Here is a 72,089-nt window from a genome sequence, read left to right on the forward strand (position 1 = left end):
TTTTATAAATTAGTAATACCACCCATGTGATCAAATCATAGAAATCTCCCCATGTGAGATGTCCTAATTATCCTCCCATGTAGGATAACATATCATAAGCCCCGCTTTGATAAAATGCAGTTTCCAGCAATGAGCCCTTTCGCTCAAATGATTTATTCGGGAAACCATATAACTTTATTTAAGCTCTATTTTAGTCCTTTAAATCATGCTTTATGCTCAAAATATTCAGTGCTTATACTGTTAAGGGTACATCATAACAGGGTATCGTCATACCCAGACTTGCAAGTGATTCATATCTTATCATATCACATCCATAGCCCTTTTTATTCAAAAGCACATTAATGACCACCAAAAAGGATTCATTAAATCACATAAAAGTTCTTATTTCAAAAGCATATGAAACTTATGCAAACACACTCTCTTTTTTAGACTTTAACACATGGTGGTCAATTTTTTCATTAATCACATCCAATTTCTTCATTAGGAAAACATAGCATTTAGAATAGAATCACCTATTTGAAAAATGTGTCAAACAACCATGGATAATAATCAAGAGGCATTTAATTCCAAGAATGATCATTAATCATAAAATAGCCCCAATATTGGTTATACATAAATCTCATAATAAGAAAGGGTCTCTTAATTTATGCTCTCAAAATAATTTACAATTCATGCCATACAAAATCCATAAATTTCATCATGGGGAAGGAAATTTCATAAGTCATATTCGTAAATCACTTTTCGAATTCAAATCACATATGCACGAGATTATAAATCAAGTTTATAGAAAAAAAACCAATGAAAAATACTTACTTTCATCGAATTGGGTTCATGATGCATGCTCTTAAAATAATTTCTCAAAAACTCATTACATATACATACATATATAACTTTAAAGCTTGTTAAAACCATAAAATCTATGCCCATGAGATTTAGGATAGCCCCACGTACCTTGAATTGTCGAAAACGTTAAGAAACTTTGACCTTTGAGGCTTAATCTCTCAAACCCTAGTTAGTTTTAACCTCTCTTGCTTAAGAAAGATGAATTAGGGATTTGGTAAGTGAAAAAACGTGTTTAAGGACTTTAATTTTGTCCCTATTGAATTAAAAATGTTTTGGGAGGATGAAAAGACTTTATTGCCCTCAAATAAAATGGAGTAATTTATGTCGCTATTCCTTTGCCATATAGCGCACAACAATGGCACAGGCCAAGGTGTGCGACGCACAGCCCATTGCACAACCCCCAAGTGGGTGAAGCATGCCTTTTGCCTAGCCTTAAGTGGGCAACGCATGCTAAGCGCCTAGCAATTCCAGTGGCTGTTGGCGATGGCCATGTGATGCACAACAATGGCATGGGGTATACATTGCAACGTACACTTAATTTCAAGGTCCTAGAATACCCTAACACCCCCTAAAAAGTCCAAACATGGCCTACCATCAATACGGGGGTCCTAAAGTTAATTTTAGAGAGCATTATTTGAGTGTTAAGGCACGGGGTGTCACATTATCTCCCCCTTGGGATCATTTGTCCCTGAATGATGGGTAGGAACTTGCATAAGCTCTAAAAGTATGAAATAAAGAACGTAACCTCGCATTGAAAATTTTCCTCCACAAGATATGTAAAGGCATAAAAAGAGCTTCATGATAACCCCCGGTGTATCGTGTAAGCACAAAATGCGAGATAATAAGAATTGATATAGAGCTAACCTTGCACATGAGTTCTAGGGATCATAATCATCACAACATAAGGCATTGGTTTATTTGACGATCATAGGTATTGATTTGTATTGATACTCGACATGAAATAAGGTTTTACAGGAGATAGAGATGGAAGCATTCTCTACCTTACAAGATACAATGAATGGATCTTAAACTTAGAGACACTATACGTCTATGCCCTAAATAATAAATAACATACTTCATCATTTCTAATTTAAAATTCTCCCATAACACATCTAACCATAAGAGTTTGAGTCCCGTCATTTAGTACTTTCATATTGAAGCCTAACCCAGAGCTAAAAGTTCTAACTTAAGCTACGGGACCCTGTACTCTACTTCCCATTAAGAATATCACCTCACCTCATCGCTATAATCTAACAACCTCAGGTCTTGATTCCAGGAGTACTAACCACATAACACATTGGTTTGCATTTTTATTAATCACAACATCCAAGCCTATCATTACTACACCCACTTCATGTATCTCCCCACTTAGACCAGCAAATTCAGTCACTCTCTTTAATATTTTTGCCACATATCTCCTTCCTAACTATTTCACACAACAAAAGTTCATCTCATTCTTTCCCTCTTCACCAAGAACCTTAGCTCAAGTAGTCTGTCCAAACATTTAGCACAATAAGAAACATCTACTCCCTTATCTAAGACACTACTACACTTCCATAATAACCATCATACTAACATATAGAGGGTCATTGAGGGACCCGAGTATAAGCATCAGGAATAGGAGTTACACTATTTAATTATAACTCATACTTGTTGCATTACTCAAGGTGGGGCATGAGATGCTAGATGTGATGTAATTGGCTTGAAGTAATCCATATATTAGATGTCTAGATAATAAATAGAGAGCGGTTTGAGTATAAATATAGTACAACATAAGTTTGTAGGACTAAGCTTATGGTGAGAAACATGAGCGCATATATTATGAGTTTTATAACATAAGTCCAGAATTCATGAAGTTAATGATTGAGACAAGGCTTGATACTTGAAGGTATTACTTCTCATTTTCAGAGATGAGATAGTCATGAGTTTGCATAAAATTTATCACTTTGGGCTAAACCAAACATAAAATGAATTGGTAATATATAAAAAGCATAGTTCCTTAGAACTAAACATGATATGAGACATGGATCTGTAGGTTATGAGCATCACAACATAGAGCTTGAACACTAGAAAGCTTGGATTACTGAGAGGCATTATTTCTTCTAGTTTGGAGGTCAGAACATAGACATAAGTGCATAGAGAACGCGGATCATAAGCATAGGCATAACTTGAATACATAAGACATTAGCAGAATGACCTCTTAAATTAAAGTGGGAGGAGCTTTCTTAAATAGGAATAAATTCATTATGAATCTTCCCTGAAATTTTGTCACCATGAGAAAATTCGGAAACTACTTTAATTCACCATCTCCCCTAGATGAAAGTCACAATCTTAGACTTGAGGACCTAGCTTCTCATTAAATCTATTAGCGCAACACTCAATACAACGTGGTATCACCATACACCTAGATGCTAAACTCCCCTCGATAAACTATACCTGAAGGCCTTACTTTCCAAGAATGCTACTACTCTTAACTTTCGCTAGCCTCTATAGCCATCACCCTACAACTTACACTCTCATGAGCATACATATCTACACTCCTTATCACGTAACTTAAAACTTAACATAATTTGTAAGACTATACCAAAGGCACATATTGCCTACCTATATTTCCTCAATTCAACTTTAAAGAACACCGTACAGTAACTTCCTAGACTTCTTCATACTACAAAATTCAAGAACGTGAACTTGGTACACATGACACTTATACACATAAAACCCTATCTAATAATATGCTAACTGGGGTTCAACTTATTCTTATATACTCACACTCTTATACACTTATTGACTTAACCACAATTCATTATTTTAACACTAGTCTCATGCATGTATATATATATCACAATTATCCACTCTTTTCTTCATAAGTTGCCAACCTAGGATATTGCACACATCAAATTAAACCTCCTACCTACTCCCACAAAATATGCACCATTAATCTTAAGCTACTATTCTTACCACTATAATCCATATCTAAAGTTCAATCTTATTGTCTATAACCAATTATGTACCATCGATGAGGCATGCCACATATTATACTAGTCCATCAAATTGGGAAAGCAACCCAAATACCACATTTTACTTACTACGACCTACAATCATATACCCTTCATGACATTACTACTACACCTCAAAATCTATTACTTACCTTCTCACGTGCAGTGCTAGTTTACAACTACTAGAACAAGACAATCAAGAGGGGTAAAGTCACATAATAAGGGTAGTCGATCTTATGCTTATAATATAACCCATTTTGATCTTATCAGTATATTCTACTTTCTCACATTAAATCTACTTACCCAGGCATACATTTCCGCTATCTTCATTCCATAAACACTAATGAGTCTCTAGATATAACTTATTAACTAATCTACCTCTTTCTATTTACCACCTATAGATGATTTATACAACCACTATAACTATCCACTTTGAGCTCCTTCCCTATTTTGAATAAATAACAATAATAGCCAATCACTTCCTCCACAAATTACTATACAATCTACAAATCTTAGTGCAACATTAGTTAATCACTATAAAAGGGCAACCCACCCCTCAATCAAAGGGTTATACAACTAAACCTAACTTCTTTATGCAAAGGTCATGCTCAGTTTGACTTTTAACCTTGTGACATCATGTCACTAACTTCTAGACTATCTTACTACCAATAGGTCATGACACTTTAACATATATTATTACTCAGGTAGAAATATTGTTCTAATATTTTGCTATATTTCATTAACCTTAAGCATTACATCTGCAATAAGAATTCTAAAAGAGGTTTGAATACACTTCGTACCTCAGGCTCAAACACATGATTAATATAGATAGGGGTGTAAGCTTAAATCAATACACTTTGAAGCACTAACTGACTCCTCTCAAGTTCTTTTGCAATTCATAACTTTTGATGACTCAATCGAAAAGGACCACATTATTTAGACTCTAAGCTTTTGCACTTGAATTGTCACGATAATGAGACATGGCCAATAGAATTATAACAAGGAAGAAATTTGGATAACTTTCATAAGGATGACACAATAGCATGAACTAGAGTATGAAAGAATAGGAAACATCTCCTAAATGCCTTATAGCTTCCTCTTTATAAGTGTGGTGCGCTACACACCCATAAAAAGGACTCTACTCGACACAGCCTTATAGACACCCTGGGAGCATAAATCGTGCTCTGATACTAAGTTTTCATGACCTGAGCTGAGGCCCTGGCCGCGACGGGTATCCCGAACCATAAAGGCTCGAGAGACTCCTTGACATGTAATCATAAGCATAACTCATATGTTATAAAAATGCAAAAGATAAACTGAAAACATGGTAGTCCCTAAATCAAACTTAAAACTTTATAATATCATATAAAAAGAGAAAACCCAAATCTAATCCAAAATATATACGAATCCTCTACTGATCTGAACATACTAGTTTGTCTAAAAACTGAGACAAAGCCCCCGACCAAACCATAAAATAACTGAAAACTAAAATATGCGTAGGATGCCTTTCAAAGTATAGGAGGCTTACCAACTCTGAACTCTTGGAACAATCTAATGGTTTACAAGACTACAGAATTGGGCCTCAAAATCTAAAATATAGAGGGTCAATACTCGAAAGTACTGGTACGTAGAGCAATATAAAAATAACATATATTTTATACTACATAAGTGAGAGCATTTCATAAATTGATTTAGCATACGGTAATTGAAAACCCACGGGCATAATTTGATGAGCTTCAAAACATTTCCTTGTAATCATGACTCAACTCTTTATTTTACTTCTGAGCTAGATGGTACACCATACATTTCTATAATCCTACAGCCTATATGGAATCCTCCCTCAACTCAGCAGCCAAGCCCCCAATCCAAGTTTACCACAAGGATTGAAGTTTTCATAATTTGGTAATACCCCCCATGTGAGAACACCATAGGAATCCTCCCATGTGAGATGTCCTAATTATTCTCCCATGTAGAATAAAATATTATAATCCCCACATTGGCAAAACGCAATTTCCACCAATGAAACCTTTCGCTCAAAAGCCTTATTCATGTAACTATCTAACTCTCTTTATGACCCATTTTAGTCCTTTAAATCATGCTTCATGCTTAAAATATTCATTGCTTATTCTGTTTAGGGTATATCATAACAGGTTATCATCATACCTAGACTTGCAAGTCAATCATATCTTATCATATCACATCCATAGCTCTTTTTATTCAAAACCACATTAATGATCACCAAAAAGGATTCATTAAATGTAACGACCTTTCCAGTTATATGTGAATTTTTTTTCTTCTCTATTTTAGAACTCTCCATAGTTTGTAGGCGTGAATTATCACTCACGAGATGAGTAGTATCAATTCTTGAGGTGTTTGAAAGTTATTGAGTCATTAGTTGAATTATTAAGTTTTAATAAAGTTAAACCCAATCATGGTCAATATTTGACCGAGACGACCTCGGGTTAGTGTCGTAGTATTTTTAATAGGTTTGAAATGTACTTTTTAGTAAATGTACATAGTTGATGTATTTATATGTCATTCCGAATAAATTTTGAGAATTTATTAAAGTTTTGAATATTTTAAATAACTAATCTAGTTGGTGGTTAATAAAAATATTATTAATTAAATTAATAGTGGGTCATACCCACCACTTTCTTATTTTTGGTCATGTATAAACTTAGGATAATATATTATCAGATTAGAAGTTATACACTTAGTTTATTGGAATAAAGAGAAAGAGCAAACAGAGGCAGCACAGAAGAGAAGAAAAGAAAAAAAAAGTGTGCACAATTGGATTGACTTACTGTGGAGGTTAGTTGCTGCTATGAATTATTGTAGAAAAAGAGAGTTGCTAATAATTAAGCAAAATTTTGACCTAAAATGGCTTGGCAATGGTATCTGTCGGTTAATGGTTATTTCCAATGATAGGCAGAAAGTCATAAAGGAAAAATATATTATGTATTGATGTTGTAACTTAGCCAATCATTAGCGTCCATAAAGAGCATGTAACTATTTTCTATAAATATTAGTTTTCTAAATGTAAATTGAAAGACAATAAATTACAGATTATTATTATTTATGTACTTCTGTAACTATTTCATATTTTAGGCTTAAGAAACTGATGTTTAGGTTTAATACTTTTAGCGTAAGAATATATAACAGATGTTATTAAATTTGTACACTCATGAAAATTATATTTTAAACAAATTTGAAACACTCGAAAGCTTTACAGAAGGATAAGGTCCTTTAAAAGTAGCTTGCGTTTGGGTCCGTTTGTTGAGATAGGTTATGGTTTAATTAGAGTTTAGACTCAACTTAATTGTGTGTATGCTCCAAAATTGGATACTTGTTGATTGGTATTCAGACATGCTTGAAAGTATTTATGATTGAATTATTGATGTATGTATAAATGTTTATTGAAAATTTACTTGATGGAATTGTCTTATGACTTTAAGTGTACTTGTAAACTTGGTACATTGTGTTATATGCTATGACGTTGTGTAAAATAATATTAATAATACTTGTATATATTGGATTAGGTACCACGCCGGTATGGATATGTATATATTGATTGGGTACCACGCCGGTACGGATATGTATATATTGGATCGGGTACCACACCGGTACGGATATGTATATGTTGGATCCGAAACTATGCTAGTACAGATATATTTATGTTGGATTGAGTACCACACCAGTATGGATATATTTATGTAAGATCGGGTACCACACCGGTATAGATATATTTATGTTGGATCAGGTACCACGCCGGTATGGATATGTATATGTTAGATCGGGTACCACGCCGATACGGATATGTATATGTTAGATCGGGTACCACGCCGATACGGATATGTATATGTTAGATCGGGTACCACATCGATACAGATATGTGTATGTTAGATTGGGTACCACGCTGATACGATACATGAACATAGATTGTTCCCTGCAGGTCATGACTATTTGGCCAAAAATAAGTCCTATAGCATGTGTGTACATAATTGTGTTAATTCTGTGGATGTTTATAGTATGGTTGATACTCTTAATGGTTATGTGACTTGTTTATGAGTATTGTTTGACCTGTTATTGATGTATTGTTGATTCATTGAGTATTTGTTATGTGATGAAGCCTATCTACTTGTTATTTGATTTATGTTATGTACATATTATTAAGTTGAGTTAGCCTATGATACCTACCAGTATATAGTGATTTGTATTGATACTACCCTACTCTTCTTTTTTTTGAGTGTAGAAAGTGTTCCAAAGGCTCAGACACGACCTCACCTCTAGAGTTTGATAGCGGATCTTGATCCGAGGGTGAGTACTCTATCTTCAGGCTGCCACAGGTCATCTTATTTGTTATTGTCCATCTTTCAGGCAATGAAAAATTCCTTATTTACTATATTTTGGATATCTCTTTAGACATGATTTTTGTTAGTAGTTCTTGTACGATGAATTTCGGGTCTTAGGGATTTTAGTAATGAGTTTGTTGGATTTTCATACAATTAATGATTAGTTATGGATTATTGTTACAATGTTGATTTTATGAAATATCATCTTAATATTAACTAAGTGATTGGGTAATAGTTTGATTGAGATGGTTCTCCCATGAGAAGATTAGTATGGGTGTCACTCATGACCATTTGGGTCATGACAAAGTTGGTAGCAAAGCCTAGGTTCGTCGATCTTGTCATACAAGAACATTTCTAGTAGAGTCTTATGGAACGGTATGGAGATGTCTGTACTTTTCTTTGAGAGGCTATAGGGCAATAGGAAAATTTAAATTCTTCTTTCTTATGTACTATTACTTGATTTCAATTGGTATCTGATAATGCCAATTAGTATCTGACTTCTTTCACTCTTATTCTCGTAGATAGTAAGAACACAAAAGTACGGGGCAAGCGGAAAATGTGGCAGAGGAAGAAGAGCAGTGCCTGCTAGGGGTAGAGCTCAGGATGCGGGGCTAGCTAGAGAGAGGCTAGTATCTCCTCCCCTAAATAAGGATTTTCCTGAGGTTGCAGATAATGGATATATGCCAGTACAGGATGAACGAGTATTGGTTCATGATGGGTTTATACTAGCTCAGGAAGGTGCAATTCCAATTCAGGGTGGTTTGGCAGAATTAGGGACTATGCCTGCAGTACCTGCAGTCCAGCATGAGATGCAACATGCTACTGCTGTAGCCCCTTAGATAGAAGAAACATCAGGATAAAATATTTTTCCAAGACAGGTAGTGGGTTTGGTGACGACCAAAGATGAGCATGAGTTATTCTGTAAGTTTATCAAGATGAAACCCCCTATTTTTCACAAAACTAAGTTGGAGGATGCCTATGAGTTTATTATTGACTGTCATGAGGGGCTGCATAAGATGGGGGTGGTTAAGAGGTATGGTGTAGAACTGGTTACTTTTCAGCTTTAGAGGGATGCTAAGATATGGTGGAGGGCCTATGTTGAGTGCAGGGATCCAGTTTTGCCTTCCTTGACTTGGACATAGTTTTACTCAGTTTTTGTAAAAATGTATGTGCCTCATACTTTAAGCGATAGAAAGAGGGATGAGTTTGCTAATCTTAAGTAGGGGAACATGTTAGTTGCAACTTATGAGGCCAAATTTCATTCATTGTCTTGGTATGCATCTCATTTGTTAAAAACTGAGGAGGAGAGGATCTATCATTTTGTGAAGAGGTTGAATATAAGTCTCCAAATTTTTGCTCTTCAGATGACTTCATCAGGTATGTCTTTCCAGGAGATTGATTTTGTCAAAAAGGTGGAGGGTATAAGGCAAGAGGGTTATACCAAGACATAAGAAAAGAAAGCCCGCAGAGGAGGCATTTTTAGTGGTTCTTATTCTAGGGGTCAGAGTCTTCAGGGATACCCTGCCCGCCCCATTCAGTCAGCGATATCGATGTTTATGGGTGGTTCGTCAGGAGCTAGCCAGCCTTTTTCTTACTCTAGTGGTTACCTCGCTTTATCTTCATCAGTTTAGTGGCATACCTTGGACCGTCTATGTTATGAGAGTGGAGAAGTGGGTCACGTTAGGAGGTCTTGTCCGTGTGCAAGGCAGTTTGGTCAGCCTATCCAATAGTAGGCTTCTAAATCTCTACTTTCAACAGGTAGGAGAGGTGATGGTAATGATAGAGGCTGTCCACAGTGTGGTCGTGGGGGTCATCAGGTAGGTAGAGGTGGTAGTCAGCCCCAGCGAGGTAGTTTTTAGCTTGGCAGAGGTGACGTTAAAACTGGTGGTAGGGCCCATATCTATGCCTTTCCAGGCAGGCCCGAGGCAGAGGCACCCGATGCTGTTATTGCAGGTATTGTTCTTGTCTGTTACCAGATGGCCACCATATTATTTGATCTTGGCTCTACTTTTTTCTATGTGTCTGCTAATTTTGATTTGGAATTAAACATGGTGTTGATTTGGTTGACTTTTTGATTCACGTATCTACTTCTCTTGGTGATTCGGTTATGGTTGATAAAGTTTATCGTTCTTGTTTTATTATGTTTGTGGGGTATCAGATATGGGAAAAATTAGCGATTCTAGACATGGTAGATTTTGATATAATTTTGGGTATGAGTTGGTTGTCTCTATATCATGCTATATTAAATTGTAATGCTAAGACAATAACTGTGGCTGTACAGGGAATAGATAGACTTTTGTAGGAAGGTGATTATAGTTCTGCTCTAATGAAAGATATTTCTTTTTGCATACAAAGAGGTTAATTGGGAGAGGTTGTTTGACCTTTCTAGCATATCTTTGGGACACTTCCTTAGAGGTCCCATTTATTAAGTCAATTCCTTTGGTGTATGAGTTCCAAGAGGTTTTTCCTGCAGATTTACCTAGTATGCCGCTAGGCCATGACATTGACTTTTGTATCAATCTAGAGCCAGGTATGTGCCCTATTTCTATTCCTCCCTATAGGATAGCTCCAGCTGAGATGAGGGAGCTAAAGGCTCAGTTGTAAGATTTATTGAGTAAGGGTTTTATTCGTCTGAGTGCCTCTCCATGGGGTGCTCCTGTCTTGTTTGTAAAGAAGAAGGATGATAGTCTTCATATGTGTATAGATTATAGGTAGTTGAATAAAGTCACGATCCGTAACAAGTATCCTTTGCCCCATATAGATGATTTATTTGACCAGTTGCAGCATCCATATTCTCTAAGATTAATTTGAGGTCCGAGTATCATCAGCTCAAGATTCTACTTGACGATATTCCTAAGACTATTTTTTGAACCGGGTATGGGCACATGAGTTTCTTGTGATGTCTTTTGGGCTGACTAATGCCCCAGCTGCTTTTATGAGTTTGATGAAAGAGATATTTAAACCCTACTTGGATTCTTTCATGATTGTCTTTATTGGTAATATTTTGGTATACTCTAAAAGTAAAGAGGAACATGAGAATTACTCAAGGATTGTTTTAAGTTTGTTAAAACTGAAAAAGTTTTATGCAAAGTTTTCTAAGTATGAGTTCTGATTGGCTTTTGTATCCTTTTTAGGGTATGTTGTTTCAAAAGAAAGAGTGATGGTAGACCCACAGAAGATTGAAGCAATTAAGAATTGGGCTAGGCCTACTTCAGTAATGGAAGTTTGTAACTTTGTCAGCTTAGCAAGTTATTACCGCAAGTTCGTGAAGGGGTTTGCTTCTATTGCTACTCATATGACGCGGTTGACTCAGAAGGATGTACCTTTTTTTGGACTGATGAGTGTGAGGAGAGCTTTCAAAAGCTCAAGACCTTGTTGACTACCGCTCCTATGCTTGCCTTGCCGATAAAAGGTAAGGATGTTATTATTTATTGTGATGCCTCATATTCTGGTTTAGGTGTTGTATTAATGTAGGAAAGGAATGTTATTGCTTATGCTTTGAGGCAATTGAAGCCTAATGAGAAGAATTATCCCACCCATGATTTGGAGTGAGCTGCTGTAGTTTTTACTCTTAAGAAATGGATGCATTACTTGTATGGGTCTCATTGTGAAGTGTTCACTGATCACCACAGTTTACAGTAGGTGTTTACGCATAGGGATTTGAATTTGAGACAGCGTAGATAGATAGAGTTTCTTAAAGATTATGATATCACCATTCTTTACCATCCAGGGAAGGCTAATATGGTCGCTGATGCATTGAGCGAAAAGTTAGCAAGTATGGGTAGTTTGGCTTATTTGAATGCCAACAGACGTCCATTAGCTAGAGAGATTCAGACTCTATCTAACAAGTTTGTTCGAATTGAGGTGACTAAGAGAAAAGGAATTCTAGACAGCATTGAGGCAAGGTCCATATTTCTTGATCAAATCAAGGTTAAACAATTTGAGGATGCTAAGTTGAGAAAGATTCATGATAAGGTTTTGCAAGGTGAGGCCAAGGAGGCCATTCTTGATGGTGATGGTGCATTGCGAATTAAGGGGCGAGTTTGTGTACCTCATGTTGATGATTTGATTCCTACTATTCTAGTTGAGGCTTATTGTTCAAAGTATTCTATACATCCTAGAGTGACTAAGATGTATCGTGATTTAAGGCAATATTACTGGTGGGGTCGGATGAAACATGACATAGTTGAATTTGTTGCTAAATGTCAGAGTTACCAGCAGATAAAGTACGAGCATCAGAAGCCTGGTAGTACTCTTTAGAGAATGCCCATTTCTAAATAGAAATGGGAGAGGATAGCTATGGATTTTACTGTGGGTCTTCCCAATACTTTGGGGGAAGTATGATTCTATATGGGTTACTGTGGATAGATTGACGAAGTCTGTACATTTCATTCAAGTTCAGGTGACTTATAATACAAAAAAACTAGCCAAAATTTATCTTAAGTAGATTGTTCGATTGCATGGGGTCCCTGTTTCTATTATCTTTGATAGGGGTACCCAATTTACCTCTACTTTTTGGAAGAATTTGCATGAGGAGTTGGGCACGAGGTTGGACCTTAGTAAATCTTTTCACCCTCAGATTGATGGACAGTTTGTGCGGATGATTCAGGTGCTGAAGGTATGCTTTATGTGTGTGATAGATTTTGGAGGTCATTGGGATCAATTTCTACCTTTAATCGAGTTTGCATATAATAACAGTTATCATTCGAGTATCGACATGGCATCGTTTGAGCCATTATATGGGAGGAGCTATAGATCTCTCATTGGATGGTTTGATGTTTTTGAGGTAAGACCATGGGGGTACTGATTGTTTAAAGACTCGTTGGAGAAGGTTAGGTACATTCAGGAAAAGCTTATAGCAGCTCAAAGCAGACAAAAAGAGTATGTGGATCGTAAGGTTAGAGATATGCATTTTATGGAGGGTGAGCAAGTGTTACTCAAGGTTTTACCCATGAAGGGTGTCATGCATTTTGGGAAGCGGGTAAGCTCATTCCTAGATATATTAGACCATTTGAGATTCTTTAAAGTGTGGGGCCGGTGGCGTATAGATTAGCATTGCTTCCGAGTTTGTCGGGAGTGCACCCTGTGTTTCATGTGTCCATGCTAAAGAAGTTTCATGGTGATGGTAACTACATAATTCGTTGGGATGTGGTCTTGTTAGATTAAAGCCTCTCTTATGAAGATGAACCTGTTGCTAGTCTTGATACAGATGTCCGTAAGTTGAGGACTAAAGAGATTGCGTCTGTGAAGGTCCAGTAGAAGAACCGTCCTATTGAGGAGGCTCTTGGGAGACCAAAACAGACATGCGTAGAAAGTATTCTTATCTTTTTGCTGATTCAGGAAACTTCTTGTTTTCCCTTTTTGTCTTGTATTTGCCGTTCACGGATGAACGGTTGTTTAAATGGTATTTGATGTAATGACCCTTTCGGTTATTTGTGAAATTTTTTTCATCTTCTCTATTTTAGCGCTCTCCGTTGTTGTAGACGTGGATTATGACTCACGGGATGTGTACTATCAATTCTTGAGGTGTTCGGAAGTTATTGAGTCATTAATTATTAAGTTTTAAAAAAGTTAAACTCAATCATGGTCATTCTTTGACTGAGACGACCCCGGGTTAGTGTCGTAGTATTTTTAATAGGTTCGGAATGTACTTTTTAGTCAATGTACATATTTAATGTATTTATATGTCATTCCTAATAAATTTTAAGAATTTATTAAAGTTTTGAATATTTTAAATAACTAATCTAGCTGGCGGTTAATAAAAATATTATTAATTAAATTAATAGTGGGTCATACCCACCACACCACTCTCTTATTTTTGGTTATGTATGAAATTAGGGTAATATATTATCAAATCAAAAGTTATACACTTAGTTTATTGGAATAGAGAGAGAGAGAGAGCAAACAGAGGCGGCACAAAAGAGAAGAAAAGAAAAAAAGAGCGTGCACAGTTGGATCGACTTATTGCGGAGGTTAGTTGTTGCTATGAATTGTTTAAGAAAAAAAGAGTTGCTAATAATTAAGCAAAATTTTGACCAAGAATGGCTTGGCAATAGTGTTTGTACGTTAATGGTTATTGCCAATGATAGGCAGAAAGTCATAAAGGACAAATATATTATGTATTGGTGTTGTAACTTAGCCAATCATTAGCGTCCATAAAGAAGCATGTAACTGTTTTCTTTATATATTAGTTTTCTAAATGTAAATTCAAAGAAAATGACTTACAGATTATTATTATTTATGTACTTCTGTAACTGTTTCATATTTTGGGCTTAAGAAACTAATTTTTAGGTCTAAGACTTTTAGCGTAATAATATATAACAGATGTTATTAAATTCGTACAGTTATGAAAATTATATTTTAAACAGATTTGAAATGCTCGAAAGCTTTATAGAAGGGTAAGGTCCTTGAAAAGCAACTTGCGTTTGGGTCCATTGGTTGAGGTAGGTTATGGTTTAATTGGAGTTTAGACTCGACTTAATTGTGTGTATGCTCCGAAATTGGATACTTGTTGATTGGTATACGTACATGCTTGAAAGTATTGATGATTGGATTCTTGATGCGTGTATAAATATTTATTGAAAATTTACTTGATGGAATTGTCTTATGACTTTAAGTGTACTTGTAAACTTGGTACATTATGTAGTATGCTGTGAGGTTGTGTAAACTGATATTGATAATACTTGTACATGTTGGATCGGGTACCTCGTCGGTATGGATATGTATATGTTTGATAGGGTACCACGCCATTATGGATATATATGTAGGATCAGGTACCACGCCGATATGGATATGTATATGCTGGAGCGGGTACCATGCCGGTATGGATATATTTATGTTGGATCGGGTACTATGCTGGTACGTATATATTTATGTTAGATTGGGTACACGCCAGTACGGATATATTTGTGTTGGATCGGGTACCACGCTGGTACAGATATATATATGTTGGATTGGGTACTACGCCGGTATGGATATGTATATGTTGGATCGAGCACTACGTCGGTACGTATATGTGTATGTTGGATCGGGTACCACACCGGTATGGTACATGAACATAGATTTCTCCCTGCAGGTCATGACTATTTGGGCAAAAATAAATCCACAGCATGTGTGTACATAATTATGTTGATTCTACTGTTGTTTACAGCATGGTTAATACTCTTAATGGTTATGTGACTTGTTTGTAAGCACAGTTTGACCTGTTATTGCTGCATTGTTGATTCATTGAGTATTTGTTACGTGATGAAGCCTATCTACTTATTATTTGATTTATGTTGTGTACATATTATTAAGTTGAGTTGGCCTATGATACCTACCAGTACACAGTGGTTTGTACTGATACTACCCTGAACTCTTCTTTTGTTGAGTACAAAAAGTGTTACAGAGGCTCAGACACGACCTCACCTCTAGAGTTTCATTGCAGATCTTGATTCGAGGGTGAGCACTCCATCTTTAGGTTGCCATGGGTTATCTTATTTGTTATTGTCCATCTTTTGGGAAATGAAAAAAAATCCTCATTTACTATATTTTAGATATCTCTTTAGACATGATTTTTGTTAGTACTTCTTGTACGATGATTTTTGGGTCTTAGGGATTTAAGTAATGAGTTTGTCTGATTTTCGTATAATTAACTATTAGTTCTGTATTATTACAATGTTGATTTTATGAAATATCATCTTAATCTGGACTACGTGACTAGGTAATTATTTAATTTAGTTAGTTCTCCCATGGGAAGATTAGTGAGGGTGCCACTCATGACCATTTGGGTCATGAAAAAGTTGGTATCAAAGCCTAGGCTCGCCGATCTCATCGTACAAGAACATGTCTAGTAGAGTCTTGCGGAACGGTACAGAGACGTCTGTACTTTTCTTCGAGAGGCTACAGGGCAATAGGAAAATTTAAATTCTTTTTTCTTATGTGCTATTACTTAATTTTAATTGGTATCTGATGATTCCTATTGGTATCTGACTTCTTTCACTCTTATTATCGCAGATGGTAAGAACACGAAAGAATGAAGCAAGAGAAAGACGTGGAGGAGGAAGGAGAGCAGCACCCACCAGGGGTAGAGCTCAAGCTGTGGGACCAGCTAGAGAGAGGCTGGTATTTACTCCCCCACATGAGTATTTTCCTAAGGTTGTAAATGATGGAGCTATGTTAGTACAAGATAAATGAGTATCGGTTCATGATGGGGTGTCACCCGCTCAGGGAGGTGCAGTTTCGATTCAGATGTCTCCTACTGTGATTCAGCAGGTTCTGAGTTTTTTGAGTGATTTGGAAGGATCAGGGATTAATCTCACAGTACCTGTAGTCCAGCATGGGATGCAGTATGCTGCTACTGAAGCCCCTCGAATGGAAGAGACGTCAGGAGAAAATGTTTTTCCAAGATAAGTAGTGGGTCCGGTGATGACCAAAGATGAGCATGAGTTGTTCTGTAAGTTTATCAAGATGGAACCCCCTGTCTTTCACAAAACTAAGTCAGAGGATGCCTATGAGTTTATTATTGACTATTATGAGAGGTTACATAAGATGGGGGTGGTTGAGAGGTATGGTGTAGAACTAGTTACTTTTCAGTTTCAGGGAGATGCTAAGATGTGGTAGAGGGCCTATGTTGAGTGCAGGGATCTAGTTTTGCCTCCCTTGACTTAGACACAGTTTTACTTAGTTTTTCTAAAAAAGTACGTGCCTTGTACTTTGAGAGGTAGAAAAAGGGATGAGTTTGCTAATCTTAAGCAGGGGATCATGTCAGTTGCGACTTATGAGGCCAAATTTCATTCATTATCTCGGTATGCATCTCATGTATGAATATAGGTCTCCAGATTTCTGCTCTTTAGATGACATCATCAAGTAGGTTTTTCCAGGAGATAGTTAATTTTATCAAGAACGTGGATGGGGTTAGGCAGGAGGGTTATACCAAGACATCAGAAAAGAAGGCCTGCAGAGGAGGTAGTTTTAGTGGTTCTTATTCTAAGGGGTAGAGTTTTCAGGGATACCCTGCCCACCCCATTCAGTCAGCGATGTCGGTGTCTGTGGGTGGTCTGTTAGGAGTTAGCCATTTTTTTCATAGTCTGGTTGTTACCTCGCTTCATCTTTTTTAGCTCAGTGGCCTATCTTGGATCGTATATATTATGAGTGTAGCGAAGTGGGTCACATTAGGAGGTTTTGTTCGAGTGCAAAGCAGTTTGGTCAGTCTAGCCAACAATAGGCTCCTGGAGCTCTAGTTCCAGCGGGTAGGGGAGGTGGTGTTAATGGTAGAGGTCGTCCATAAGGTGGTCGTAAGGGTCATTAGGTAGGTAGGGGTAGTAGTCATCCCCATCAAAAAGGTTCTCAGCTTGGCAAAAGTGACGTTCAGACTGGTAGTAGGGCCCATATCTATGCCTTTCTAGGAAGGCCCAAGGCAGAGGATCAGACGCTGTTATTACATATACTATTCTTGTCTGTGACCAGATAGCCACTGTATTATTTGATCCTGGCTCTACTTTATCATACGTGTATGCTAATTTTGCTGTGGGATTAAACATGGTGTGTGATTTGCTTGATTTTCCGATTCATATATCTATTTCTGTTGGTGATTTGGTTGTGGTTGATAGAGTTTATCATTCTTGTTCTATTATGTTTATGGGGTATCTGACTTGGGAAGATTTAGTAATTCTAGACATGGTAGATTTTGATATAATTTTGGGTATGAGTTGGTTGTCTCCGTATCATGCTATATTAGATTGTCATGAGTTGGTATTTGATGTAATGACCCTTTCGGTCATTTGTGAAATTTTTTTCATCTTCTCTATTTTAGCGCTCTCCGTTGTTGTAGACGTGGATTATGACTCACGAGATGTGTACTATCAATTCTTGAGGTGTTCGGAAGTTATTGAGTCATTAATTATTAAGTTTTAATAAAGTTAAACCCAATCATGGTCAATCTTTGACCGAGACGACCTCGGGTTGGTGTCGTAGTATTTTTAATAGGTTTGAAATATACTTTTTAGTCAATGTATATATTTAATGTATTTATATGTCATTCCGAATAAATTTTAAGAATTTATTAAAGTTTTGAATATTTTAAATAACTAATCTAGTTGGTGGTTAGTAAAAATATTATTAATTAAATTAGTAGTGGGTCATACCCACCACTCTCTTATTTTTTGTCATGTATGAAATTAGGGTAATATATTATCAGATTAAGAGTTATACACTTAGTTTATTGGAATAGAGAGAAACAGCAAACAGAGGCAGCACAGAAGAGAAGAAAAGAAAAAAAAAAGTGTGCACAGTTGGATCGACGTATTGCAGAGGTTAATTGCTGCTATGAATTGTTTAAGAAAAAGAGAGTTGCTAATAATTAAGCAAAATTTTTACCAAGAATGACTTGGCAATAGTGTCTGTCGGTTAATGGTTATTGCCAATGATAGGCAGAAAGTCATAAAGGACAAATATATTATGTATTGGTGTTGTAACTTAGCCAATCATTAGCATCCATAAAGAAGCATGTAACTGTTTTCTATATATATTAGTTTTCTAAATGTAAATTCAATGACAATGACTTATAGATTATTATTATTTATGTACTTCTGTAACTGTTTCATATTCTGGGCTTAAGAAACCGATTTTTAGGTCTAAGACTTTTAGCGTAAGAATATATAACAGATGTTATTAAAATCGTACACTTATGAAAATTATATTTTAAACAGATTTGAAATGCTCGAAAGCGTTACGGAAGGGTAAGGTCCTTGAAAAGTAACTTGCGTTTGGGTCGGTTGGTTGAGGTAGGTTATGGTTTAATTGGAGTTTAGACTCGGCTTAATTGTGTGTATGCTCCTAAATTGGATATTATTGATTGGTATACGTACATGCTTGAAAGTGTTGATGATTGGATTCTTGATGCGTGTATAAATGTTTATTGAAAATTTACTTGATGGAATTATCTTGTGAATTTAAGTGTACTTGTAAACTTGGTACATTATGTAGTATGTTGTGAGGTTGTGTAAACTGATATTCATAATACTTATATATGTTGGATCGGGTACTATGCCAGTACGGATATGTATATGTTAGATCGGGTACCACGTCGGTACAGATATATATATGTTGGATCGGATACCACATCGGTACGGATATGTGTATGCTGGATCGGGTACCACACCGGTACGAATATATTTATGCTGGATCAGATACCACGCCGGTACGGATATATTTTTGTTGGATTGAGTACCACACCGGTATGGATATATTTATGTTAGATCGGGTACCACGCCAATACAGATATGTATATGTTGGATCGGGTACCACGCTGATATGGATATGTATATGTTGGATTAGGTACCATGCCGTTACGGATATATGTATGTTGGATCGGGTACCACGCCGGTATGGTACATGAACATAGATTGTACCCTATAGGTCATGACTATTTAGGAAAAAATAAGTCCCATAACATGTGTGTACATAATTGTGTTGAATCTATGGATGTTTACAGTTTGTTGCTACTCTTGATGGTTATGTGACTTATTTGTGAGCACTGTTTGACTATAATCCCACAGGAAGATTAGTGTGGGTGTCACTCATGACCATTTGGGTCGTGTCATTAAATAACATGACAGTTCTTATTTCAAAAACATATGAAACTTATGCAAACACGCTCTCTTTTCAAGAGTTTTACACATGGTGGTCAATTCTTTCATTAATCACATGCAGTTTCTTTATTAGGAAAACATAGCATTTAGAATAGAAATCACCACTTTGAAAAATGCGTCAAACGACCATGGATAATAATCTAGAGGCATTTAACCTCAAGAATGATCATCAATCATAAAACAGCCTCAATATTGGTTATACATAAATCTCATGATAAAAAAATGGCTCTTAATAATTCATGCTCTCAAAACAATTCACAATCATGCCATGCAAAATTCATAAATTTCATCATGGGGAAGGAAATTTCACAAGTCACATTTGTAAATAACTTGTCGAATTCAAATCACATATGCACGAGATTATAAATTAAGTTTATGTAAAAAACACCCATGAAAAATACGTACTTTCATCGAATTGGTTCATAATGCATGCTCTTAAAATAATTTCTCCAAAACTCATTACATATACATACATATATATAACTTTAAAGCTTGTTAAAACCGTAAAATCTATGTCCATGCGACTTAGGATAGCCCCACGTACCTTGAATTAATGAAAAAGTTGAGAAACTTTGACCCTTGAGGCTTAATCTCTCAAACCCTAGTTAATTTTCCCATCTCTTGCTTAAGAAAGATGAATTAGGGATTTGGTGAGTGATAAAACGTGTTTAAGGACTTTAATTTCATCCCTATTGAGTTAAAATGTTTTGGGAGGATAAAAGACTTTATTGCCCTCAAATAATACAAAACGGAGCACTTTACACCGCTATGCCTTTGCTATGCAGCAGAACATTCGCACAAGCCAAGGTGTACGATGCATAGCCAATTGCACAACCCCCAAGTGGGCGACACACATCCTTTGCCTAGCCCTAAGTATACAATGCATGCCAATCGCCTGGCAATTCCAGTGGTTGTTGGTGATGGCCATGCTATGCACGACTATGGCATGGGGTTTACATTGCGATGCACACTCAATTTGAAGATTCTAGAACACCACCAACACCTCCCCCAACGTCCAAACATGGCCTACCATCGATACGAGGATCCTAAAGGTCATTTTAGAGAGCGTTATTGAGCGTTACGGCACGATGTGTCACATTTATATATGTCCTTTTTCATCACTGACTCTCATTTTTGGATCTTTTTCTTTATTGTATTATTTTCGACTCTACCTTCACCTTCTCCACCATCATGCAAAGTGTAATGATATGCTGATTTTACAAATATGATGTTATTTTCCAAACTTAGAATTTTGTACTATTAAAAATCCATTGAAATATCAATTTGTAATAATATACTGATTTCACTAATATTTGGACCCTTAATAACATCAATATATTTATCTATTATTCCTAATTATATTTTTCCATTTTCAACCTGTCTGGGATTGCTTTTTTCTAAAAAAAAAAATATTTTATTTGAGGAATTTTTTTTAAAAGAATGTCGTTTGATAAACTTGTAAAAATGCTTTAAAAAAGAAGCAGAAACAATTTTTCTATTATTGGGAAGAAACAAAAAATATTTGCTTTTTCAAAAAGCAGAAGGAGAAAATTGTTTTTTCATGACAACAATATCTCTATCACTTGTACACCCCCTCCCCCAGGGGAGGGGGAGAGTGAATTGTATGTTTTTTAAAATTTAGCTAGTCCACTACTCTCTGGACCCAGTCGACTGATGATTAGACTACCTCTAATAATTGTTAGTCCTTTAATTAAACATTCAAGATGTAGAATATAATATGAGAACATAAAATAAATGACACCAGAATTTTTGTACTGATTCGGAACTAATGGGGTATCCTAATCCAGTTTCCTTCTGTTGCAAGGAGGTTCTCACTTTAAGCTCTTTGTAACTTGAGTTGAGTACAACCTTAGTGATTTTTCGCGTTCCCCATCAACGTTTACAAAGTTGATTTTCACTCGTTCACTAACAACTCTTTGATTTTCACCCGTTCACAAAAAAAATGATAATGACATAATCTCTAAATATAATGCCTCACCAAATTACAATGCTTATGAAGAGTAGAAAAAAGAGACTTAAGAGTCGCTGAGATGAAAGTAAGTGTGGCTGCGTATGTCTTCACTAATGAATTTTTGTATTTATAGTACTTGTAATGCTCCCTTGAATCTTCAAACAATTTGTGCAGATTTTCTTCTTGATCTTGAGCAATAAAAAAGAATTTTCTTCATAATAAATATTGATTGTTGTAGATTCTCTCTCTTCTCTTTACAAATCAAGTTGTGATGGTTGCACCTCTTATACTTGATTATTCACTTCACAATCTTGTACAGATTTGATTAGATTTCTTATAGATATTGCAATAAAGAATTTCGTTGATATTTTGAACAACTTCAAATGCAGTGTTCCCTTATTAAAGATCCATAAGTTTAGTCTTCTACTTATACTTCCTTATTATAGATCTCAGACAATCTTTCTTTATTGTCTAAATAATTTCAGTCATGGTATGTGAGATCGCTCAAATCACATAATAAATATTTTCATCCTTAAACTGATGATGTAGTATTCCCATGATCAATATAGTAGATTTATTTCTCAAAATAATTCATGCTATATCCTTCTAATAAATATTCAATAATATTTTTGAATAATTTCTTTCTATTTTTGAGCCAATAGTATATCTATCAGCATCTTAATTTTCATTACTTTGTAGATCAAATCCGATAGCTTTCTTTCATAGATATCTCTATAGAATATTTTCTTTTCAAAGAAACAAATGTTCTTCCCAATAATTTCTCTGTACTCTTTTTTGGCTTGTACAAATATGAGCTTTTATTTTGGCCACCCAAGAGAATTTCAAGATCCTCTTCATTTCACCTTTGATCTTGATTTGAATGTAAACACATCTATCTTCTTAATTTTGAATTTTGATCACTTTGAATTTGAACTCTTTTGTGAACTTGAAATTCAAATATATCTTGATGCTCTATAACTATTGGACCTTCTTTGAGTAATAAATTAATCTTGATGTTTCTCTTATGTAGAATATTTCCTTCCATAGGATTGTAGCAAATGTTCTTCACAATACTTTATTTTTCTTATTTATTGAGATATTCAATAATTTGTTCTTCATTAAATAAATCTTGATTTGGATAATTTTTTTTTTCATAATATCTTCTTTTCCAAGTTTGTTGAGATCTTCACCAAATCAATCCTCATCAATTAAACCTATATCAAAAATAAATTTACCACAAGTAAATATTCTTTTATTAAATTGTATTGGTTTGTTATCATCAAAATCAGCAGGTGAAATCTTGGACCTAACAATCTCCCCCTTTTGATGATGGCAAATCATTGATTTCTAAACTTTTAATTTTAACAAAAGACTAAATACGAAGGATGACAACTTCTCTGAATTATTAAGCTTCCCCAAAATGAATGTTCCTTTGATTATTGGGGCATGACAGAAAAGCTCCCCTCACTTCATGCACTCTTTTTTTCTTAAGACACTAACAAAATAAATGTTTTGTACAGAAAAACTTCTCCCTCTTTGACATCATAAAAAAGGGATGAAAACTGGTAATAAAAGTATTGGTTAACTAGGTCTCAATATATTTCATAGAATGTATAATTGGCACATAATGAGTATATTTCAATGGAGAACCAAGCTTTATAACTGTGAATGAATTACGAAAAGATATATTTAGCACTTCAAGTCGATAAGATAGAATCTTCAATTGAACAAATACACACATTAGCTAAAAGATAATCAATCAAAAAATATTTGAGAAATATTTTAAGAGTGTAAAAACATGAAAGAATATATTGAGTCAACTATAAGGTGTGTGGTTGTCAAGAATCTCGAATATTAACACAAGATATTTGAAATTCATTTAAAAAAAGATTGTAACTATCACCCTTCAGAAATATTTGTCAACAACTTGCATATTCACAAATGATACACATATAACAGTTAGAAAGAAAAAAATTTCTTACCAGTAAAAAGGATACAAGATCACACATTAGTACATACCATTTTTTTTCATAGTGAGAAAATATTGACATGGATATACTCATTGTCCTCAGAAGCACTTCTCATGTAGCCTTGTATCATCTATATAAGATTGAGAGTCCTTACTCCCGACTTCTCGTGATACACATAAATCTGATCTATTCTTATTCACCTTGTCTCTTGCAATGTTTGAGTCTAAGAGTATCCTGCTAGATAAGTTCAGTTAATTTACAATATTCATGTACAGTGAAATTTTCACACGAAATCTTTTGAGTATTCCCTTTGAGTACTTGAATTGATAAAGAGACTTCTCATTTATCTTTGAATATTAGAACCTGATCAGGATTGTTAATTCTCCTTTTGTAATCATCTCAAGTTCGAATACCTTGTAAAAACTTTAAGAAAATCTTGGTACAACTCATCGTTAGTACTACATGATAACGTATATGGGTAATTATAAAATCACAAACATGCTTTGAAAAAATCATTTTTCAAATAAAGAGAAATCAACTTTTCATACTGTTCTCTTGGGATGGTTTCAAATCATAAGAATTGTTCCTATGAGTACAAAGAAATTTTTAAAAAATGTTTGAGAAATAATTATATAATTATAGCCTATTTAGAAAATAATTTTGACATGTAAAATAGTTTTAATGCTTTATAAAATGCTCATGAAAGGTAATATCTCAATGCATGTAAAGAAATCTTCTTGTAGTGAAACCTAGGGGCTATAAGTTTACCCTTAGTTTTGACAACCGTATCATTTTCACCAGGTACATCTGAATATTGATAATTGCATCTTATTGACGATGAGATCGATTGTGATATATTGTTCATTTATATTTAATAATTCTTGCGCTGCCAGGTTCTTTCATTTATATCAGTACTTCTTTCTGATTCTGCTTGCATGTATGTATCCATATGAAATTTAATGTTTGTTTTTCAAAGTACACTCTTTATCGTCATACTCATATCGCTTCAAAAAAATTAGTCTAAAAAAATAAGCATAAAGGTCTTTGTAACTAAATGTGTGAAAACAATAAGAATTATACTCATATGGCCAATGGATAATTCATATTTACATCATAATTCTTTATTTCATTCTATGATATATATATTATTATTTTATTCTTTACTCCTTTTCTTTAAAGAAAATCAAAAATATCACTGATGATGATGATCAAAGAATATATTTAACTCTTTATTTTTTATTATCAATAAAAATAAATTACAGAGAAATCATGTTGTAAGATCAAGTGGTATTTTGGCAGAGCTTTTAAATATTTATAGTAAAAGTCTATTGATACATGTCCTTTTTCGCCATTTAACTCTCAAAATCACTTCTTGAAAAAGATTATCCAAACACAATTTGTTTATCAAAAATACTTTTCAAATGAATTTCTAAACACAAATTGCTTTCTTTTTTTCAAAACTACTTTTTTGAAAAATTATTTTATAAAAATGCTTCTTAAATAAGCAATATTGTAACAACAATTCCAAATGGGATCTTTGTAAAGTAAGTTGTTATGCATATATATTTAGTTCAAAGAAAGGAAGAGTCGAAAAAAAGCTCCACACTTTAATTGGCCAAACACATCGACAATCCTCTAAACTTGATATGAACTTTCACTTTGGCATATAAAGTGGACTTTGTTCATTTTAAACACCTAAACTAGCCTCCAACTGTGTCATTTTTACACCTTTTTGACAATGAGCAAAAAAAATAAGAAGAGTGTAATACACTCTCAGGTGACATGGAAAGAAACAAATAAAATAACAATATGTAGCATTTTAAATTTATTTAAAAATCTTTTACTCAAAAAAATAATTTTAAAATCTTTTAACAGAATCTCCCCCATCCCTATGTTTATTCTCCGCCTACCCTATCTTTTTTGTTTTAACAAAACAACTCCACCCCACCCATTTCTAGGGATCATCTTTGATTTCTTCTCCATTGAAATGTGCAAAAAACTTTCATCATTTTGTCATGAGCTCATTCAATGGAGGTCGACAAATCTATTCTTTAATTAATTTTTTATTTTTGAATCTTTTTCTTCGTTGTATTATTTTCTAGCTCTACCATCACCTTATCCACTATTTCCATCAACAAAAATGGATACCAAAGTGTTAAAAATCAAAGAAAAAATATATATGTATTAGTTAACTGTAAATGCTTCAAAGATTTTTCCATTGTGTTTTAGTCAATGTGCAAGAGTCTCCATTTTTTTATTTCAACATTAATTAGAATATCCGAACTTGTTTCCAGAGAATACTAACCTGTTTTTAGAGAAATTATTGAATACAAACAATGAAGAAGAAGAGAAGACAAAAATTGATCTTTGAAGAATTTGAGAAATTAATATACATATATATATATAAAAGAGGATTAGAGGCATGCTGATGTGGCATGTCTCAAAATCTAGCATTCTTATTTATCTAATTATTAGTTTTTTTGAGTTGTTTTTCAAATTAATTTCTTCTTTTAATTCTACCCATTTATTTCTTAATGAATTTATTAAATATGATTTAATTTCAAGCATTACATGTTGCAACAACAACAAAAAAAATTGTTGCTTCAAACAATCCTGGTCTTCTATTCCTTTCACCAAGTATCGTTAACAATTCTTCTAGAAAAAATAAATAAAGATCCATTTGCTTTGCAACAATAACAAAAAAAACTGTTGCTTCAAACAATTCTGGTCTTCTATTCCCTTCACCAAGTATCATTAACAATTCTCCTATAAAAAATAAATCAAAGCTCCATTTAATTTCTTCATCTCTTATTTGAGCACATACACTGTTAATTTTCTTCTCTCTGTGTTGCTAGCGGCTTATGGGAGTATATAATTTTGATGGTAAGTGTTCAATTTCGTTGTAATTTGTCAATGTTTAATTTTGTGCATTCCATCTTTTCCATTTTTCTTTGTAACTAACCCTGAGAAGGAGATGGCTTCCCATTTTGTATGGGTTATTTTTTTTACTGTAGAGTTCTTTAACACAATCTATTAATAAGACCTGTAAGTATTCAATTTTTTTGTAATTTCTTTAATTTATCCAATCTATTAACGACATGACAAAGTATCCAATTTTAATTTATTGTAATTTCTTTAATTTAGCCAATCTATTAACGGCCTGACAAAGTATTCAATTTCAATCATTTTGGCTGTGTAGCGAAGCCTCATTGTTTGTAATTATACCTCCAATTATTTTAATTATTTGGTTCTTACTTTTAGGTTTGACTCTTTATGGATAAAGTTGTTGTGGTTGTGTGAGGTGAAGTTAGCAAATTTGATCGATGGTGAATGCACAAAGAGCAAGCAAATAGAAGCATCCATAAGGAGAAAGCAAATAAAAGTAGTCATAAAGAGCAAGCAAATAGAAGCAAGCAACTGAATTAGATAACATGGAGAAATGAGTTGTTTCACTTACAAAGAGCAAGCTTTGGCTTGTGGATTTAGCTGGTAGTGAGAGGCTTACGAAGGTTGATGTCTATGGTGATAGGGTAACGGAAGCTCAAAATATCAATAGATCACTTCACTTTCTTTAATTTATTCCTATACAGACCAAAAAAAGAGAAGATTATGCCTACTGAGCCAAACATCGCTGATTGCATCAAATACGAAAATCCAAAAAATCGTAATACTAATGTTAAGAAGGCTCTTACAAGTACAGTAGAACAACAGATTGTGGCTATGTGGAATTTAGGTTCTTTTCAATTATACATTAGAAAAAATAAGAACCTATGGAGTTGCGTGAACCCCATAGGTGGTAATCCGAAGTAATATCCCAAAGAACATGGGATGACCTCCAGAATTTTCTATCATCTTCTGTTTTGACTGCAGCTAAGGTTTGGCTATAAATTTTTTGTTTCGCATACTTTAAGTTAATTAAATTCATATGTGCAATATGAATAACTTTTCAGCTATTCGTCACGTTGATTTTTTACCAGAGGAATTTGATTATAAAGAAACATATGGGAGGAAATTGTATCTTGGTTGGTAAAGCTACTAGCACTAGATATAGAACAAAATAGTCTTCGGTGTTGTGTTCTTATTTTTGTCCATGATAATGATATTCGTGGACTTCTCCGTGTCGTTGTATTTGAGTTTAGTCTTTTCTTTACTCATTTTTAAGAGATAAATGATTGTTTGGTTGCAGACAGTAGTTGCTACAGCTCAACAGACATTCAAGGTAATTGAAGGGGCCAAACCAATTGCCTCATCCACAGTTGAAACCATTTCATCAACTGATCTAGCTGTTATTGCAGTAGCTGGTGGCACATTATTTCTGGCCTATCTTCTACTACCCCCTGTCTTCTCCGCTCTCTCTTTCAGCTTTCATGGTTACAAGGGTAATTAGATGGGTTTTCTTACTCTTGACTATCTCCCTTAATTTTGTGAAAGGTGTACTAGTGTAAACCTAAAAAAAATCTTAAGCATAATTTTGGAGCATTGGAAAGTAGATGTAGTAACCCGGAGGAATCTCCTAAAGTATATAAAATTAGTACTCCTAATGGTTCTAATCATAATATTTATTACATTATGAAACTTCTCGATGAGCTCATCTATGTCACCAGAACCAATACCTAACAGATGAGAAATGTAATGCTCATTTGTCTTCAACATAGTCAATTTTATGATGGTACGAATGGAAAAAAATGCAGATATCTTGTGTTTATTAGTCATGCATTTAAAATTAATTTTCTTTAGGATATCTTAATAACATTCTCCAGAATGGGGAATTAGTTAATTAGACTAAGATCAAAGTATGCAAGTACTAACAGTTTTTAAACTTTATGAACTGAAGGAACTAATGCTGTTCATTTCATGCATCTCCTTAATATTGGCACAGCTGGCGCTACTCAAGTGATCGCCTTCTCAAATAAACTACAGATCACTTTTTCACAAGCTTCTTCCATAAGCCTCCCTCCTCCGCGTATATAATTAGATCTGGTTGGTAGGTTGGTTCATTCCATTATCTTGAGTGACTGAAATCATTAACATACTTGAAATTATGCTCACAATTTGTTTTAATAGCATTATCTTGACACCAAGTTAGTCGTTTGTAGCTTTATTACCCATTTTCATTTTCCTATTAATTTTGGGAAGTAAGATTTGGAATGCAATTTCCAGGTGAACTAACACCTGCTCAAACACTGGACAATATGTGTTCTAAGAATTACATCTTGATTGATATTAGAATGAAGAAGGACAAGGATAAGGCTGGAATTCCCCATCTTCTATCTAGTGTTAAAAATAAGATAATTCAAATCCAGTAAGTTGGGTTTCTTCAAGTTTATATTCTTGATTAGTAGAATTGTTATCCTCTACGAAAAGTAGAAAACGCAATGAACTGTGTCTTATCATTACACGCATTATGTTTTATTTTCACTACCATTCTAATATTTCAAATTGCTCTATCTCGGAAATAAGCTTGTCGAGATAAATAGATTAAAATGACATGGGTAATAACTAAAATACGACTAAATTTACTTACTTTCATCTTTCCTTTTTTGTACATGAAATTATTTAAATCACGACTTCCTAGGGAAGATATGAAAAAGATCTTCAGATATGTATGCTTACACTTACAACATATGTTATTCTAGTATATTTCAGTTTGGAAGATTTGCCGAGTAAAGTAAGGGATCTTGTGAGAAATCCCAAGAAAGTGGAAGCTGAAAATCTGCAGGAATTTAATACTTAATTTGATATTTAATTTAACATTGTTGTAAGACCCTGTAAAAGTTCTAGTTCAATTTAGTCACATATAGCTTGTAATAAGGGGTCCCAGACTTAGAAAAATTCAGCTAAGTGTTAAGATTTAGAAGCATTTTAGCCTTCGAAATTGAACGATCTTATTTCCGATCCTTACGACATTAAAATGTCAATTTTTAAGTTGATTCATGATCAGGCATGTCAATAGATCATATTAGGTGAGTTTATAAATTTTTGGACTTCGTTTGGGTCGGGTTTGGATGGTCAAAATAGCAACCCAATGTGATCTTGACGTGTCGCGTTAGCCATCGCATCGCCCCCATCGACACGATGTATCGATGATTGCGCCGACCCCATTAAAGCGGTGCGTCGCCTATCGCATCACTGGGCATTTTCAGCTTATTTAACCCTGAGTTCAGAGTGGTATTTCAGTTTTTTCCCCTCACTCAAACACAGGATTTAGGTCCCAAAACAACAGTTTGGCCTCATTTATCATAATTCACTCAAAATCAAAGGCATTCCCATTCAAGAACAAACCCTAGCCCCTTTAGCATTCAATTACAAATTTTAAGAATTCACCAATAATCTTCACAAAATTAATAATCAAGGTATGTTAGGTATTCATCCTTGGGTTTCCTTCCACCCTTGGAGTTCAAGTTCCCTTTTTAAATTACAAGCTTATAGATTTTATGATTTACATTTTTGAATTGGATTGCGTTCATGTATGTATTGATATTTGGTTTTCAAATCAAGATTCATTACAAGTTTCAAATGAATTAATTAGCATTTATGTAGAATTATGTGATTCTCATGTTAAACCCTTGAATTTGTAAGTTGAATGTTGTAGCTATGCTATTGATACCTTGATGATTTCTATGTGCACTAATTATGCTCCCAAGTGTTTGATAGAATGCCTATGTAAATTAAAGAGTGAATTCATGACATGTTACCATGTGGTCGCATTCATGTATAAGTTCATACCCCTCAAGTGTTTGACAAAATGTCCAAATGAATGCATGGTGAATAGTAATTAATGTAATGCCTTCAAGATTTTGCCATGTTTTACTATTGATGTTTTTGAGTCTTTGGGGTATTCAATACCCAAAAATCTAGCTGTTTACCTAGAATTATAGTAGCTACAGAATAGTTTTAGTAGTGTCACAACAGTAGTGCTCAATAGTTACAAAACTCAGTGAAGTCTGTCCAGTTCAGTCATTCAACATGAGCAGTAACAGTTTAGTCAAACCTAGTATAGTCTAGTGATCATTTCAGTGTCTACTTAGTTGGGAGTAGGATTCAGCACCGAGCGAACTTAGGGATGGGGGCTCACCTGCCAGGTGAAGGTGTGATCTTTAGTAGCAGTCCCTTAGTTCCAGAACTACGTAGCCAACATAGATTAAAATATATCAACCTGCCAGTTGAGAGTTGATAAAGTATTCACCTACTAGTTGAGGGTAACACGTATCTTACCTGTCAGATGAAGGTGATTCTTTAGTGGATCCACATAGCCATTATTAGTAACCGTGGCACTGTGCTAACACCCTTCCAACTGAGGTCACAGGTTGGCCCCCAACTCAGTTTATAATTAGGGTTGTGTCGGTTAGATAAACACTCCCACAGTTATGATTCAGTATTTAGTACTCAGTAATCAGTATTTAGTCTCAGAATTCAGTAAAGAACTCAAATAGTTCTACAGAACCGTGGCTATCAATTATCAGTTACTTAGCCGCCAGAATGAAATACTTCAGTTTCAGTCTAATTAGCCAGAGGTTATATGCACAGTATTGCATATTCAGCATGATAAGTAGTTAAAGTTTTTGCATGTACTCTTGTTTAGTTATTTCATGATGTTCATTTATTCGGTTATTATCTTATGCATATGAACCTATGTATATCAACCTACCTCACTTAGCATACTAGTACATTCAAAATACTGACGCATACTCTTTCTTTTGCGCTATGATGTCTCATATCATAGGTTCAGACGCACAAGCTCCTGATTGTACTTAGCAGCTCAGGTTATCAGCAATAGCTATAGTGGTGAGTCCTCATATTTCTAGGACAGAGTTATTATCTCGGCAATTCAGTAGTTCAGTAGTCGAAGTTAGTTGGGGACTTTTCCCATCAACTCCATATTCAGACAGTTAGAGGCTTTCGTACTAAACTATTTCAAACAAATATTCTGTGTTTCAGTATTACTATTAGTATTCAGTATTTATTTTAGTATCTTGAGAACCTTATGGCATTTTAGTTATATTTCTGCGTATGTTATCAGTGTTATCATTCAGTGCTCACGGCATGTACCAGTCATGGGTTACCTTGTGATCCTTCGAGATTGTAAGCATCAGTGACATCTAGGGTGTAGACTCAGGGAGTTACAAACTTTGTATCAGAGCCTAAGATTCTAAAGAGTCCTAGGGAGTCTGAAAGTCGTATCAAGTAGAGTCTTGTACATAAGTGTGTAGCGCTCCACACTTATGGACAAAATGCTATGAGGCATTTTTAGGAAAAATTTCCCATCTTTCAGTATTCATATCGTGCGGGTGAGCATGAACTCAAGTTAAACTCTCTATCTAATCTAAGTTTCCCTTCTGTTTACAGAATATGCCTCCTAAAAGACTATCAGAAGAAGAACTGGAAACCAGCCAGCACCTCCGTCCGTTCAGGCAGATCTCCTAGATGAGCATGTCTCTCACGAAGAATTCAGAGCAGCTTTCACCACTCTAGCTCATTCTATGGCAGCCCAGAATGAATGCCCAGCTGCTGTTCAGGCCAACCCAGTGGCCAATAGTGCTGCAGCTAGAATTCGGGACTTCACCCGAATGAACTTCCTTCATTCTCAGGGTCTAAGTCTGAAGAGGACCCACATGAATTCCTTGACATGGTGTAGAAGGTCACGGATATTATGGGGGTAACTGCTAGTGAGAGTGCTGAGTTACCTGCATATCAATTGCAGGATGTGACTCATACATAGTTTAAGCAATGGAATGCAGACAGGGCCGCAGATGCAGGATCGATAAAATGAGAGGAGTTTGCTACTGCCTTTTTAGATAGGTTCTTCCCATTGAAGTTGAGGAAAGCCAAGATTTTAGAGTTCATTAACCTGAAGCAGGGCAACATAATAGTGAAGGAGTATTCTTTCAAGTTTACTCAGTTAGCTAGATATGCTCCTCATGTGGTAGCTGATAGTAGGTCTAAGATGAGTAAGTTTGTGTCTGGGGTATCCGATAGTGTGGTCAAGAAGTGTAGGACCACAATGTTGATTAAGGAGATGGACTTGGCTAGGTTGATGGTCCATGCTCATTAGATAGAAGAGCAAAAGACTAAGAAGAAGGAGAAGGAGAAAAGGAGGGCTAGAACAGGTAGATTCAACTTCACCCAGCCTAAGTAAAAGGGTGGTAATCGTCCTCAGTTCCACTTGAAATCTTCAGTTCCAACACCATCCTCAGCCAGTGCTCCAGTGCCTAAGCTCAGAAATGGTAATAAGGATAGGCACCAGGCTCTAAACCTCAGGGTAGTGTTAGCAGTGCTCAGTCAGGTTTGTTGACTCCTAATTTTTGCCCTCCACGACTAATTTTAATCCTATGTTTCTTCAACAATAAAATTGAAATATTTATTTTATCCAGATAAATGCGTTCTATAATATTTATTTGGGTTAGTATTGTCATTTAAATAACGATTATACGTTTTCGTATTTATATATACGAGATTGTATAAATTTTGTTATTTAAATAAATATTTGTTTTATCAAAATTGGATTTTACTGAGATAAGATTGAAAATTAATTCAAGCGAATAAAGTCTTGATTTAAATATAATTTATCCTCAAAAATAATTTATTTGGATGAATATATGTTTAATTTTATTAAATCAAGAATCCCAAAATTGGATTGGTTATTAATTCATTTCAAATTATGGTTCAACTTAGTCAATTTATTGTATTTGATCATAATTGAAATGTCATAATTGTAATTCAATTGGCCAATTGATATCCAATTTGGTTAAAACTTAAATAAATTTGGCTAAGTAATAAACTCTAGGACCAATCCCTAATTCCTACCCCTTCCCTATTTTAAAAGGGGATAATTCAGAAATTACATACTTATCCCCTTAATTATGAGTTTCATAGCAATAGTTTCATAATTACATAATATAGCAAGTTGTATTTTGTATTTTTCCAAACTGTTGCTATAAAAATACAAATACATATGATTTTTACTGGTCATATGATCGATATGTATTTTGTATTTTTGCAAATTGTTGCTACAAAAATACAAATACATATGCTACAAAATGTAATTTGATAAAAATGTTATTATTTTTTTGTAATTTAATACTTAAGTATGCTACTTTATATATTTTTTTCCTTTTAAAATTAGGCCACAAAAGTAGCCCAAATACCCACTCTAACATCTCAGACCAACTTTTTTTTTTCTAAAAATTACACAAATACACAACTTATGCTTTCAATATTACAAATATTCCCAACTTACTAAACATATTACAAAAATCCCACATATACACAGAATGTTATGTATATGTCGGCTATGTTATGTATATTAATAGGAAGAGAGAGTAATGTAATTAAAAAAATAAGAGAGGGTAATTACTTTTTAAAGGTTGATATTTATGTTATTTATACTTTTTTTTTTACCCAATAGCACAATCCGGCCTGAAGACCCTTTTAAAATTGGGAAAATTTCAGAAATAGCAGCTCCGTAGCCTTAATTATAACTTTTATAGCAACAGTTTCATAATTACGAAAAATAACAAATATTTGTATTTAAGTAAAATGTTGCTATATAAATACATATACAATTATAAATGTATTACTCATAAATACATATGTACAACTGAAAAATACATATTCTTCTATTACTATGAAGTGAATAAAATATTATTATTTTTGCTATAAGTTATAATTTTAAAAAAGTATTACTATTTATTATAATTATAATGTTAATGATATTAAAATCCATTCCCCTTTACCTGATTGTCATCTACAACCTCAGAAATAACAACACACAACACACCCAAAACTCGATTAACAATAATATCAACGCAATCAGCAACAACTTCAATAAACGGCGGTGTCATCCAACCTGTACTCGGAACCAGCGACCCGGTCAGCACCTTCAACAAAGACTCCAACCAACCCGAATCAGTCAAAATCCGACCCGTTAAATGATAACAGCAAAATTCAACGACAAATCCCCCAAATAACGAAAAGTCTCTCTTTTCCATCTTATCTCTGTAATTTTGCATTGGTAAAGCCATTGTTGTGGACTTCTGGCTCAAAATTGAGTGTCTTCCATGCCAAAATTCAATTTAGGGGATATGTTTCTTCATTTTTGAATTTTGAAGATGAAAGATCAGTATCTTCTTCTATAAATAGAGGAGATTGAGAAGAAGAAAGGCAGAGGATTTTGGGGAAAAATTGGGGTTCTGAAGGTGCTTGCTTTTAAACTCACATAACCAAGATTCTCGAGAAACACAACTCTTGAAATGCGATGACTTTGTTTGAATTCCGGTGAAGCAGGATCAAATTATGGTAACGGCAGTTCGTTGTCAAAGCTCGTTCTGTCCCATTCGCTGCCCGCACAAAGGTAGAAAGACTCGTTCTTTCTTTTACTCCCTTTTTTCTATTTCTAGGATTGTAATTTGTAATGTGAATCTCACTGTAGTTGTGAGTTTTGAGATCCGTCTTACATGGTAAACATAGCCTAATGTTATGTGAAATTCCTAAGATTATGTTCGATAGTTAGTAGTGCCTTAGAATTGAAAATTGTTGCTAATATAATGTTTTCCAGTAAGCCTTTACGTTGTTTTATCATGTCGTGACCTTCATGAACTTGTAATAACGCCGATGTTTCGGGAGCATCTAAAGATCTTGTTTTTGTTAATATGCTTTGAAAGCTTGAAAAAAAAATGACTGAAATAGTTATTATCAGGGCCTTTTTTTAGAGTAAAACGTTGGATAAAATCGAGCTTTGCGCTAATTCAATCTTCAGTCTCAAGAGTTTCTCAAGTACTATTCTTATTTATAAAGGACAAAGTCTGAGCTTTGTCTTGTTTTAATAATTTAGCCATTCATCCTACATCTAGGATAGTTTGGATTTGGTTTTAAATAATATCAAAGTGGTAGAAAGATTACATGAATCCTATCTAGGTGTGAGGGATTTCATCCATAACCCAATTCATGGTCCATTTTTGTATCGCTAACTCTTCGCTTGAAATGAATGATTTGTTGACTTCCATTCTTCATCCATGATGTTTCTTGAATCTCTTATTTTCCTTGCGTGAGTGTGAATGAATTGTGTTGGACAAGTATGTCTTGCAAATATTCTCATGTCTAGCTAGTTCCCACTCCAGAGTGTTGAGCATGAACAGTTTCATGTCCTAATTCCTCTATGTAAGCATTATACAAAAGTTCATCCTCTGCATCTCCGTGTAAACTTGAATCTTAACTGTCCGGGTAAAATAAAAAATGTATAGCTCTTAAAAAAAAGAAGGAAAGAAAAAAAATAAGAATTCTATGTGTTGTTGAAATTTTCGCTTTCACAAAGCTTAGTTTCATAATTCCTTTCATATAAAATTGTAAATTAGGTGCCAACTGGATTCTCTGATTTCTTAAAGAATGAATTTATGATCATGGAATATTATGCAGTGATTTAATACTTGATACTAATCCTTGCCTCTTTTTTATACATGAACTCCTCCATCTACTCCCTCGGACTCCCTTTCTCACATTCTGTTGGGTCAAACCCAACTTGCATCGAATCAAAACCTCAAAACCAAGTCCCAAGAGGAATTTTTTTTTTGCATTGGTGTACATCGATATATGCAGTGCGAGGGCTGGTATACGGGTGGTATATGTTGAAAACGAGCAAAGAAAGCTGACCATACAAGTGGGGGACTAAATATATGCATATATGGGTGATTTACAAAAACGCTGGAGGAAAATTTCTGCAGCATATAGATGATTTACACTGAAATAATGGACTGAAATTCATGGGGTTTAGACCCAAAATCTGGGCAGCCCATAAATTGGCCCAAAGGGCCCAACTCTAACTCTTCCTTTATTTCCTATTCTTATTTATTTGTATTTACTTGAACGCCATAACTAATTAATCTAGATAAACTCCCTAAAGCGTCACCATTTTGTTTTTATCGCGGCTTTTGGTCAATTCGTAATTTTCTCACCTAATGTATCTCGTCTAAATGATTTAAAATGGTTACTTTTGATTTTCCTCCCTAAAAGTAAGCTTAAAAGAAATTGTTAAGTATTTTATTAAAAATGACATTTGTTTTGTTTATATGATTAATGGCCTAGTCGGGTTAAAAAAAAAAGTTCTTTTGCATATTTTTTTTAGCTTTTCATAATTGATAAAATATTTTAACATGACACTTTCTTAATAATTTTCAAGCGCGTTATTTATAATAAAAGTGACTTTTTTATAAATGATAAATAATAATAAAATTAAAAGAAGTTGTAATCCTCTTTTCTCATTTGGATAAACAAATGTCAATTTTAACATGTAAATAAATAAATTTAATATTTTAAATGTTAACCTTTTCGTAAAGTTAGCCACCCTTATTTTAGTTAGTCTAAAAATGACCTTTTGATGAATCGTTCTAAACGGACGCTTCGAAGTGTCTTAAAATCTTTTTAGGGCGTTAATTGAACTATTACTCAGTCTCTCTAATTGCAAGGATTAATTTCTGTTTTTGAATCTTTGAAGTTCCTTTAAGTTTTTCTTGATATTTTCTATAAAAAATTATGTGGCAACTCTGTAATTTTTTTTAAATTATTTCAAAATTTTCTTGTGATTTTTTTGAAATAGTTTGAGGAAGGTCAAAATCATTTCCTTTAAAATAAAATCTGAAAAGGGATAAAACATAAATGGCAACTCCACTGGGGAATTATCTAGGTTCTAACCAAATAAGGTTTTATAAATATCTGTTTATTCTATCTTATGTGCTTTATGTGTTTATCATGTTTATTTGACATAAATTGTTTATTTACAATTACTTTGTATGAAATATTTGTTATTGCTTTATATAAACTGGCATTCCGTTCATATTTTCTTCACTTCGGAAAATTGACACACACACATTGTACATGTGGATTGTACATTGTACTTTTTCAAAATTCTTTCAAATCACCTATTTTAGGGAGTCGGCACATACGTGGGGGTAAGCAGGAGTTTTACCATCGTGGGATCACGTGCCTTCTTTTATAGGAAATTCAAGTTTGTCTCTCCAAATCTTAGCAAAACTTAAGATAAAGCGTTACCACCTTTGACTTAGGTCATGCATGCATAAGCCATAGGTGGTTTAACCTATAGTGTCATCCCGCAAATTTAGGAAATGCCTTTATGTCAGAAGAGTTCACGACCCAATGATGACCCTCATATTATGTGTAGAGATAATGATAAGTTGATCCAAGTTAAAATTTGACAAAATTGAGTTTGGAAAAGCATTTGCTTATGTTGTCTTCTTATAGGTTGCTAGAATGGATAATTTGTCAAATTTTGCCAACACCCAAATGGTTGTGTGTGTGCCACTCAAGCTAAGAAGATGGTGGGAGAATATCAATATGGAGCATGGGTTTGAGATTAGGAGAACTTTGGGTTTCTTGACATTATTGATTTACGTCTCTCTTAACAGGCATATAGTCAAAGCATTCCTCAAGTTCAGAGATCCCACTAGAGTCGTGTTTAAGTTAAAGGATTTTGAATTGACTCCCACGATTGAAAAAATTGGTTGATTTATCGATTTGAAGTATTAAGGACGGAGTATGATCCTACCTCGTAAACAGTCAGGAAAGAAATTCTTGCATCTTTTTGGGCTCAAGAACATCTCAAGCTTGCATGTTTGGATCATGATTGGATCTCTCTTGACTACTTGTATGAAAGATTTGGCCGGAAAGATGGTCACGAGGTCTTCAGCAGGGAGTTCTCTTATTCTGCCGAGAGTTGGAGAAAGAAACGCCCTATCACTTTTGCCATTGGTTTGGTAGGCACTCTGGTCTTCCCTTTGGAGCATGGAAAGATTAACACTTGCCTTAGCTCCGTGGTTTGAGATTTTTTCCATGGGGTTGAAAATGTTGAAGTTACATTGGTTCCAATTATCCTAGTAGAAATAATTAGGGAACTATCCAAATGTGCTAGAGGAAGGAGGTTCTTCGAAGGCTGCAATCTCCTGCTTTAAATTTGGGCTATAGAGCATTTCTATAGACGCAACGCCATAGTCGACATGCTCTTCAGTAGACCTAATAGGATCGATTCTTATCTACAATGGATGGTAGAATTTGTAGCTCCCATCGGTACAAATAATTGGTATGCATACATAAGGGTGCTCACGGGCAATCAAATCCAATGGAGATACCCATAGTTGTCACCTTGCATTGCCATCATCAGGAGCCGTACAATATACTGTATTGAGCTTATAGGCTTGAAGGGTCGTCAACTATATGCTCCCTCACAAGTGCTCTGACAATTCAGACATAATCAAATCATTCCATTTCGTGCAGACATGAGTAAAGTTGAGGTTGATTTCGGTCCACTCTTTGAGATTCCTAGAGCAATGGAGTTGCTTTGAAATTGGGGAAATCTGATAACAATAGATGTGCTTAACGAGCAAGCTTACTATACTCCAGAGTATTATGTGTGGTTATCAACAGATGTAAAAGAGGTGGATCTTAGCCGTCAAGGACAAACCGTTGGATACGAAGATCTTAAAGAAACAGAATGGGCACATGGTATCCTGATCAATCATTTTGTCATCTCACTTGAAATGTGGGAATAAGTCATTCCCGGATCATTGGTGCATTTTAGAGCATGAAGACTTAGTTTAGTGGCTAGGATTTCTCTCTTATTATCATGCACTCTCTTTATGCTTTGGCTAGGATTCCGTTCTGTCATCATGTATTCTCATTATGTTTTGGAACCAAGGTAATGGTCTAATGATGATATTTAAATGTAGTGGTTTGCTTCTCATTTTCTAACTCCAAACTCAAGAAATGTCATTAATTAATGGCTTAGATTAATTTATTATAATCTCAATTACTTGACGCTAGGCCAACCCTTGGCTCAAAAAGGGTCACCCTAGTTAGGATACACGTTATTATAATGTTTATGTGATGTAACTGCCTTATGGATTTATTTGTGTTTGTTTGAGTCAAAAACAAAATGCTCCCGTGGATCAGTTTAGCTATGACGCAAACAACCCTATGTGTTTACTTCTTGTCAAGTATCTTGCATGACTCATCACATAAGGAAACTAACATATCTGCCTTTGAGTTATTTTACTTTACAGATAATAGAAAACTACTTCGTGTTGAAATAAGCTGGCAAAACATCCTTACTTCACCCGGTCAAAAGCGCATAAGATCCTCTAATCATCACTCAAAAATGACTGGAAGATATGAAGAAAATGCGTTAACCATCAAGGGTAATGTAATAGAAGAACAAAGCGAGATGATTGCTGAACTTGCGAGAAAATTGGAAATACTTTAGGAGGAGATAAATCGTACTCGAGATTTGGCTAACCTAGCCATCACTGTCAACGCTCCCGGAGGATACGAAACTCTGCTCCAGATCCTTTCCCTCCGTACGCTTATTATCGGGGATCATCCAAATAACATATCGTCCATCCTCGCTCCTCAACTTATTCAAAGCATCAATCGCAAAAATAACCCAGACGCTTACCATCCACAAAATCCATCCCTAACCCTATAAAACTCGTCTTCAAATCCTCAAAATTCATTTCTAAATTCTCGAAACTCATTTTCAAATCCACAAAATTCATTCCCAAATCCACAAAACTCGCTTTCAAATCTACATAATTCGCTCCCAAATCTACAAAATTCATCTCTAAATCTACCAATCCATCTCCGAATCCACAAAACTCACTTTTGATTCTGTAAAATCCTTCTCAAATCCCACCAAACTACTCTCAAATTCCACAAAACCTTTCCAATTTCCAAAACGTCCTCCCTCCCTACCACCTAACCTTTTCTCATTCTTAAAATCAAGCTACCGTTCCAAATTCTTCTCATGTCATCATATCCCCTGACGTCTACAATTCCTTTCCCAATCCCGAGTTAAATCATTACAAGGAGAAAGAAAGGGAGTGGAGGATCGAGCATGAAATAAAGTTATTAGCTATGAATGAAGAGATTATGAGGATAAAGAAATCTCATGGGGTGCGGGACAATGATGGTCTAGGTTATGATGATCTATGTGTTCACCCTGAAGTAAATCTACCAGAAGAATACAAGGTTCCTAAATTTTAAATGTTCGACGGTATTGGAAATCTAATGGCCCATTTGAGAAGATATTGTGATCAAATGGTGGGGGTAGGAAAAAATAAGGCATTATTGATGTGCTTGTTCAGCCGGAGCTTAAGTGGCGAAGCCTTAGATTGGTTCACGTCTCAAGAACTGAAAAGATGAACTGGTTGGAGGGCATTGGCTAAAGATTTCCTTGATAGGTTTGCATTTAACATTGAAATAGTCCCTGACCGATACTCATTAGATTGGATAAAGTAGAAGAATGATGATTATTTTTGAGACTATGCCTTCCGTTGGAGAAAAGAAGCTGCCAAGGTACAACCTCCCACGCCTAAGGAAGAGATGGTGTCTGCGTTCTCTCACACTCAGGAGGGAGAATATTATACTAGGATGGTATCCTCTGTCAGAGCAACTTTCGCAGATTTGGTGAAAATTGGGGAATCGCTAGAAGAATGTATTGAAATAGGAAAGGTTATCAAAACCCCAACATCGTGACGTTCCCAAAGAAGAAAAAGAAAGATGTAGGTGTGGTCTCTGCTGATTCTGTTGCTGAGTTGAAGAAGAGGTTCAAGCCTAGGAACATTCTCTCCTCTCCGCCGTCACTAAATTTTCATCATATATTCTACAACCAACCCAATACCAAGTTCCACTTCCAAATATCCAATCCCAATACCAAACTCCACAACCAAATCTCCTACCTCAATACCAAGTTTCGCAACTGAATTATCAGCTTCATGCTTAAGCTGTCTTTCCAAATAACCGAATGAGTGTCCAAGCGCCTCTAAATTATCATCAAGTACCTCCTCCTGCTAGTTAGAACCATTATAACCCCCACGTCCAAACCTCAAAAAAGACCTCCCCGAAACTTCACGCCGCTAGTTGAGAGTTGCACCCAACTCTTTGAAAGATATAAGGATGCCGGTCACTTACAACCTATCCAACCAAAACTCATCAATCCCAACTCCCGATTTTATCATGCCGATCAGAATTGTGCTTATTATTCAGGAGCGGTGGGGCAGAGTACCGAGGATTATGTTAGCTTAAATCATAAGATTCAAGATTTAATTGATCAGAAGGTCATCAAGCTTCAGTCACCGGCACCAAATACCAACAATAACCTATTGCCTAATCATGGGGGAGCTGCAGTTAACATGATTGAAATAGAGGGTGAATGGGTGTCTAGCAAGACCATCACTAAGGTGAATTTTGAAAAGTTTAAAAGGACAGAAGATGTGGAGAAGATAGAAAGAGCCGTAGTTGTTTTAAGTATCAATGAGAAGCCTCCATTTATAGTAATGACATTCCTGACTCAGGTGTACACCCCTTCGCCTAAAAAAGAATTTATTGTAGAGACCACCGCTACCCAAGGGATGACACGATCTGAGCGATGTTACATTCCTAAAGATTTGATCAATAGGAAAGATTTACAGAAAAGGCCAATCACTGAAGGGGAAGTCGAAGAATTTTGGAGGTGTATGAAACTGAAAGACTACTCAATTGTCAAGCATTTAGAGAAGACTCCAGCCCAGATTTCTATTTTGAACTATTAATGAGTTCACAATACCACCGATAGGATTTATTGAAGGTCTTAGATAAAGCGTATGTTCCCGCAGGCATGAGTGTCGAGAATCTATCTAAAATGATAGAAAATATTGTGGGAAGTCATCAGATATCATTCAGAGAAGATGAGTTAGCGTTTGAGGGAGTGATGTATAACAAAGCCTTGTACGTCACTGTCATTTATCGAGACTATGTGATTAGTCGGATATTGATAGATGACGAATTCGATTTGAATATTTGTCCTCTTTCCACATTGGTGTAAATGGGCTATGATTTAGGGAAGATTTGCCAAAGCCACGTAAATGTGTGGGCATTTGATGGAGGGTAGAGAGAAACCATAGGTGAAATTGATTTGCACATCTAAATAAAACCTTCTGAATTCAAAGCTAAATTTCATGTTATGGATATCCACCCTAGTTGCAACTTGCTCTTGGGAAGACCATGGATCCATGGTGCAAAGGCAGTTTCATCAATCCTTCATCAGTTATTGAAGTTCATTTGAGAGGATCATGAAATAGTCATCCAAGGGGAAGGAAGCCATGCGAGTCATCCCAATGGTTGTGCGTCGGTGATTGAAGACATCTCGAAGGGTAGTATTTTTGGTACTGTGGAAATTGTGAGTGCTGCAGAAAAAGATCTGACACCCAAAGCTCCAATGCCTTCTGTCTACAAAATAATTGCGATTGTGATGTTAAGAAATGGGTTCGAGCCTGGTCAGGGTTTGGGTAAGAATTTGAAAGGAATTATTGAGCCCATTATAATCCCAGAGAAAGCATCTAAGTATGGGTTAGGATACCAGTCGACAGAGGAGGATGAGTTTGAGAATAAGCCAAAGACGAGTCTGCCTAGGCCCTTGCCACTCCTGTACCAGTCATTTCCCATGCGTGAAATATCGAATCATGATGGTCTTGGGGATAGGATAAGAAATTTGTTTGAGGGATGCAATGCTGTACTAGATGATCTCCCAAAGTCCAGTGGAGTGAAGAAGGTTGCACCAGGAGAGGCTTTGCAAAACTGGACCTCCACTCTACTCATAACCCATCACCTATCGTGGTAGATAAAAGGGCAATTACTAGCAGTTTTTAAAATCAGTGATGATCCAGAGGAGGCCCCGTGATCCACCTTTTATGTCTCAAACTTTCTTTTCATATTTTACTGCTTTAAAATAGGCGTGGGCCCATATTTGCGCGGGTCATGAGCCATAGTTTGTACTTATTTCTCAAATTTCAATGAAAAAGCCTCCCTTTATTTAAGAATTTATTTTGAAATATGATTACATTAATATATTCTATTATCTTGTCATTATCTTTTTATCATCTAACTTGGTTTGTTTGTTTATTATAGTAGCAGTAATTTAAAATCTGCCAATGTCATGTCATGTCAAGACTTAGATGAACAAAGTACGAAAAATAATAATGATTGGAAAGAAGACGACGATGAGCAGTTAGTAAAAGATATAGAGGAGTTTCAGAATCGGGAGAAGCCCAACCTAGAGGAAACTAAAACAGTTAACCTGGGCGATCATGATGAAATCAAAGAAACAAGTTGCAGTGTTCATTTAACAGAAGCACAAAAAAGAGAACTCGTTCACTTGTTGCGGGAGTACATTGACATGTTTGCTTGGTCCTACGATGATATGCCGGGATTGAGCACTAACATTGTGTCGCATAAGTTATCAATAAATCCTAAATTTGATCCAGTCAAACAAAAAATGCAAAAATTCAAGACGGACTTAAGTCTTAAGATCAAGGAAGAAGTGACGAAACAAATTCAGTCTAAGGTTGTGGAGGTCACAAAATATCCAACATAGCTAGCCAATATTGTCCCAGTGCCGAAGAAGGATGGAAAGATTCGAATTTGTGTGGACTATATAGAGATTTGAATAGAGCCAGTCCTAAAGATAATTTTTCGCTGCCCAACATCCGCATCCTCATCAATAATTGTGCCAAGCATGAAATGCAGTCTTTCGTGGATTGTTTTACCGAATTTCATTAGATATTGATGGATAAAGAAGATGCAGAAAAGATAGCGTTCATTATGCCATGGGGTGTTTATCATTACAGGGTAATGCCGTTTGGCCTAAAGAATGTCGGTGCAATATATATGAGGGCTATGGCGATAATTTTCCATGATATAATTCATAAAGAGATTGGGGTGTACGCGGATGATGTAATTATCAAATCTCGTGAGAGTTCAGATCATTTGACCCATCTGAAAGATTCTTCACCAGATTGAGAAAGTACAATTTGAAGTTTAATCCTGCTAAGTGTACTTTTGGTGTGTCAGCTGGGAAATTACTGGGATTCATAGTCAACAGAAAAGGCATCGAGCTAGACCTGTCCAAAATTAAAAGAATTCAAGATCTGCCATCGCCAAGGATCAAAAAAGAAATTATGAGTTTCCTAGGCCATTTGAATTACATTAGCAGGTTCATTGCGCAGTCAACAATCATATGCGAGCCAATTCTTAAGATGTTGAAGAAGGATGCATTGAATGGGTGGACAAAAGAATATCAGAAGGCTTTTGATCGAATCAAGAAATATTTGTCTACGCTGTCGGTTTTGGTCCCACCGAGGAAAGGAAGTCCGTTGTTGCTTTACCTGTTAGTCTCAAAAAATGCTTTAGGATGTGTCCTTAGGCAACATGATGAGATCGGTAAGAAAGAAAAAGCCATCTAATACTTGAGTAAAAAGTTTACCCCCTACGAGGCTCGTTACACTCTTGTAGAAAGGACATATTGTGCTTTGACCTGGGCCACCCAAAAGTTGAGACATTATCTATCCTCATACACAACATGTCTTATTTCTAGAATGGATCCATTGAAGTATATATTCCAGAAAGCCATGCCTACAAAAAAGTTGGCTAAGTGACAAATATTGCTGAGTGAGTTCGACATTGTGTATGTGACTTAAAAGGCAATCAATCGGCCTTAGCAGATCATTTAGCAGAGAATATGATTGATGATGAATATGAGCCACTTCGAACCTACTTCCCAGATGAAGAGATTTTATTCATGGGAGAAACATTGCATAATTTACCCCGAATGGAGGCTATTCTTTGATGGGGCTGTCAACTTCAAAGGTTCAGGGATCGGAGCAGTTTTAGTGTCAAAAATAGGCCACACTATCCAGTGATTGTTAAGTTGCATTTCCAGTGCACCAATAACATGGCCGAATATGAGTTTTGTATTCTAGGTCTCAAATTGGCACTTGCTATGGGTGTTCGTGAATTGCTAGTCATCGGAGACTCAGATTTACTGATTCACCAGGTACGAGGAGAATGGGCGGTAAAGAACTCTAAGATTACTCCTTATGTGGAGTTGGAGTAGGAATTATATGAAAGATTTAAGGAAGTTGATTTTAGACATATCCCAAGGATACAAAATAAGTTTTCTGATGCTTTGACCACTATATCTTCCATGATCCAGCACCCAGATCAGAGTTATATTGATCCTTTGAAAATAAACTTGAAGGAGAAACCCACACATTATGCATACGTTGAAGAGGATCCTGACGGAAAGCCATGGTACTATGATATTAAAAGGTATTCAGAATCTGGAATATATCCTGAAAGGGCCAGCAACAATCAAAAGAAGACAATCTGGCATTTGGCAAAGAATAATTTTACAAGTGGGGAAATCCTTTTTAGGAGAACTCCAGACTTAGGATTCTTAAGATGTGTCGATGTTGCAGAAGCAAATAAATTAATAAAGGAAGTACACGCTCGAGTTTGCGGGGCCCACATGAATGGTTTTCCCTTGCTAGAAAGATCCTGAGAACTGGTTACTTCTGGATGGCTATGGAAAATGATTGTAGCAAGTGTGTGCAAAAGTGTACAAAATATTAGATGCACGGATATTTGATTTGAATACCTCCGCATGAGTTTTATGCGATGAGTTTACCATGGCCTTTCGTAGCTTGAGGCATAGATATTATTGGAATAATAGAGCCACCGATATCAAATGGGCATAGATTTATTTTGGTCGCCATTGATTTCTTTACCAAGTGGGTCGAAGCTGCTTCATATAGAGCCGTTACCAAGAAAGTGGTTGCAGATTTTGTCAGGAATAACTTGATTTACTGATTTGGAGTTCCAGAATCGATCATTACTAACAACGGGGAAAATTTGAATAGTCACTTGATGAATGAGATTTATGATCAGTTCAAAATTATTCATCGCAACTCAACCGCATATCATCCACAGATGAATGGAGTCGTGGAAGCCACCAATAAGATCATCAAGAAGATCTTGAGGAAGATGGTCGAAAATGATAGATCATGGCATGAGATGTTGCCTTACGCTTTGCTAGGGTATCGTACAACAATTCGAACATCTACTGGGGAAGCTCCTTATCTACTTGTTTATAGGAATAAAACTGTGATACCTGCTGAAGTTGAGATACCTTCCCTAAGGATCATTCAAGAAGTCGGATTAAGCAACGAAGAATGGGTTCATGCTCGCTATGAACAACTTGTGTTGATCGGTGAAAAGAGAATGATTGTCGTATATCATGGTCAGTTATACCAACATAGGATGATCCGTGCCTTTAACAAGAAAGTAAAAACTAACATTCGAAGTTGAACAATTGGTTCTCAAACGCATATTCCCTCATTAAGAAGAGTACAAAGGCAAGCTCTCTCCGAACTGGCAAGGGCCGTACATAGTTCGCAAGGTACTATCCAGAGGAGCTTTGATTCTATCTAATATGGATGGCCAAGAGTGGACCAAACCAATCAATTCTGATGCGGTAAAGTGGTACTATGTTTGAAGGATGTTTTAGTTTCATTTCTTTGGTTTATCTGTAATCGCCTTTATGGTAGTATTTGATTTATGATTACCTATAACCCTTTTCCCTTTATTTACGAACTACATTTGACCTGAATTCCCAAGAAAGGGATACGTAGGTGGCCTATGTCGGCTTTGGTCATTCCCTTAGGAAAATTTATTCTTTTCTTTTTATGTACGAACTACGTTTGACTTGAATTTCTAAGAAAGGGATATGTAGGCGGCCTATGTCAGCTTCGGTCAACCCATTAAAATTTTATACATATCCCTAGTGTAGTCCTGAACTACGTTTGACCTGATTCCTGCTTCAACGGGATACGTAGGCGCCCCAACGGCTCGGTCATATAACCCCAAGAAATGGAAACTCGAGCAGAATTTTCGAGAAGGAATCTAAAAAATTCACAAGAGAAGATCATCATCCAGCAAAGAAAATAAAGATCAGCAAAGACTTCAGATCTCCTCAAGCCAAGATCCTTTCAAATACTAATAAACTGGGGCAGAATTTTTGAGAAAGAATCTAAAAAATTCACAAGAGGAAGATCATCTCCAAAAACAAAGAAAATGCAGATTAACAAAGACTTCGGATCCTCTCGAGCTGAGATCGTCTCATACAACTTAAAACTAGTGCAGAAATTTTGAGGAAGGCCTCAAAATTTCTACCAAACATTGGAATATATTTCCAATTCCCCAGCACCAGAGGTCAATGTTAAGCTTTAGAAATCACTAGCTGCGACAAAGTCTAGGTAGACTCAATCTCCGACTATGGCAGAGCTGTTTGAAGAACCCTCTAATAATGATGATGAGTTATGGAAATCCTCCGTCGGATGTAGTCAAAACCAAGAGGAAGTCGTTCTTCAAGCTAGTACATGACATGACTGGTAGAGATTTTCTAAAGCTTTTTTTTAAAAAAAAAATTCCGAAACTATTCTCTAAAAATTAAAACTACTTTTAAAAACCTATACAAATATTTGACTTAGTGATTGCCTAGGCGTTTATTGGAACAAGGAGTCTGGGTGCAGGGACCAATATGGCGGATTACCTGAAAGATGGCGAAGAGCAAATCAAGGATCAAAGAAGGTCAACACGGAGTAGTTTCACTCAAAAACTAACCATTTTTTTGTGGATGCAGGGATCAGTACATAAAAATGGAAATCTTTTTCCAAAAAATCCCCCAAGCGGGTTGCGAGCCACACCCAAAGCATATAATGCTCAAGAACGGATAAACAAAGGCGCCTTATCTACTTTATGAATATTGTATTTAGGATTCTTTATATAAAAGCAGTCGCTAGCATAAGCGACTTTATATCTATTAAAAATTTACTTTGAGCATAGGTACATTCAAGAGGGCCAACATAATAAATACAACAATCAAAAGGATCACTCAATAGGAGGAAGGGCAGAAAGTTATTCTCAAAATTCACCTTGGAGCGAAGCAAACGGTATTTGAGTAATCCCAGAATAAGGGCTTCGCCCTATTTACTTGCATTCGATGAATTTGCTATTTAATATCTCTTCATAAAGAAAAACTAATAGCGGCATAAGTCATTCAAATTATGATGCTCAATATTCGTCATTAAACTATCATAAAAATTAACGGTGATCGCTAGTGAGAGCGATATTGTGTCTACTGACTGTCTACCTTGAGTACAGGTACACATATAAAGCAAAAAACTTAGAAAAATGGGTTCAGGAGAAACCATCTTCATTGCCAAAAGGGCCATTCCATCTCATTCCATAGCCAAGAGGGCCATTGTATATCGTTGCATTAAATATCTGATGATGCGCGAGATATCATGCGTTGGCGTCGACGGTATCATTTGCATTAAATATCTGATGACGCGCGAGATATTATATGCTGGCTTTGAGGGTATCATCTGTATTAAATATCCGATAACGTGCGAGATATCATACACTGGTGTCGAGGGTATTATCTGCATTAAATATTTGATGACGCGTGAGATATCATACGCTGGCATTGAGGGTATTATCTGTATTAAATATCTGATGATGCGCGAGATATCATACGTTGGCGTCGAGGGTATCATCTGCATTAAATATCTGATGACGTGTGAGATATTATACGCTGGCGTCGAGGGTATAATCTGCATCAAATATCTGATGAGGTGTGAGATATCACACGCTGGTGTTGAGGGTATCATCTGCATTAAATATCTGATGACGCGCGAGATATTATACGCTGGCGTCGAGGGTATCATCTGCATCAATTATTTGATGACGCGCGATATATGATACGCTGGCGTCGACGATATCATCTGCATTCAATATCTGTTGACACGCGAGATAGCATAAGCTGGCATCAAGGATATCATTAATATTTAATATCTGTTGCCACGTAAGATAGCATACGCTGGCGTTGAAGATATCATCAACATTCAATTATCTGTTGATACGCGAGATAACATACACTAGCGTCAAGGATATCATCAACATTCAATATCTGTTGACACGTGAGTATGCCTTCAGCATTCAATTTTCGTTGACACGCGAGATAACATACATTAGCGTCGAGGATATCATCAACATTCAATATCTGTTGACACGCGAGATAACATACGCTGGCGTCGAGGATATCTTTACCATTCAATATCTACTGACACGTGAGATAGCATACGCTGGCATCGAGGATATCTCATCATCTTATGAATCAACATCTGAATTCATCAAAAACACATAATTCAAAGGTATATGATAGGATGATGTCTTTTGCAGGTAACAACTCACGCGGAGATATGGTAAAAGACTATAAACCCCTTAGTGAGTTATGTTTATTACTAACAATTTTGTTTGAGATATTGTCGAAAGCATCCGAAAAGGATGTAATCTCAAATCAAGGTGTGGACGACTCCAAAAAAAACGCAGCATAACGTGAAAATTTTTCTTAACAGCGAACTGGGACATAGTCTAAAGACGGATTCAGACTCTTTGGATGCGAGTCAAATGACAACTTTCACCACCATCAAACTATACCCCCATTAGAAGGCATGTGGGATGTTTTGAGTTATTCTGGCTTCAGTTTCACTTTCAGGATACTTCTAAACTCATATTGCGAGTGACTCTCTCTTTCCTTCAAATCCGAGGGATAACGCACTCAGAGTTTTGGAAATTATGTCCAAGTAAATTCTTGTCTATGGATGTGAAGGATCCCACATTCATGGTTAAGAGGTTACAAGCCTTTTTTTCATAAGCTCAAATAACTTAGCACTTATCCCGAGCCAAAGATCGTCTAAAATAATAGACTATCTTTTCCATCGTTTGAGTCGAACTACAAGCAGTCTGATTTCTTGAATTATTGGGAGATGTAGGCTGGGCTCTATGTAGAAAACTCAACTGCTTTCCGACCTCCTCTAATCCTCTTATACCACAACTTTCGATTTCACCAAAATTCGAAACTCGGAATAGCTTGTGTTTTCTTTGAAAATCGTGTTTTAAAATCAAGATTTATGAACTACAAGTGGCCGAAATTATCATGTATCCTGAGATATGTAGGATATCTGATATCAAGGTCCGGCCATAATTCCACGAAACTCGTGCAAAAATCAACATCTTTCAGAAATGAATTTATGGTCGGACAAAAATTAGGAACACCAAACTCCCTTTGCCCAGGGTTACTTGTATTTACCCTACCCAAAAGGAGGGGATAGTTGTTGACACCTAATTTTGCCCTTCACGACTAATTTTAATCCTGAGTTTCTTCATCAATAAAATTAAAATATTTATTTTATCCGGATAAATAGGATCTATAATATTTATTTGGGTTAGTTTTGTCATTTAAATAACGATTATACATTTTCATATTTATATATATGAGATTGTACAAATTTTATTATTTAAATAAATATTTTTTAATCAAAATTAAATTTTTACTGAGATAAACTTGAAAATTAATTCTAGGGCCAATCCCTAATTCCTACCCCTTTCCCATTTTAAAATTGAGCCACAAAAGTAGCCCAAATACCAACTCCAACATATCAGACCAACCATTTTATTATTTTTTACCCAACAGAGCAACCCGACCCAAAGGCCCTTTTAAAATCCATTCCCCTTTACCTGATTGTCATCTACAACCTCAGCTATAACAACGCACAACACACCCAAAAACCGATTAACAACAATATCAATGCAAACAGGAACAACTTCAACAAACGACGGTGTCATCCAACCCGTACCCGGAACCGGCGACTCGGTCAGCACCTTCAACAACGACTCCAACCAACCCGATTCAGTCAAAATCTGATCCGTTAAATGATAACAGCAAAATTCAACGACAAATCCCCCAAATCCCGAAAAGTCTCTCTTTTCCATCTTATCTCTGTAATTTTGCAGAGATAGAGCCATTGTTGTGGGCTTTTGGCTCAAAATTGAGTGTCTTCCATGCCAAAATCCAATCCAAGTCCGAGGTCACAGTGTCAAATCTGAATTTTAAGGGATGTGTTTCTCCATTTTTAAATTTTGAAGATGAAAGATCAGTATCTCCTTCTATAAATAGAGGAGATTGAAAAGAAGAAAGGCAGAGGATTTTGGGGAAAAATTGGGGTTCTGAAGGCGCTTGCTTTTAAGCTCACGTAACCAAGATTCTCGAGAAACACAACTCTTGAAATGCGATGACTTTGTTTGAATTCCGTTGAAGCAGGATCAAATTGTGGTGACGGAAGTTCGTCGTCAAAGCTCGTTCTGTCCCATTCGCTGCCCGCAAAAAGGTAAAAAGACTCGTCTTTTTTCTATTTCTAGGATTGTAATTTGTAATGTGAATCTCACTGTAGTTGTGAGTTTTGAGATCGGTCTACATGGTAAACATAGCCTAATGTTATATGAAATTCCTAAGATTGAAATGAGTCAATATTAACAAGTTTTGTTCTCACTAGTACTACGGAAGGTGATTGACTGTAAAGCATAGTGGAATTTTTTATTTAGTCTATTTTAATACTAAGTGGGTTTATCATTAAGAAATCACCTTAGGAGATCACTACTCTACCTAACAGTTATAAAACTAGACATAGCTTATGTTCGATTGTTGGTAGTGCCTTCGAATTGAAAATTGTTGCTAATATAATGTTTTCCAGTAAGCCTTTACGTTGTTTTGTCATGTCGTGACCTTCATGAACTTGTGATAAAGCTGATGTTTCGGGAGCATCTAAAGATCTTACTTGTTTTTGTTAATATGCTTTGAAAGCTTGAAAAAAACCCGAGTGAAATAGTTATTATTAGGGCCCTTTTTTTTTTAGAGTAAAACGTTGGACAAAATCGAGCTTTGCGCTAATTCAATCTTCAATCTCAAGAGTTTCTCAAGTACTATTCTTGTTTTATAAAGGACAAAGTCTGAGCTTTGTCTTGTTTTAATAATTTACCCATTCATCCTACATCTAGGATGGTTTGGATTTGGTTTTAAATAATATCAAAGTGGTAGAAAGATTACATGAATCCTATCTAGGTGTGAGGGATTTCATCCATAACCCATGGAAAGGGAATTCCTTTGACCTTAAATTCATGGTCCATTTTTGTATTGCCAACTCTTCGCTTGAAATGAATGATCTGTTGACTTCCGTTCTTCATCCATGATGTTTCTTGAATCTCTCAATTTCCTTGTGTGTGTGTGAATGAATTGTGTTGGACAAATATGTCTTGCAAATATTCTCATGTCTAGCTAGTTCCCTACTTCAGAGTGTTGAGCATGAACAGTATCATGTCCTAATTCCTCTATGTATGCATTATACGAAAGTTCATCCTTTGCATCTCTTTGTGTAAACTTGAATCTTAACTGTCCGGGTATAATAAAAATATGTAGCTCTTAAAAAAAAAAAGAAGGAAAGAAAAAAAAAAGAATTCTATTTGTTGTTGAAATTTTCGCTTTCACAAAGCTTAGTTTCATAATCCCTTTTATATAAAATTGTAAATTAATTAGCATGTATGTAGAATTATGTGATTCTCGTGTTAAACCCCTGAATTTGCAAGTTGAATGTTGTTGCTACGATGTTGATACCTTGATGATTTCTATGTGCACTAATTATGCTCCCAAGTGTTTGATAGAATGCCTATGGTAATTAAAGAGTGAATTCATGACATGTTACCATATGGTCCCGTTCATGTACAAGTTCATGCCCCTCAAGTGTTTGACAAAATGTCTAAATGAATGCATGGTGAATAGTAATTAATGTAATGCCTTCAAAATTTTGCCATGTTATACTATTGATGTTATCGAGTCCTGGGGGTATTCAATACCCAAAAATCTAACTGTTTACCTAGAATTACAGTAGCTACAGATCTCACTAGTGTCACGAACAGTAGTGCTCATTCAGTTAGAGAACTCTGTGAACTCAGTCCAGTTTAGTCAGTCAACACGAGCAGTAACAGTTCAGTCAAGCCTAGTACAGTCTAGTGATTAGTTTAGTGTTTATTCAGTTGGGAGTAGGATTCAGCACCAAGCGAACCTAGGAATGGGGGCTCACCTGCCAGTTGAGGGTGTGATCTTTAGTAGCTGTCCCTTAGTTCCAGAACTACATAGCCAGCGTAGGTTAAAATATATCAAACTGCCAGTTGAGTTCCAGAACTACATAGCTAGCGTAGGTTAAAATATATCAACCTGCCAGTTGAGGGTTGATAAATTGTTCACCTGCCAGTTGAGGGTAACACATATCTCACCTGCCAGATGAGGGTGCTTCATTAGTGGATCCACATAGCCATTGTTAGTACCCGTGGCACGGTGCTAACACCCTTCCAACTGGGGTCATAGGTTGGACCCCAACTCAGTTTATAATCGGGGTATGTCGGTTAGATGAACACTCCCACTGTTACGATTTCAGTATTCAATACGTAGTAATCAGTATTTAGTCTCAGAATTCAGTAAAGACCTCAGATAGTTCTATAGAACCATGGCTATCAGTTACTTAGCCACCATAATTTAGTACTTCAGTTTCAGTCTAATTTAGGCAGAGGTTAGTTGCACAGTATTGCATATTCAGCATGATTAGTAGTTACAGTTTTTGCATGTACTCTTATTTAGTTATTTCATGATGTTCATTCAGTCTGTTATCATCTTATGCATATGAACCTATGTATATCACCCTACCTCACTTAGCATACCAGTACATTCAAAGTACTGACGCATACTCTTTCTTTTGTGCTATGATGTCTCATATCATAGGTTCAGACGCACGGGCTCCTACCATACTTTGCAGCTCAGGTTATCAACAACAGTTATATTGGTGAGTCCTTATATTTTGAGGACAGTTATTATTTCAACATTCCAGTAGTTCAGTAGTCGGAGTTAGTTGGGGACTTGTTGATACAAGATCGACAAGGAAGACACTAACACACACCAAAACAGTCCATGATTTGAAGAACCGAGGACCCCTTTTGGTAACCCCTCTCTGATTCACTACACAATAACAATACAAACACGATAACAATAAGATTCTAAGGTGTTCAACACCTATAATCAGCGAGCCACAAACTAAGATTACAACACAATAACAAGAACAAAAATGACACAACAAGGTCTCGGGTTTGGACACCCAAAATCGAGAATGAACACAACAACAATAATAAGATAGAATGATAGATAACTTGACATACAATGCACAAACACTATGGACCAAAGTGTATATTGAACACTAAGACCCAAGAATTCATACAAATAACATCAAGTTCTTACTGTGACCTCAAGGGAACGGAATCCCCAAGCAACCAACGTTTCAAAACAAGCAACCAACACAAGTGATTCCACACTTCTCACAAGTGATATCCACACTTGTATGAACACTCTCTAAGAGCTCTCAAAATATCATCTAAGTTATGAGAAAATGACCTAATATGTTCTAATTATAGCCTAGGTTACAACTTATTACAAAATGACTAAAATGCCCTTAATGAGCCAACACTCCAGAGCTTGTTCCATTAGTTGGCCAATCACCCGAGCACGAGTTCTTTACGTATTGATCGACATTCACGATCGTACTCGTATCATCCTCCTCTTCTTGAAAAAGGATTCGACCTCGAATCCGAACCTTCAAAACAATAAAGGAGACAAAAGAACACATATTCCTCATGACGAGAGGGTTAAAGTTAGCATAATCAACAAAAAAATATCAAACCACGAGTGTATATTCTACACATACCGTGGGAACTTAGGGAATAAGATACCCTTCTAAGCACTAAAAGAAATACTTGTCTATCCACCTAAGCGTGACAAGAAACAAGACAAAAAGAAAAGAGTACTTCCTTGGAGCAAGGACCATAGTGTACTCTTGGGTTCTTGATCATCAAGAGGTCAAGGTGGAATCAAGACCTCACCTTCTTCGGGCCAAGCATCAACATGAGTTGTTCTCCTCATCAATCTGCAAGGCACATTAACTTCCCCTTCTTCCAGCACCCTCTCGGGTTCACCATCATCTCCATCATCTCCATCATCCTCTTGAGGAGTTCCTTCACTAACATCAGTTTTGGTCACTTTATCCCCAACAAAATAAGGATCACCATCCATTAGTACAATGTTCCTTCGGTTTGGGCACTCGCTAGCTTTGTGACCCCAACCTTGACATTTAAAACAAACGATACCCTTAGGATTAGGAGTGGAAGAATTAGTACCTTCAAGTCGTGGATACCTTTGGATTGTTTTATCAAATGGCTTCTTCTCTAAGGGCTTGTAGGACTTGTCCCACCCGAAGGTGTTCTTAGCATGGTTGTTCCTTTCAACTTCAATGGCCGCTTCTACAAGGTCCTCAATTCGGTCAAACTTGTGGACAACTAATTGAGAAACAACTTCATAGCACAAGCCACCCTTGAACCGAGCTAGGCAATGATTTGGAGGTTCGACTATGTCAAGATGTAGGATCAAGTTTTGAAACTTATCATAATACTCCTCCACACTTCTATCTCCTTGCCTTAAGTTGTAGAGCTTTGCTAGCTGCTCTTGTTTTTACCTTTCCGTGACATATCTCTCCCTCATAAGAGCTTTCAATTCATCCCAATTCGGAAGGTCAAGATTGTCATTCCTTGCCCGTTGCAACCGCTTTGTCTCCCACCAAGTGGATGCATAACCTTCAAATTGAGCAATGGCATGTGCGACTTTCTTTTGTGAAGTTAACTCGTTGAGTTGGAAAGTCCGATTACATTGTAACTCTCAATCAAGATAGAGAGATGGATCACTAGTCCCTTTGAAAGAAGGAAGAGTGATCTTAATGGAATTTAGGCCCGTGTCTCTACCCACATTGCCTCCTTGGTCCACTAGACCTTCTTGAACATGAGGTCGTTGTCCCAAGTTGCTCCTACCATGAGGAGCCGGTCCAACTCTTCCCCCTCGGCCTCTATGTCCCCCGCCATAAGCTCTTCTTCTATTGCGCACAAATTCTGCAAAGAGAGTTGCTTCATCTAACCCCTCACCTCCATAAAGACCCTTCACCTTCCACATCATCAATTTGTATTGGTTGGTTTTGGTTTAGTGGTGCTCTCGGCATATCAAGGGGGTCTAGGATTTGGGAAGCTTCTTGATGGACTTCGGTTTTTTGGATAAGTAGGGACTTGGTGGATGGGTTCATGGGTTGGTCTAGGTGGATTGAGCAATTGGGGAAATGTATCCGGGTTGGTAGCATGTCCACTAGTCGAGGCATGGTAGTGTTTCGGACTTGAATGGTTGGAATCTAAACGATCTTCCAATGTATCCATTCTCCTTGAAAAGAAACCCTCCATCCCGTCCATAGTCTCCTCCATTCTCTCCATTCGACCACTAAGATCATGTTTCACGCTCATTATGGCCGCTAACAAAGCATCCATGGTTACCTCTCTCGAGGCTCTTGGACTACCTTCACCCGAAGCCATTGTACCTAATAAGAAATACTAAACAAAACACAAACAATAACAAGTTAAGGTTAGCAAAAATCACCCTCACTAACTCTCAAGCTCACACTTTTTGAAGTATCACTCAATTGGTCTCACAAGTGTTGGTACACCGTTTTTACTCCAATGAAGTTACTTGGTCACACTTGCGGCTTAAGGTCGGAATGGATTTTTGTTTGCAACGACTCAAAATAAATTTGTACGTATTTGAGTCAAAAGGCTACAACGAATTTTCGAAAAGATAAAAGCACACAAAGAAACGTAGACACGAATAAATGGACCCAAAACTAATTTACAACCTAGTAGACAATTACTAGTTTGTTAATTAGCAATAGAATCAACAAAATGCAACTAAGAAACAAAGATTAGAAACTAAGAAATTAAAAAATTCGAGCTTACTTATGTTGCGTGAACAGTAGAACGTGATGACGTGGCAGCCACGTAATTGGTCGCGGTCCCACCCAATTTTTTTTTTAATCACCAATTTGAAGCTTTTGTCTTGATACAATTTGGATGGATGAGTTTGCCTTTTGGTGGAAAAATTCAAGTCTTAAAAACTTTTTCAAATTCCAACTCAAAAAGTGAGACTTGACTTTACTATTTCCACAAAACAACGTCCTTGAAATATGGAAAAGTGGTTGATTTATGTTATACTTTATATTGATTAAGAGATGTCAAGATGTGAAGAACAATAAGATCTCAACAACATAAGCTCAAACCTTTAGATCTAGACACTTTAGTGTTGGTGAGAAAGAAACCAACACTAGAAACAATCTAAACAAACAAAAGACTACAAGATCTAGCCACAAAGAAACATGTCTCGGCCAAGAACAAGAACAACTTCTACACTTTTTTTTTTTTTTTGTATTTTTAAGCTAGATTGATCTTGTGAAAACGAAATCAAGCATGTTTTGATACCAAATGATACAAGATCGACAAGGAAGACACTAACACACACCAAAATAGTCCATGATTTGAAGAACCGAGGACCCCTTTTGATGACCCCTCTCGAATTCACTACACAATAACAATACAAGCACGATAACAATAAGATTCTAAGGTTTTCAACACCTATAATCAGCGAGCCACAAACTAAGATTACAACACAATAACAAGAACAAAAATGACACAACAAGGTCTCGGGTTTGGACACCCAAAACCGAGAATGAACACAACAACAATAATAAGATAGAATGATGGATAACTTGACACACAATGCACGAACACTATGAACCAAAGTGTATATTGAATACTAAGATCCAAGAATTCATACAAATAACATCAAATTCTTATGGTGACCTCAAGGGAACGGAATCCCCAAGCAACCAACGTTTCAAAACAAGCAACCAACACAAGTGATTCCACACTTATCACAAGTGATATCCACACTTGTATGAACACTCTCAAAGAGCTCTCAAAATATCATCTAAGTTATGAGAAAATGACCTAATATGTTCTATTTATAGCCTAGGTTACAACTTATGACAAAATGATTAAAATGCCCTTAATGAGCCAACACTCTAAAGCTTGTTCCATTAGTTGGCTAGTCACTCGAGCACGGGTTCTTTACGTATTGATCCACAATCACGATCGTACTCGTATCACTTGTTCCATCAACTCCATGTTCAGACAGTTAGAGGCTTCTGGACTAGACTATTTCAGACAGATGCTCAGTTTTTCAGTATTACTATCAGTATTTAGTATTTATTTCAGTATCTTGAGAACCTTATGACATTTCAGTTATATTTCTGCGTATGTTATCAGTATTATCATTCAGTGCTCACAGCAGGTACCAGTCATGGGTTAGCTTGTGGTCCTTCGGGATTGTAAACACCGTGTGACGTCCAGGGTGTTTATTCAAAGCACACAATTGTATTGTGTAAAAGTCAATTGTGATCAGGATAATGCTAAGCATATCTTATCTTTGTTAGGTCCTCTAAAAATGGTTCCTTGTGTCGGTCTATTTGACCTTTTCAAAAGAAAAGAAAAGATGCCTCCTCATGTGTATCTGGCTGTTATATCCTAATCCTGAGCTTGCTTATTTACTTTATCTTTCACTAGGTTTGATTTACCTTTTCGAAAGAAAAGAAAAGATGCTTCCTCATGTGTATCTGGCTGTTATATGCCAATCCCGAGCTTGCTTATTTACTTGATCTTTCACTAGGTTTGAAGCAGCTATAATTTATTAAGAAATTATGCCTAAAGGAGTTTGCTTTAGGCAAAATACTTCAGATCTTGCAGATGGCTATTAAGAATGGCTTATACAACCTCAATCCGAATGGCAACCAATTAAGATTACTCTTGTAGAGATCGTCCCCGATTAAGGGGTGGTTATTGCAACATAAAATCTGTAATATCTTGTTATGCTTGGGGAGAGATGGCTTATATAGGTACTTATCAGTTTCTTGATGTGCTTATTAACTGAGTTTGGTAGTAATTTTATTATTATTGTGGGTAAAGTTCAGTACCATACTAGAAATTGGTCCCTACAAAATTTAAGATACTTGAACATGACTGGTATGAAGGCTCCAATAACACTTAAAAACTACTACTCCAAATAAAAGTCTATTAATTAAAGTCTTATGTCATTCTCAACAGGGGAAAGCCTATACCTATGCACTTGTAGTATGCAAAGAAATAGTCTCAATGACCTTCTATTTAGGTAAGTAGAGATCAAAGCATTTAGCCAATTGTCGTTAAATTACTTGAGGACTTAAATGTAGTTGGAGCACTGTACAGTAGATAAAAGTTAGTGTAGTAAAGTGATGGATCAATTCATTGGTCAAAGCAGTTTGTGTTGAAGCAGAAGAGAACTTTGTATACCCCCCCTCCTCCCCCCCCCCCCCTCTTTTTTTAAAAGGTTAGTTTTTTGCACTTTCCAGTGATGACTAAATAGTCAAAGGAGATAAAAGAGTAGTTTTTTTCTTTCTTTATGCAAATAGCTCATGTACATATTCAGGCAGATCGAAACACCAGGAGGAAGGAACTCAAAATATATTTTTATAATTGTATGTACAATGTTCTTCCTTTGGTTTTTGAAGAGTTATAGAAAGGGTAATCCAATATACTTAGGTTTTGGTAATTCACGTATGGGGTTGCAGCAGGTTGGATTACATTACGTATGGTGATTATAAGAGTAGAAGTTTGTAATGCGTCTTTAAGGTTTCCTAGAAAGACAATGGTTGTGGATTCCTCTGCTGTTTCAATTCAGATAGGATTACGTGGGATGGATACACGCAATGAGTTTCGATTGAGAAGGCAGACAAAATCAATAATCATTATTCAGGTTAATCCTTCTGTAATGTGGCTGGCGACCAGTAATAAGTTTTATGTATGTAAGTGCTTGAGTTAAAAGACAGCTCATTTCTTGTTCTCTTTTTTCTTTAGTTTCCTGTAAAATTTAAGAAAGATTTACCTGTCTCATTAGAACACCCTAAGCTTTTTTGTCTTCTTACTCTTTCTCTTATTTTTAAATTCTGTATAGGATTATGGAACTCTCAATGTCGTTAATGTATATTACTCATTGAATTATTGCATTGCTAATTTATTGTTGATCCTCATTAATTCTTTCTTTCATATTCCTTATTTGTAATTGCAAAATCCTTTAATATGTATTAATTTATGAATAACTATATTGTTAATTTATTTTTGTGTCCTTTCATAATCTAATTATATCACTATATATAGATTGGAAGTAAATTGTTCGCATACTGTAATGTCCTTTGATTGTATACCTTTTAGTCGAGATTTTACAGTGACATTATTTTCTTTCACAGTTGGTTTCTGGCAAAGATGATTTTATGATAAGGGTTAGACTTTGTAGGATGTGAGATGTCATTAATCACAAGAAAAATGGTGAGTTGATCAGTGTGGAAATGATATTTATTGATGAAAAGGTATTTTCTTACATTGATTCTTATTTTAAAAACACTAATTCTTCTTTAAACTTTTAGTTTACATAACATTTGTGACTTTATTCCGTCAGGAAAATTTGATCTATGGTATAATTAGTACAAAACAAGTGAACAGGCTGAAAGGCATATTGAAAGAAGGTTCTTCTCTATTTACCATCAAAAACTTCAAAGTTGTTGAAAGCATTTCTGCATACCGACCTATTGAAAATTCATTGACAATTATTTTGTCTGCCTCAACTGTCATCAATAATTTATCTGAAGATTTTGTTGACATTCCTATAAATGGATTTCAGTTTATGTAACCAACTATGATTGATTCAGGGGTGAATAACCATGCTGTGTTATCAGGTCTACATTTTTCTTATTTTTAATTATTGCATAAATTATTAAAACAACAACATTTTCTTAAATGTCATACTTCACCCACTTTATTTGCAGATGTGGTTGGTTGTTTATATGAAATTGGTGATATAGAGAATTGTAGATCGAAGGGCAAAAAAAGGGAGATTTAAATTATTACTGATTAGTAAGTGACTCATCTCTATATAACCGCTTAATATTTTCATTATAGTCATTCAATGATGTTATGACATCCAAATTTCATATGTATATAAATACTCATTTCATTTATCACTTTTTTTTTAAAAAATTCTTCATAATTTTTTTATTTTGATGTTATTTAAATGCAACTTATGTATTTAAAAGTGCATGAAACTTAAAATATATGCATTTAAATTCTTTCATGGTTTTCCTTTTCCTCAATTTTGGGGTGATTCTTAAATCCAAATATAACAAAACAAGCTTACCAAATTATGCATGTCTTCATATTAGAACCGGAGTCTGAAAACTTCTTTTGGTTAAATTTAGACGAATTATATCAATTATACACTTTTAATTTCCTTTGTCTCTTTTCATGCATAGTTTTGAGAAAGTCAAAATTACCTTATGGCAAGAACTTGGTGAAAATTTTTCTCCTTCCTTGTACCATAAGGATATTGGCCCGTATATAGTGTTAGTCACATATACAACCGTGAAAGAATTTTGTGGTAATTGTCCTCAATTTAATTATCACTATTATGAATTGAAGTGCTATCTTTTTCAACAAATGTCAAACTTACATTTTATTACATTTATTGTTAATAGGTGAAGTTAGCTTCTTCACCACTCATGCAAGCAGAATATATGTAAATCCAGATATAGATTACGTAAGATCTTTGGTTCAAAAGTTTACAACCATGCCTACGAAAGTACAAATTACCGAAAGGTCTAATGTTAATAATATTTCGATTGAGGAAGAGATGATTTTGAATTCGATGGATATTAAGGAGTTGTTTGATTCTGAGTGGAGTTCTGAAATACTGGTTATGTACATATTTTGCTTAAGTTTGTGAATTTCTATTTCAACAATTTCTTTTACTGTTTTAATTATGGAGTTCAACTCATTTTAAAGCTAAACATGGTAAATAAATGTGTTGATAAATTAACTTATTTAAATATAAACAGACATCTGCTGATATCTCATTGGGTAACTTGAAAGATCCCGAGGAAGAACTACAAGTCACCAATGGTGCTAAAAGTAGAATAAAAAGATACCCAATTATACATGACAAGGAATTAAGTATTGAAGATGCAAATAGGTTTAAGAAGTAGAGAGATTATTGTTGCTCCAGACCTTTAACTGATGTTTGAGCTTACACAAAACTGTTTCAAATTGTTATCATTTTTCGTTTGCTGTGATGAGTAGACGCATTGATGAATAAATTTGTTTGTGAATGTCGTTGAATATAATCGATATGATGATATTCATTCTTGTATGATTATTTCAAGATTTACTTGAAGTTTCATACTGCTTTTGTCTCTAAGAAAACCTGCGTTTTTGGTAAGGGTGAGCTGGTCATGGATGAACACAAAATTGCTTTTCGTTACATGAAAAATGACTTTGGCATTGATCTTGTTGCTGCCCTTCCACTCCTGCAAGTTAGTGTATTATTGATCTTTCTTTGTTTTTGTAATCATAATAATTTGTTTGTAATGTCATAATTCTGAGTTTTATGTTGGTAAAATATGGTATATCCATGACTAATAGCATTTGAATGAATTCATAATTACAAGGTTCAGTTTGGATAAACCACCCTAAAGATATTTTTAGCATGGTATGATATTGTTGCTTTGGATCAAACTTGTACATTTTTCCCCAGAAGGCCCCGTATTATATTGCTAGATCTTATATGTAACTTCATTTTCTTTAAAAGTCTCACACCAACAATCTCCCCTCGAACTAAGTCAATCATAAAGCCCCTAAATCAATTTGCACATGTGTGCCACCCACATCATCTAAGTACTTATCATCACCAAAGTCTGGAGGATAGTTTATTCTTGTGTGTGCGCACGTCTCCAAGCTACCTTGGCCGGGGAAAGCTACAAAACTAAGTCTTACATCATCACTCCGCGATCTTCATACTTGTCTCGCCAAATCATTGGCTCTATTATCAGTTGGAACTATTTTAGATGGTAGTACGATTCGAGTTGTGCGGCACTTTGAAGGGAGATGGCGAATAACCGACCTCTGAAACGATCACCATAGTTGCAACATCTACACACATTAAGTAAAATACTATAACTTCTAGTGTAACTTTACTGAAATGATCGTCATAATATTTGCTTTTTGTGATTCACAGAATATCTTTAACTTTTGTTGATGGGGATGGAGAAGGAAACCATATCAAGGTCCCTATTGGAATGTCTATGTTAGAAGATGCACATGAAAACGACATTGAATTTGAAGGTCATCTTTGTTGAGGCATCTCCACTTGACAAATATTATCATCCTCAAATACTTAAGTTCACTGGCAATTTATAAATCATAACGCAACTTAGTAAATCATGGTATTAGTTTCTGTCAGTTAGGAAGTATTTAGTGGATATGTTAGAATTGTGATCTAACATCATCTTGCACTCTTACTTATCCAAAAACTTCTTTAAAAAATGAAAAAGATATTTGCCTACACATTTGAGCATAATGTGTTGTAATTTCCACAATTGTTTCAAAGTTTGTGATATGATTGAACTTAAAGATTTTCAGAAGGAGCACCAGGAGCATTGTGAGCTCTCCGTCTTCATACTAGAGATACTATTGAAGTGCTGATGGTGATGGTAAGAGGGGAAGTTTTTAATGCATGTTTAAGGTTTCCTGGATAGACAATGATTGCGGATTGAACATGGGATGATTTTATTGACGGTGACTATATATGTCTTTTCTATTTATATTATTTTTCTATATACTACTTATATACTACATAGAAGCATGAAGTGTTAGGATGACTACATCATAAATAAATCTAAAGAAAATATAAAATTAATCGAAGAAAATAATTAAATATTCATCACCGCACTAAGCGCGATCAATTTTCCTAGTTAGGGATAAATTAGAGAATTGAAAATGAGAAAGAAGATAAATATAGGTGTGTATATCACTACAAAAATATCAGTGTTTAGCGATGAAATTTAGCAACGAATGAATTTCCGCCGCTAAATAGTGATGGGTCAGCTGCCAAATTACAATTGTGTCGCTAAAAAATTCAAAAGTAAATTAACAACAAAAATAGCGATGGATTAGTGACAGAACCTCAACTTTCGTAGCTAAAAAAGGCACTAAACTTGCCTGCCATAAATATATTTTATTAATACGAAAATAGCGACAGAATTTCCATCGTAAGTCTAATTATATTTTATCAAGCCTTTGCATGCATATTACTACCAAAATAATCTATCGTTAGCATGAAAAAATTTGAACGTTTACAATCAAAAGAATGAAAAAAAAAATATCAGTGGATACTTTCTTCCTTTTTAAATCTCATATGAAAGTCAAATTTTTTAACTCACAAAACTAGTGAATAATTATCTATAGCAAAAAGGGAAAAGACATCGTTTTCACCCTAAACTATAGTCGAAAAGTCGAATCCACACCTAAACTATATAAGTGATCTATTACACACCTTGACTATAAAAAAATGATACTTTTTACATCCTGTTAGGGATTACACCACTTGCATGTGGTGTGGTATTTTACACGCGTTGCCACATCAGCACCACGTCAGCATAATCCAAAAAAATAATAAATTTTTTATTATTTTCATAATTTTTCTTTTTTCTTTTTAATTTTTTTTCCTTCTTCTTCAATATCTAAAACCTCCATTGTTGTCAATGTCCAAAACCTCCATTACCTCCATTACACCATATTCACCACCATAAACTTTATCCCACCAACAAAATTACCATAACAATTAATTTCTTCTAACATTGTTTTTCACCCGTACCCATTGTCTTTTCTTAAAAAAAAAATAAAAAAAATCTCAGCTATAATGGTCATTATTGTTTCAAAAAATGGCCACTCAACTGTTGGCCTCTGTATTTTAAATAATAATGACCAACACATTTTTGTACCTTTTCTATTTGTTTTTCAGCTATAATTTTTAAAAAAAACTAATGTGGTAGCAATCTCTATTTTTGGATGGATTAATAATTAACAGACAGAGAGGAGAAAGTCGACGATAAATGCGACTTTTCTGACTCGAATTCACCGAAAAACATCCTTGCTACAAAATTTTATATTTTTTTATAAAATTTAATTTTGTCCATTTAAACATCAAATACAATTTGATTTTGTTCATTGTGAAATTGACATTGATTCGATGAAGGTGGAGAATGAATTGTGTTATTTGGGGATGGGGTTGGAATTTGGAGGTGGGGTAATGAAGAAACTGTGTTGGTTGGGGTGGGGGTGATGAAGAAGAAGATGATTTGGGGTTGGGGTTGGAGTTTCGGGGTGGGGTGTGAAGAAGATGATGATTTAGGGGTGAGGGTGATGAAGAAGATGATTGTTTGGGGGTGGAGGGTGGGGAGATGAATGCTGGGGGTCGGGGGAGGAGTATTTTAATTTTTTTATTTTTTTGCATTAATTTTTAATTTAAACGCGCCATTTTTTATTTAAATAATTATGTATTTTTCATGTCAGATCTAGAGAGTAAAAAGTATCACTCTTTTATAGTTAAGGTATGTAATAGGTCACTTATATAGTTTAAGTGTGGATTCGACTTTTTGACTTTTGTTATTTAATAGGCTGGACGCGCCTAAAATAAGTGTAACATACGCGCCTTAGAATAACGCGCCTTTAAGTTATTCAAAATTTCTCAACATGGTAGCATGACGCATTAGTCGACTCAAAACTATATACAATTGACTAGTACTGGATTAAGCTTAGCAGACTAATTAAGATTAACACAACAGTTAGATATACATCACCTATGGCAGTGAGAAGAACTTGAATAAGCTTTTGTGACACCAATCATTTTAGCTTTATCAACCCATTATGTAGCTTTATCATTTTTGTATAAAACATATGAACTTTCCAACATCTTTATAATTGTGTTCCTTGATCATCCGTTATGCAAATTCAATAATATTTTATGGCCAGATTCAAGGAGTTTCTGAAAAACAAATTAGTTTGTTTTTGTACCCAAGCTTTCTTGGGGTTTTCAGGGTTAGGCTCAATGTTATTACTGTTACGTTTGGGTCTCCATAAGTATTTGCATAGTGAAATCTGTATTTATAAAAATTTTGATCACCTTTACCACAGAAATAATAATTTTGAGAAAAGGGCTCTTTAATGGCTGACTGATGAGTTGACTTGCCAAAAGTAAGTTTGTCACTTTCAGGTTTTCTTTCAGTTGACTTGATAGAATAAATCATTTGATTGATCCTGACATTTGTGACTAACTTAGATGTCAACCTACAAGAGGCAAGCTTGTTATTGATAGGTTCCTTACCAGTTGAATTAAATTATTGAGTCGAATGATTTGACCTAACTGAGTTATGACTTGTGGATTTGTGCATGCCATCAATTTACAATTGTAACTACTGGATTTCTTTTTAAAGAAAATTCTTTTCTATTTTGCATGCTTTCGATTTTATTTTCAGTATCTTTTTTTCTTTGAACTTTTTTAAGTTCATCAAAAGTGTGATTTAAATTATTTATGGCACGATCTAAATTTTTTTGAAGAGCATTACATTTATTGCAAGAGTGAGATCTTACCTTATTGATTTTTTCTAGTTCCATCAAGTTTAAGAAAAAGGCTCTTTAATGACTGACTGATGAGTCGACTTGCCAAAAGTAAGTTCGTCACTTTCAGATTTTCTTTCAGTTGACTTGATAGAATAAATCGTTTGATTGATCCTGGTATTTGTGACTAACTTAGATGTCAACCTACTAGAGGCAAACTTGTTATTGATAGGTTACTTACCAATTGAATTAAATTATTGAGTTGACTGATTTGACCTAACTGAGATATGACTTGTGGATTTGTGCATGCCATCAATTTACAATTGTAACTACTGGATTTCTTTTTGAAGAAAATTCTTTTCTATTTCGCATTCTTTCAATTTTATTTCCCATTATCTTTTTTTCTTTGAACTTTTCTATGTTCATCAAAAGTGTGATTTAAATCATTTATGGCATGATCTAAAAAAATTTGACGAGCATGATTTAAATCATTTATGGCATGATCTAAAAAAATTTGACGAGCATTACATTTATTGCAAGAGTGAGATCTTACATCATTGTTTTTTTCTAGTTCCATCAATCATGCATTAGACATTTCATCATTATCGTTCTCTTTATTTGATTCATCCTCATCGCTCCAAGTTGATGTTCTTTGATTCTTATTCTTCTTGAAATTATGATACTCTAAGTTGATATAGATAAACTCACTGTATTCATAAGAATATATGTTCCTCATTTGTTGGATCTCATTTTGGTCTTCTTGAATATCCTGGATGAATTGGACTCTTTTTTTCTGCTTTTTTTTTCTTTTTGATATTTCTGAATATCTTGTTCATGTTTTCTTGACCTCCTTTATTTTTTTTATAATTCCCTCATAGATAGCTTCCAATCTACATATTTCTATAACAGTTTTACAAGTGGATATTTTCTTATATTCTTCTTTATTAAGAGCCCAATGAAGCAAATAGATTGCTCTAGCATTTATTTGCTTAATATTCAAATGCTCTTTTGTATAGTCAAATGTGAAAGTCTCTTTTCCAAACTTCTTTTCATCATTATTCTTTGAATTAGGTTTTGGCCCATTCTGAATAACTAGCCAGGTTTTATAATCCGTCGATTGAACATAAATCTTCATTCTTACCTCTACTGACTATAGTATAGACTATTGAATTAGGGCGGTCGACTTATTGAGAGTCCCTCTTGAAATATGGCTTCAGCAATTTGATTCTCTACCATGAATCTTTATGCACTTGCTGTTAAGAAAAATAAATATATGAGATGAGGCACTGATATCAATTGAAAGTACGGAGGAATGGGGGTTGAATTGTAAACTTTTTAAAATTTAGGTAGTCGACTACTATCTAGATCCAGTCAACAGATGAAAATACTGCCTGTAAATAATTGTTAATCCCTAAGTAAACATTCAAGATGCAGAATATAATATGAGAGCATAAAATAAATTACACCAGGAATTTTATATTAGTTCAGAAGCAATGTGGTATCTACTCCAGTATCCTCCGATTGCAAGGAGGTTCTCTCTATAAACACTTTTTAACTTGAATTTAGTACATCCTTAGTGATTTTTCACATTCACCACCAACATTCACAAAGTTGGTTTTCACTCAATCACCAACAATGACTCTTTGATTTCACTCGCTCATCAAAGAAACGATGATGACACAACCTCTCAATATAATGTCTCACCAAATAATATTTTTTCTCTCTTCTCTTTTTTTGACTAAACAGTAAATCAATAATGAATTAAAATACTTATGAAGAGTAGAACAAATAAACTTGAGAATGGTTGAGATAAAAGTAAGTGTGACTGCGTATATCTTCACTAATGAATTCTTGTATTTATAGTACTTGTAATGATTCTTTGAATCTTCAAATAATTTGGGCTGATTTTCTTCCTGATCTTGAGCAATCAAAAATGATTTTGCTTTATAATAAATATCGATTATTGTAAATTTTTCTTTCCTCTTAACAAGGCAAGTTGTGATAGTTGCACCTCTTATGCTTAAATTTTTTAACTTCACAATCTTGTATAGATTTGATTAGATTTTTTATAGTTATTGCAATAAAGAATCTCTTTGGTATTTTGAACAACTTAAAACGTGGTCTTTCCTTGTAGAAGACCCATAAGATTAGTCTTCTATCTATACCTCCTCATTATAGATTCTATGAAATATTTCAGTAAATAATCTTAAACAATCTTTCTTTATTGTCTAAAAAATTTCAGTCGTGGCATGTGAGATCTCTCATATCACATAATAAATATTTTCATCCTTGAACTGATGATGTAGTATTCCATGATCAACATGGAAGATTTATTTCTCGAAATAATCCATGCTATCGCCTTCCAAAAAATATTCAATAATATTTTAAAATATTTTTTTCTATTTGTGCGTCAATAATATATCTTTCTGCATATCAATTTTCTTTATTTTGGAGTGCAAATCCAACAGCTTTCTTTCATAGATACCTCTATAGAATATTTTTATTCCAAAGAAAGAAATATTCTTTCCAATAATTTCTCTGTACTCTTTTTTTGACTTGTACAAATATGAGCTTTTACTTTAGCAACCCAAGAAAATTTCAAGCTCCTCTTTATTTTACCTTGGATCTTGATTTAAATATAAACACATCCATCATTTTGATTTTAAATTTTGATCACTTTGAATTTGGACTCTTTTGCGAAGTTGAACTTCAGACATATCTTGATGCTGTAGAATTATTGGATCTTCCTTGAGTAACAAATTGATCTTGACTTTTTTCTTATGTAGAATATTTTCTTCCATAGGATTGTAGAAGATGTTTTTCACAATATCTTATTTTTCATATTTGCTAAGATCTTCACCAATTTTTTTCATTAAATAAATCTTGATTTGGACAAATTTTTTTCTTTCATAATATCTTCTTTTTCATGTTTATTTAGATCTTCACGAAATATTTCTTCATCAAATAAATCTGTACCAAAAATAAATTTACCACAAGTAAATAGTTTTTTATTAAATTATATTGTTTTGTTATCATCAAAATTAACAGGTGATACCTTGGACCTAACAGCATACACACAAACATAGAGAGATATATATGTATGTGTGTGTGTAAAGGATCTATTGGGTTGATTCTGATATATATATATATATATATATATATATATATATATATGGGGATGAGCATGGTATGGTAAGGTATGGTATTTTAAACACGGTATGATTTTTGGTATTTAAAATAACAATACCATTACCATACTAAATTAGTTTTGTATGCTTCAGTATTTTTAAATTCAATTTCGATATTCTACAGTATGGTAATTCCATAACTATACTTTATTTGATTTCGACTTACATATATTCAAATAAAAAACTATAACTTTAAACTTTAAAAATATCTCAATCATATCTGACTAACAACTATCTTTATTGATTAATTACACAAAAGAATATTTCAATCACGATTGAGTAGTCCAAGATGCAAACTCTAAACAACATCACCTAAATTTAAGCATAGTACTCCTAAATAATAAGCTTCTTCAAAAGTTTATTTCTGAATAAAAGTTACTTTTATGTTCAATTGGCTAATGGATGACATATACATATATTTAATAATATTAAATATAACATATATGGGTTTTATATATAATTAAAAAACTTCGGTGCAGTATGCAATATTTCGGTATTTATTGCATAAATACCAAATACCATACCAAATATAAAAATAATTTAAAACTCCTACCCAATACCATAACATCCATACCTTGGTATAAAAAGTTTTGATTTCGATATAGTATTCGGTATATGCCATACCATGCCCACCCCTATATATATAAGTTTGATTTAAAATTTTATACTTCATATTTACATCATAATATTTTATTTCATTCTATGATTTATATATTATTAATTTATTTTGCACTCCTTTTCTTTAAATAAAATCTAAAATATCACTGAAGATGATCGAAGAATATGTATAGCTCTTTATTTTTTATTATCAACGACAATGAGTGATAGAGAAATTACGTTGCAAGATTAAATGATATTTTGGCGGCACTTCTAAATATTTTTTCTTAAATATTTTTATAGTAAAAGTCTATTGATACATGTCCTTTTCGTCATTTGTCTCTCAAAAGCACTTCTTGAAAAAGATTATCCAAACACAATTTGTTTATCAAAAATACTTTTCAAATGAATTTCTAAACACAAATTGCTTTTTTTGCAAAACCATTTTTTTGAAAAGTTATTGTATAAAAATGCTTCATAATTAAGCAATTTTTAACAACAATCCCAAATGGGATCTTTGTAAAGTGAGTTGTTATACATATATATTTAGTTTATAGAAAGGAAGAGCCAGAAAAAAATTACACACTTTAATTGGCCAAACACATCGACGACCCTCTAAATATGATACGGACTTTTACTTTGGCATCTAAAGTGGACATTGATCATTTAAGACACCTAAACTAGCCTCTAACTGTGTCATTTTTACATCTTTTTGACAATACAAAATAAGTAAAGAGAGTGTAATAACTCTCAGGTGACATGGCAGACAACTAATAAAATAATAACATGTTTCTTCTCTGTCACACCCTGTCTCTTTTTTGTCCACAAAACAGCCCCATCCAACCCTCTTTGATGGATCATCTGATCCCTTTTCCATTGAAATGTACAACAAGCTTTCATTATTTTCTCAAGAACTCCTTAAATGAAGGTCGGCTAATCTAGTCTTTGATTAATTTCTCACTTTTGGACCTTTTTGCATTATTTTTTTGACTTTACCATCACCTTCTCCACCATCATGCAAAGTGTAATGATATGCCGATTTCACTAATACGATGTTTTTTTTCCAAACTTAGAATTTTGTACTATTAAAAATCCATTGAAATGTCAATTTGTAATAATATGTCGATTTCACTAATATTTGGACCCTTAATAACATCAATCTTGACACACCAATTAAGAAAAATATAAATTAGGTGATTATTTTACCAAATTGGCCTTATTAATTATGCTTTGAAAGTATAAATGTGAATTATATACTTTATGTAGTCATTTAATAATAGGGGTAATCTTGAAAGAATACAATAAAATTCTATTGATTTTATTAATAGGACAACT

The 72,089-nt window shown here is 35.0% G+C and overlaps 1 protein-coding gene and 1 pseudogene across 1 annotated transcript; both read left to right on the forward strand.

Moving 5' to 3' along the window:
• Nucleotides 1–9,420: 9,420 nt before the first annotated feature.
• Nucleotides 9,421–28,734, forward strand: LOC107871871 (annotated as a pseudogene).
• Nucleotides 28,735–45,529: 16,795 nt separating this feature from the next.
• LOC124898535 lies at nt 45,530–46,138 on the forward strand. Its single transcript, XM_047412170.1, has 2 exons — nt 45,530–45,631; nt 45,791–46,138. Exons 1-2 carry the CDS (start codon nt 45,530–45,532, stop codon nt 46,136–46,138), a joined length of 450 nt encoding a protein of 149 aa, XP_047268126.1.
• Nucleotides 46,139–72,089: the final 25,951 nt, after the last annotated feature.

This window comes from Capsicum annuum, chromosome 5 (genome assembly GCF_002878395.1).
Source record: "Capsicum annuum cultivar UCD-10X-F1 chromosome 5, UCD10Xv1.1, whole genome shotgun sequence".
Classification (NCBI taxonomy): Eukaryota; Viridiplantae; Streptophyta; class Magnoliopsida; order Solanales; family Solanaceae; genus Capsicum; species Capsicum annuum.

Bases quoted from the DNA above. Each gene is read 5' to 3' on its own strand.
- LOC124898535 (XM_047412170.1), top strand. From the start codon at position 45,530: ATGGCCGAATATGAGTTTTGTATTCTAGGTCTCAAATTGGCACTTGCT. The intron at 45,632-45,790 runs GTACGAGGAGAA...TCCATGATCCAG, and splicing joins CAGATTTACTGATTCACCAG to CACCCAGATCAGAGTTATAT.